Source organism: Cajanus cajan, chromosome 6 (genome assembly GCF_000230855.2).
Source record: "Cajanus cajan strain Asha chromosome 6, NIPB_CcT2T_4, whole genome shotgun sequence".
NCBI classification, from domain to species: domain Eukaryota; kingdom Viridiplantae; phylum Streptophyta; class Magnoliopsida; order Fabales; family Fabaceae; genus Cajanus; species Cajanus cajan.
Window position 1 is genome coordinate 46,041,420 of NC_138522.1, and position 72,089 is coordinate 46,113,508.

General features: G+C 29.7%; 5 protein-coding genes and 1 non-coding gene across 11 annotated transcripts; 5 read left to right on the forward strand and 1 right to left on the reverse strand.

Annotated features, from left to right (window-relative positions):
* The first annotated feature begins 955 nt into the window (after window positions 1-955).
* Window positions 956-6,070, forward strand: LOC109795668 (Adenine nucleotide alpha hydrolases-like superfamily protein). 2 transcript variants are annotated; one of them, XR_002239565.3, is made up of 8 exons: window positions 956-1,298; window positions 1,461-1,809; window positions 1,923-2,009; window positions 2,579-2,700; window positions 3,105-3,183; window positions 4,648-5,042; window positions 5,561-5,760; window positions 5,844-6,070. XR_002239565.3 is itself a non-coding variant. In XM_020355157.3 (7 exons), exons 1-7 carry the CDS (start codon window positions 1,003-1,005, stop codon window positions 5,607-5,609), a joined length of 1,377 nt encoding a protein of 458 aa, XP_020210746.1. In that variant the 5' UTR covers window positions 956-1,002; the 3' UTR covers window positions 5,610-6,070. The 2 variants fall into 2 exon arrangements, 1 of the variants encoding a protein (XP_020210746.1); XM_020355157.3 differs by having other exon boundaries at window positions 5,561-6,070.
* Window positions 6,071-8,545: 2,475 nt separating this feature from the next.
* LOC109796345 (protein FAR1-RELATED SEQUENCE 3-like) lies at window positions 8,546-9,283 on the forward strand. Its single transcript, XM_020356023.1, has one exon. The coding sequence runs from the start codon at window positions 8,546-8,548 to the stop codon at window positions 9,281-9,283; it is 738 nt and encodes a 245-aa protein (XP_020211612.1).
* Window positions 9,284-9,360: 77 nt separating this feature from the next.
* Window positions 9,361-10,548, forward strand: LOC109796344 (protein FAR1-RELATED SEQUENCE 6-like). The gene has a single exon (XM_020356022.1). The coding sequence runs from the start codon at window positions 9,361-9,363 to the stop codon at window positions 10,546-10,548; it is 1,188 nt and encodes a 395-aa protein (XP_020211611.1).
* Window positions 10,549-13,338: 2,790 nt separating this feature from the next.
* LOC109797083 (DTW domain-containing protein) lies at window positions 13,339-20,924 on the forward strand. Of its 5 annotated transcripts, none has more exons than XR_003803976.2 (3): window positions 13,339-14,156; window positions 14,913-15,189; window positions 15,927-16,619. XR_003803976.2 is itself a non-coding variant. In XM_020356993.3 (3 exons), the coding sequence occupies exons 1-2, from the start codon at window positions 13,388-13,390 to the stop codon at window positions 15,138-15,140; spliced, it is 774 nt and encodes a 257-aa protein (XP_020212582.1). In that variant the 5' UTR covers window positions 13,339-13,387; the 3' UTR covers window positions 15,141-15,189; window positions 15,927-16,619. The 5 variants fall into 5 exon arrangements, 3 of the variants coding, with proteins under 3 accessions (XP_020212582.1, XP_082933350.1, XP_020212580.1); XR_003803977.2 differs by having other exon boundaries at window positions 15,131-15,189; XM_020356993.3 differs by having other exon boundaries at window positions 15,136-15,189.
* Window positions 20,925-28,207: 7,283 nt separating this feature from the next.
* On the forward strand, window positions 28,208-40,781 carry VLN2 (villin 2). Its single transcript, XM_020355809.3, has 25 exons — window positions 28,208-28,537; window positions 28,651-28,687; window positions 30,666-30,788; window positions 30,948-31,047; window positions 31,503-31,571; window positions 31,708-31,944; window positions 32,040-32,217; window positions 32,315-32,447; window positions 33,231-33,390; window positions 33,465-33,615; window positions 33,700-33,800; window positions 33,885-34,043; window positions 35,059-35,127; window positions 35,200-35,268; window positions 35,355-35,492; window positions 35,611-35,739; window positions 36,312-36,459; window positions 36,590-36,600; window positions 36,728-36,868; window positions 36,957-37,082; window positions 37,754-37,816; window positions 38,104-38,208; window positions 39,235-39,496; window positions 39,576-39,814; window positions 40,232-40,781. Exons 3-25 carry the CDS (start codon window positions 30,733-30,735, stop codon window positions 40,343-40,345), a joined length of 2,958 nt encoding a protein of 985 aa, XP_020211398.1. The 5' UTR covers window positions 28,208-28,537; window positions 28,651-28,687; window positions 30,666-30,732; the 3' UTR covers window positions 40,346-40,781.
* A 17,293-nt stretch (window positions 40,782-58,074) lies between these two features.
* On the reverse strand, window positions 58,075-59,723 carry LOC109797168 (uncharacterized). The gene has a single exon (XR_014434724.1). It is a non-coding gene; the product is annotated as an uncharacterized LOC109797168 (transcript).
* Between the last annotated feature and the right edge of the window lie 12,366 nt (window positions 59,724-72,089).

Consider the following 72,089-nt stretch of genomic DNA (forward strand, 5'->3'; position numbering starts at 1 on the left):
TTTTATTAACTTTGAAACCTATTGGTAATGAATCTATATATAAAGGTTATTTTGTTTTGTTTGATATGAATTTATATATTCTGTGACAACAATCATGAATTTTTGAACATGTTTCAAAACACTCTTAATTCCTTTCCTTTAACTTGTCTAAGTTGATTACTTAGGACCTATAATCAAAACAATCATTATTAAAATGATGATGTTCTCCATCCTGATTAATAGAGTGCAATTTTAGGTACATTATAATTTTATGATCAAAATGGTGATTCACTCACTTAAAATTATTTATTACAAAATTTAATTATATAAAAATAAATGTTTATACTTTAAGTTTAAATATATTTTTTAGTCTTCAAATAAATATATTTTTTATTTTTTAAATTTAAAATTATTTTTTAGTTCTATAACTTAAAAAAAATATATATTTTAATGTCACTATTCAACAATCAATCTATTAAAAAAGTCATATATTATTCAACTTATTATACAGAATTTATCTACCAATACATTTATTTGTTAATAATAGAGAAATTTGTACCTTTATTGAAGAAAAAAATAGTTGACATTTTGAAGGTACGAACAATTAGTTGAAAAATGTGAGAAGTTTTAAGAATAAAGTTAATAATAAAATTTTAAAAAGTGTTACTTAAATAATGATTTAGTTGTCAAAAGAAAAAATAATAATTTATAAAAGTAAAATAATGTAAATGTGTTCACTAAAAAATCTTTTTTTATATCTTTTACCAATAGTACAAATTAAACTCTAACGATGCTTCAACTCAATTTGTTCGGTGGATTAAAAACTAATACAATATTTTTTTTAATTACAAAACCTAAAAAAAAACTTCATATTTCAGAAATTAAAAATATATTTTAACCTATACTTTATACCGGGATAAATGACCATAATAATATAAAAAAGTTATCATGATTTTTTATTAATAAAAAACAGCGGAATTAAAAACCCCTAAAACCCTAATCAGGTGAGTGCAATCACCGTCGATGGCGTGCAATGGCTCTGGGTGCCAATCCGGTGGTTGCTACAAAGACGAAGATGCCACATGTAACCAACCAATAAAGTCTGAAGAAATCGATTCAAAGACCCCTAACAATGTCTGCATCAAGTGCAAGCTCAACGACGCCGTTTCCGGCTACGGCGGAATCGACGACGGTCGTTTCTGCGCCGACTGTTTCAAAACCAACTTGTTCGGAAAGTTTCGTTTCGCCGTCACATCAAACGCCATGATCACTCCCACCGATAAGGTCCTCGTTGCCTTCTCAGGTGGCCCTTCTTCCAGGTCTACACAAACCCAATCCCTTGTAACTGTTTTTTCTTTCATGATTTGAATTTTTAGGTTAATTTCAATTTTGATTAGACCTCAAGAAACTAAAAACATATTCAAGTTTATTGTTATTATTATGCTATATAGAGGATAAAAAGTGTGCTTTGTTATGTTTAGGGTAGCTTTGCAATTTGTGCATGACATGCAAGAGAGGGCTCAGAGGAACTTTGATGCGAGTAGAGATAGGTCACTACCGGTGTTTGGTGTTGGAGTTGTGTTTATTGATGAGAGTGCCGTGGTGCCAATTCCTTCTAATGAAATGAAGGAAGCGGTTGAAGTTATTGGTGAGGTTGTGTCGAGTTTGGCCCCGCCAAGGAAGGAGTTGCATATTGTTCCTGTTGAGACCATTTACTCCACGGATTCTGGTGATGGAAAGGAGAGGCTAATCAAGGTAGTGAACACGGTGAATGATCCGACGGGAAGGGAGGATATGTTGTTTTCTTTGCGAATGTTGGCACTGCAAAAGGTTTGTTTCTGGATGTCGTTGTTGTCATATTATTATGAATCATCTGTTTTAAGCTTGTAGACATACATGTTTATTTGAAAACAAGTTGTTTGAAATTCTTTATGATTGTACAGGTTGCCTCTGAATTTGGGTATAACAGGATCGTTTTAGGGTCATGCATTTCAAGGATTGCTTCCCATGTCATTTCAGCCACCGTGAAGGTTTGTTATTGGATTTGACTGAATCAAGTCATTAGTAGGAGTGAATTAAGAATTTTCTGTCGTTAATGCTCTCTACTCTAAAAAATTGCTTAATTTTGGATTTTCTTATGTGCTTTGTCTAGTTTATCTTAAAGCATTATATTGAACAGTTAGCTGTTGAAGTTATGTGCATACTTTTATGTGCATATCATTCATTGAATTAACTTCCCATGTAAACATTTTGTGAAATGGAATGGATTACAGACTTTTAGACAACTAGATATTCCTTTCAGCATACACCATGTACACGAGAGTATTGCAAACTTGGCAACTATTGTTCAAGGTGACACGTGAAATCAGCAAATCTTATAGCTTCTTCTTTTATTTTTTACTTTTTCAAGTTAAACATTTTCTAACTAATTGGATTTTGGGATTTATGTCTACATTGCTCTTGATAAAATTTATATAATCAACTTGTGTTGCTTATACTGTTATTAATCTTTATGACCTTATCTATGTTTCTCCCCTCTCTTCAATTCTACTCAAGGAATGACCTTGTGTAATTGATTCTTGTGTCCTTGTTTTAACAGGGTCAAGGATATTCATTACCTGCAGATATACAGTATGTTGATGCTAGATGGGAAATTCCTGTTGTGCTTCCTCTGCGCGATTGTTTTGCCCAAGAGATCAACATGCTTTGCCACCTTGACGGGTTTGTAGTCCTCTGTATATGTCACAAACAAAATAAAAATAAAATGGTGTTCTATTTTATTTGTTCTTGTTGGAAAATCACCTCAATTGTGGTCACTTGTCACCCCTAGCTAGCCTGTGTTAGTTGTGGCCTCTTTGGGAGTTGCCTCAATTGCAGCCTCAAGGACGATGTTCAGTCTTACATCAATTAGAGATATGACTTATTAGAGCCTCTAAAACTGGGGCAGATGGCAATTCTCACTATACAAGTTGGTTTTGTGAGGTTGAACTTGACCCTATGCCCAAATTCTAGGAGTTCTATTTGTAAAATTTCACATTATTTTGCGTGTATTGTCTTCTATGTCTGTCAGGCTGAATTATATACATCTTACTGAACTCATGTGTCTCATCTCTTTGGCAGGGCAGTCTAAAGACTTTAAAGTTGTCTACAGGTTCATGCTCTAGCATTAATGGCTTGGTCTCATCTTTTGTGGCTTTACTGCAGGTATGATTTGTTGTGCATCAACTCTTTGATATATGGTGGACACAGTTAATGATGGGGTTTAAACTTTTAAGGAAAGTCAGTTGTGACCTGTGGATGTTTTAATCTGGGCCATTGATTTTTTATGACTCCTCTCTGTCTCTACCTTTTGCATCAAGTTCTCTCACTTGATATCTATGTTGCATGGATATGGGTATAGTACCAGGCAATGGGTATGGGTACAGATACGGGTACAAGATACGCGAATTTTAAAAAATGTAGGATATGGGTACATTAATGTAATTTGAAAAATTATATTTTTAATTATATAAATCTAAGTAAATTGTATAGATGATAAAAAAAAATTACAAATAAACAAGACACTTGTCTCTTTAACTATAATATCAACAATAACACGTAAAACATGATTATAATGTCACTCCTAAACTATGATATCACACTTTAATTGTGATATATTACACTTTAATAGTTTCAATCTCTTTGTTTATCTGTGAAAAGAACTGCTTTTAACATTGGTTCATCAAGAGAAAGAGTAACAACTTCAAGAATGCTAGCCCCTTCAAATGGATCCCATTGATTTCCACCATTATCCCACATTTTGCTCTCACTATCTATATAACTCTTGCTTTTTCTTGAGAGAAGACGGAGACTTGTGTTTATAAAAACTAAATCTTTAGCTCTCTTAGGATTAAGCTTATTTCTTTTCATAGAATGGATAAAAGAATATGTGCGCTAATTTCTCTCGCAACAAGAAGATGATGATTGTTGTGAGAGAAGTTTCAATGCAACAATTTGAAGTTTGGGAATTGCTAAACCATACATGACCCACCAATCCTTTGGTTTCAAGTTCCATCTATCTTGCAAAGAATCAAATTGGTCAAGCTCAAGCTCATCCCCAACACTTGAGAATTCGAGAGAAAATAGGAAAAATAGAAAATCTAATTTTTTATTGACATATGTAGGTTTTGTTTTTTAGACTTGGGTACAGGTCCGATACTCTACCCAATTAAGTACCCATTTTTTTTTTGAAAAATGTTTTGGATACGTACCCATGAGTACCCAACGAGTCTCAAGTATGGGCAAGTACCTGGTATGTGTACAACATGAATTTTGGAGTACCCATGCTTCAAAGCTTGATAGATGCAGCTATCATGTGTATGTGTCTTTGTATGTACAACCAGAGGGAAAATCTTGTGTAGTTGTTGTGGCGCTGAATTTGCAATTTACTTGTAGAGCACATAATTCTTCCACAAGGTCAAGAAGTTGATTGATAGGCTATGTTTTTGCACGTTATGTGACTCAGTGCCTTTTTTTCATTTATGGAATGTGATTTGCCTGAGTGCATACTCATCACCATTACTGGTCAAGAATAAGATAGAAGATGCTTATGTTTTAACATTTACTTTTCCTTTTAACAGAAACCTAAATTTATTGGGAAATCACTAATTGAATACCTGTTTTTTGCAGAAAGAAAACCCATCTCGAGAAAGCACAATTGTAAGAACAGCCGGTAAACTTACTCCCTTCCAATTCAACAGGATTCCAGAGATCATTGATGGTAACGTTCCCTTGGCAACTAGAAGACGCCAGAAGAGATATAATCTCAAATCCAATGAATCTGTTTCCTCAGAATCTTTCTGTCCTCTCTGCAACAGCCCACTTGACAAGAGTGAGATTGTGGATTGGAGTAATGTTGATAGCCACAGAAGTAGTAACATTTTTTACATTACCTGCTGTTCAAGTTGTCAGTTTCAGATACTTCCAAGTGACTCTGCATCAATGGAACAATTTTATATGGATTTACCACAATCAGTGGTTGGCCGAGCAAAGCAAGCCAACAATGGTAATTTGAGTCTGCTAAGGTGAGTATTTGTTTTGCTATCAACATTAGTTGATTGTATTTCAAATTTAGTAATAACTTACCAAGCCACTCGGACCTTGGCCACTGGCCTTGTTGAAAAAGAAATTATATGAATATCAGATTTTTGGATAATGTTTCTCTGGAAAATCAAATGGATCCTTTTGGTAGCCTCGAGTCCATGACTGATAATAAACTTTGAAGAAGTGAGATTCCTGAATCAATTTGTTAAAAATTAAATTCTTTGACTATAATTATGGAAATGCCGTGCTTCAATTATGAAAGAACCCCTTTCACTTGCTCATGGTTTTGTTTACACTGCAAGACATTGCTTAATGTATTGTTGCTGTTCTTCAGTGGAAGCACAATTAATTGCTTGTGTTATGTTCAATTTTTTAGTCACTATAGCTTTCTTTAAGGTATGCTTGAAATATACTATTTACTATTTATTTTATGGTAGGAAATTTGTGTCGACCTTTATTCATCACATCAAAGGTTATGTGACAATATTCTTGTTTTCAGGGAACAAATACAAGATTGCCTGCTTTCAGATGGTGAAGATGAAACATAGGATTACGTTTGTACAGTTCTCTGTTGAAGGGATAAATACTGGTTGTGGTAATTTAATTTACAGGTTGAGTAACTGGGAGAGGTTTCTTTTGGCCTGTGGCTTTACAAAGAGTTACGGAGCACCGAGATTCACTGGCCTCCTTCAGATCAAGGTTGTTGATTCTCTTGGATAATAATATTTAAGAGCATATTTAAGTAGGGTTAGATTAGATAACTGATTTTTTTTGTATCCTAGGCAATTCGAAGAGTGTTAAAGTTTACTGAGGATACTCCTTGGGGGCATCATGGTGTACTTCCTCTTAAGAATCTGTTTTCATGGTTATTTAAATATTCCGTAAGCATTTATTTGCAACTTGTGACTAGTATGAAAACGTTTTTCCCCAGGATGATGTTTCATTTCTGCAGATGTAGAATATCTTCTATAATTAATTTATCTCCTAGTTTTATGTTTGGTTTTGCTTATTTTTGGAAAAATGATCGCATGTTTATATTAGCTTGGTGAGTTTTTGAAAAATAATAAATCGTTTCTCAATAATTAAGAAACATGTTAGTCTTTTGAATGGTTTTAAAAAGAAGTTAAGAAGCCATTGTCAATTGGTCACTAGTCGGATTGTGTAAAAGGGATAGTCTTAATTTAGAAGCTCGAATTAATATCTAGCTCTAACTTGGAGTGCACACTCCCAATTATAGGTCTGTTAACATTTTTTTTTCCTTTCTTTTCCTGCATTGTATTTACTTGCATAATTGGTTAAAAAATATTTTGTACAATAATTTTAAATTGTCAGTTTAATTACTATACTTAATTTTTTTAACTATATATTTGTGTCAATATAGAAATTATTTTATATCATGATTTTAATTTACAATGTAATTTATATATTTAAGAATTTATTTATTACAAATTTTATTTATAATCTAATTTATGAAATTAAATATCTATACTTTTACAAATTATATAAAAGCAACTATTTATATGTACAATATATAAGCTTGTATGCTCATAAATATAAATATTGTGACTCTAATGTTCATATTTAATGGGATTTATATATTTAGACTTTGTCTTATAACTTCCGTTTTATGTTAGTACTAAAATTAATTATAAAAATAATAAAATAAAATATTGATTAAAATGTGTAATGCCTAACACATTTACAATTTTTTTTAAAAATATTTCAGATTTTTCCTATAGAAAGTTAAAAAGACAATAAATATAGTGTGTGAACTAGGATTTTAATAAGTAATTACTTATATTAAAACTTGTACCAATTTTCAATTTTTAATAGGGAAAATTCTAACGGTAGGTGTCCGATTGTCCATTGTCATCGGTTATTACGAGTATGGACCGTATGGTGAATCAGTCAGAATCTGCTTGATTTATGGTGGAAACGATGAAAAATGAAAATTGATTTTGACTGGACAAAATTGATTGTGCCTCAAATTTTTGAATTAACTAGAAATCTATAAGTGATAGAAAAAAATAAGGTAAATTATATTTTTAATCTCACTAAGATTATTGAAATTCATTTTTAATCTATTTAAATTTATTTATCTTATTTTAGTCTCTTAATTTTAAAAGTGTATAATTTTTAGTCTTTCAATATATTAAATAACAGTTAAAAATAGTTATGCATTAGTTTTATATTGTCTTCTAATCATAAACTACTATATAGTAAGTTTATTAACTTTTATAATATATTAGATATCACTTATTTTTTGGTAAAAATATTAGATAACACTTAAAAATAATTATAAGATATTATGTAAACTACTTCAAGGATCAAAAGTAATGTATTTTAAAATTAGAGAGGTTAAAATAGGAAAAAAAATTAAAAAGATTAAAATCAAACTTTTAAAAAATTTTAGAAGGATGAAAATCATATTTTTTTATTTTAAAAAATGATAATTTTGACAAAGTCATGATTGATGAATTAAAAATAGAAAGCTAAATATTCTTTTTTATCCAACTTTTAATGCAATAAATCAAGATGGATGGATACCATCTTACCATGTTTAACCTAGACTTTTAGCCAAAGCAAACCGCAAATTTCTTCATATCTAATTTGTCGCATGCTTTATTAAATTATTAACTATTAATAATAAATTAAGATTAATCTATATTTATTAGATGTAATTGTCGGTAATTAAATATTATTTTAATATAGATAAAATCGAATTTAAAAACATCAATGCAATATCTTATATTCTAAGACAGAAAAGCATTGAAACAAGAGATTTGATTATATTATGTCTCAATTTAATTAATAATTTTTAAATTCAAACATTAATTAATATATAACTCCCTTAAACAGAATTAGCTCCCGGCAAGATACTGTGCTCTCTATAAAACAAGAAGAAATCAATGAAAATCCAAAACGACCATACCTTAATGAAACGTTGCGTTTATGTCTTCTCCTCCTTCCCAAACAAAAAGCACTGTTTTCAGAGCACAGACTGTGATCGCTCCCCGCACTTGAGAGGAAGTCAAGAGTAACACTAGTTAGGGCACAAAACAAGCACCATTTTGAGGGTATTTACCAACTTCTCTCGTGAAATCCATTTTTCACTCATTTTTATAAATTTCGCATGTCTTGGTAGGACATATTCTGCAAATATTGTAATTTTTTGTAACTAATTTGATCATGTATTTGGCTCTTGCTTTTCTAGAATTGTTAGTATATATTTTGATTCTAGCTTCAGCAGCACAAGATTAATATACTATAATTCTCACCCTTCTTTGTGTGTTCTCACAAGCTAAGAACTAAGAAGTTATCTTCAAGGTGCGAGTATAATTCAAGTAAACAAGATTGTCTTCGCAGTTTTGTCACAATGTTTGATATTGTGAGAAATTGCAGAATATGCAGCTGATGTAGCATGTAGCTACAATTGCAAACAAATACTCCTGGAGTTTTGACACGGTTGTTTCTCTTACAGGAAATGAGTGATCAATGTGAATCACATGTTCCATTAGATATTAATTCTAGTGGGTGTGAGGAAAACTTGATCTCTCATTCACCACAAGAATGTAAGCTTGAAATCGATAGTTCTGATGAAAATGATGTTTTTCCTGTGCCACAACCACAGCCAGGAATGGTATTTAGTTCAGAGGCTGAGGCGAGATTGTATTACACAAAATATGCCAACCAAGTAGGCTTCCGCGTCATGACAAGAACATCAAAAAAGGGACGTGATGGCAAAGTTAAATATTTAATACTTGTATGTTCTGAAATAACAAGACATGCTTTTGCTGTGAAACAGTATTGTGCAGCTAGGATCAATTTGACTTTACGTAAAGATGGAACCTACCGAATTAACGCTGTTACACTCGGTCATAGTCATGAATTGGGTTCACATCATCTAATCCCAAGTGATATTGACACAAGGGGTAAAAGGACATTGGATGAAAAAGTTATTGACATGGGTGTTGAGAGGATATCAGACCAAAATGGTTGCAAAAACTACGTACAGAGAGAAAGACGTTTGAAAGGGGAGAATGGAGATGCTGAAGCCCTTCAGAAGTATTTGGTGAGGATGCAAGAACAAGATAGAAATTTCTTCTACGCGATTGAATTGGATGATTTCTTCAGTGTGAGGAATGTTTGGGCTGATGGAAGGAGTAGAGCTGCATATGAATCGCTTGGTGATGTGGTGACAGTTGATACTTTCGTTTGGTGATGTGGTGACAGTTGATACTACATGTATTTCTAATCACTACAAAGTGCCACTTGTTACTTTTGTTGGAGTTAACCATCATGGGCAATCAGTACTGTTTGGCTGTGGGTTGTTATCATGCAAAGACTCAGTCATTTGTTTGGCTGTTTCAATCATTGTTGCATTGCATGTTAGGTGTACCCCCACAAGGAATCATAACAGATCATTGCAAGGCCGTGCAGAAAGCAGTTGAAACTGTATACCCCTCCACACGACACCGATGGTGTTTATCAAATATAATGAATAAACTTCCCCAACTATTACATGGATATCCTAATTTTAAGTCCTTAAGATATCATCTGCAGAATGTTGTATATGACGCACCTACAACAGATGAATTTGAAGGGAAGTGGAAGAAGATTGTGGAGGATTTTAGCCTCACAGACAACAAATTGTTGGAGGAGTTGTTCCTTGAGCGACATCGCTGGGTTCCTTCCTTTGTAAGAGGTGGGTTTTGGGCTGGAATGTCTGTTAATCCACGTAGTGAAAGCATGCATGTATTTTTTTATGGATATTTAAAGCAAACAACTTTGAAGCAATTTGTTGATGAGTATGATAATGCCTTGCAATATAAGACTGAGAAGGAGTACATAGCTGACATACATTCATCTTCTAACAGTCAGGCTCGTGTAACCAAATCTCCACTTGAGAGGCAGTTTCAATCTGCATATACTCATGCCAAGTTTCTGGAGGTTCAACATGAGTTTCTTGGAAAGGCAGATTGTAACGTTTCTGTAACCTGTGACCATGGTTCTATTTGTCACTATAGTGTCATTGAAGATGTGATAATAGGGGAAAAGCCTAACGAATTCGTGGTTGAGGTCATATATAACAGGGTAGATTGGAATGTAAAGTGCAATTGCTGCTTGTTTGAGTTCACAGGCATACTTTGTAGGCACTCTCTTGCTGTACTGTCACAAGAGAGAGTGAAGGAGGTCCCTTGTAAATATATTTTGGATAGATGGAGGAAAAATATGCGGAGGAAGTATGCTTATATCAAAACCAGTTATGGTGTTCAGCATTTTAAACCTCATGTGGAGAGGCTTGAAATGTTATGCAATCAATTCAATAGTATTGCTGAGACCGCTTCTGAATTCGAGGATACAAGTTCGTTTGTAAAGGATACCCTATGTGACTTAAAGGAGAAACTTGAAACATGGACAACCCTATTGAGAAACTCATCTCTGGCGGATCTAGAGAAATGCAACTATATGATAGATTGGAAATGAAATTTTCTAGGATAAAATATTATTTTAATTCATGTAAATATGATTACATTTAATTTTAATCTGTAAAATTTTTTTGTTGGTTTTGATTCTCATAAACAAGAATTTTTGAAATGTTCCTATTATCTGTTAATAACGAGGTACATTATTTCAGAAACATTATGTTATTTTGAAATGCTCATTAACATAACTTGATTAGATGTGACATAACTTGATTAAATGGATGTCACTTTATTACTAACTATTTTTTTAATAAAAGGCATAATTCTTTCTTGTTGTATCAATCTGTATAAAAATAAAATAATATTTTTAATCGCAATTCTATGCTATTAAGTGATGAAAGATATTATTTTAAAAAATTAAAATTTAAGAAAATTATTATTGTATTTGGAATAATCACTATGATATTATTTCAAATTAATCTGTATATATCAATAAATAGATAATTAAAACAAAAATTATTTTTTAAAAAGGATGAGAATCAAGTTCTTGAAAGTAATTATTAATAGAATTTTTTCATTCAATAACTCATAATATAAATTGGATTTTAACAATGATAATTAGCTTTTATAAATATATATTAACTTGAATTTTTGTAATAAAGCATTAAATAAATTTTAAATTTTGTATAAATTCATTCAATAAATTATAATATAGATTGAATTTTAAGGAAGATAATAAGTTTTTATGAACATATGTTAATTTAAATTTATATATAAAAAAAAATAAGCTTGATTTATTGATCGATGTAAAGTGTCTATCTGTATATTCAAGTGAGTGCTTTTATTAAAAATGGTTTACTTATAAAATGAAAATATGCACATATAATAACAGTCCTCCCAAGATTCGTAAGTACAATAACTTACCACTAATTCATGAAATTTATTTATTTAAAACATGTCACAAATAATTTATAGGCTACTTTTAAATTTTATATCATGTTAACCAACTTAAGCAATTTAATTAATAATATACTTATTTGACTACTAACTCACCAACTTCCTACCTTAATCGGGTCAATAATCAATTTGATTTAATAATTTTGATAACAAAAATTAAAATAACTTAATCTTATAATTTTTATCTTTATTTTTTTAATATATAATAATAATGACAATGACTAAATCCACATGCATTTACTCAAATCATTTATCATCATATTAACTCTAACCTTTCATTGTATTTTTGTTTATGATGTACTATGTGTAATATTATTTTGTTTGTTATTTAATTGCTTGCAAACAAACATTCTTCCTTTCTATATTAATTTACTTTATCAAATGTTATTTTGAGTTTGCTTTAGTTATTCATATATCTCTTATAGGGATACAATATTTTATTTTTAATTTTAGTCTCTATATCATTATTTTAAAATATTATTAAAAAGTAGTATAATAGGTTTAAAATGAATTCAATATTGAAATTAGATAAGATGACAACATTTTAAAAGTATTTATCCTTTTATTTTATATAAAATAATCTTAAAATACATAATAAATCTATTAATTTTTATAATAAATATCTTAAAAGTTATATATGGATGATTTTGTTTAAAATACATACCTATTACACTCTTAAAAATATATAAATAATTTATATTGTATGACTTTTATTTACTATTGACTACCTTATAAGTGGTCCATAATATCATTTCTATACATTGTTGGGTTAATTTCATTGCAAAATTATTTAGTTTCTCACCCACATCAAAATTTTCTTGTTTCTCCTCATCTTGTCCTCGAACATGTTGAATGAGATTCTACATGCTAATTTTGATTGTGACACCATTCTTGAACATTTCCTACAACAAATTTTTTGGTGACATCTTGACAAAATTTGTGGAGAAAATTTTGAAGAACATCACTATTGATCTCTCATTTGAAAATTTCACCAACTAAGTTCCTAACTCTGTCATGATTTTAAATTAAAATTCAAAGTCATTTTTTATAACATACTATGTGTCAACAATCAACTAAAACAATATTTCTTCACAAGAAATATAGGAAGGCAAATTTTAAGACTTATGAAATAAAATCAACTTTTATATTATTTATTATCAATATTTAACTTAATTTTTTTTTTATATTATTACTAACACATAAAATGTTAATTATGTCTATTCTTAACATGAAGTTGTGAGAAGTACTATTTTATAATTTTTATCCCATAAAAGTCAACCAATGAGTTATATTTCTTTATCAAATAAAGAAAAGGTTAAATATTTTTGTTGATTCTTATAGTTTAATTTATTTTTCCTTTTAATTCATATAATTTAGAATATATTTTTTTACTTGCTATATTTACATTTTTTTAATTCCTTTTTGTTCTTATTGTTAATTTTTTATAATGTTATTTATGTGTGAATGATATGATTTTATTGACTTTTATGTGATAGTAATGTGTTTGATTTTTTGGACAACAATGTAAAGGTGAAGAAAAAAATTAATAAGTGACAAGCCCTAATAATGATACAAGATTGTTTTGTTAATAGTCAATATTCATTATTATAAAATATGATTTGGATGAACTTGTTAATAATTACATAATAAAACTACTGTTGTCCATAAAATCAAATATATGACTATCATATGAATTTAAAAAAAGTTCACGTTCATCATTCACATAGAAATAATATTACGAAGAACTAATGGCAAGATTACAAAATTTATTTTAAATTATAGACAAGATAAAGTTAGTAAAATTATAGGATTTAAAAATATTTAATTGTTTTTTGTTATGAGATTTAATTATTTAATAAATTTGATTTTTTTTAACGTGATAGGTTTTTTAGTTAAAAAATAATGAATCAAATTAATCGATAGTAATAACTTTGTTGCACTGCATGGAGCGGGAAGCAGAAGCAGAAGAAGACACCCCTTCACCGGCGCCGGAAACGGAGGAAGAAGAAGAAGCCCCTTCACCCCAGCGTCGCTCCATCTGCTCCAAGTGCCACCGTCCGACACGCGTGTGTCTCTGCCACGTGCTCCCCCTCGACCCCATCCCAACCACCACGCGCGTCCTCATCCTCCAGCACCCCCACGAGGCCCGCCACAAGCTCTCCACCACCCCCCTCCTCACCCGCTCCCTCCTCCACGCCTCCGCCCTCACCGCCCGCCGCCTCCGCCCCGGCCTCTCCCCCCTCCTCGACGCCGCTCCCCCCGCCCTCTACCTCTTCCCCGCCGCCCCCGCCACCCACATCTCCGCCCTCCGCCCCTCCGAGCTCCCCCCCGGCCTCCTCCTCATCGCCTTCGACGCCACGTGGAGCCACGCGCGCGAGATGGTGAAGGCCAGCGAGGGCTTTCTCTCCACGTTCGCCACTAGGGTTTCTCTCGCCGTCGATGAGAGTGTTAGCGGCGGAACCATTTACGATTCGGATTTGATTCTGAGGAAGGAGCCTTATGCTGGCTGCGTCAGCACCATGGAGGCTGTGGCTAGGGCCTTGCGCGTCCTCGAGCCCAATGGCCTCCACGTTGAAGAGAGGTTGATTGGGATTTTGAGGGAGATGGTCAGGTTGCAGGCTGGGTTTTTGAAGCCCGTCAAGCCCAGGCCCAAGTTGTTGAAGCACAAGAAGAAGGTTGAGGGCAAGGAAAAGACTGAGGGTTCTAACCAAGGTTAGTTAGTGGTCTTTATTTCTTACTGTATATTTTGTGGAATTCGGCTGTTTCTTCTAATGGAAATGCACATTTTACACAACACAAAATGGTTTTCAACTTCCACATTTTTATTTTCTTGTTTGTTGTTAATGTGTTGATAGTAATTTCTTGACGAGGAACATTTTTATAACGCAAGAATGATTGTTAAAAGCTACGTTATCTGTTGAAAATATAGTCGGCAGAAGCTTACAAGGGTTATGGAAAGCTATAATCTAATTACAACAGAATACCTGTTTATACAAAATAGGCGTAAATAAATTATATTGAAGTGATATCGTGTGCAAAAAACATCAAATAATGGAGGTCCATGTTTTGCTAATTAAGCCTCACCTGCTTGTTTTCTCACTTAATGTCAAAATAGAGGAATTTTCATCCTCTTCCGGCCACAGGAAATAATATTAGTGATCATAATTCATAAACTTCCATTAGCAGCAGGTGCTATGGATTGTACTTAGAAAATTGTTGGCATCTATGGCAAAAGAAGCCAAACATCTTACTACTCATCATAACAAATAAACAAAATAAATTCCCATTTGCAGCAAAGAGCTAATAAAAATTGCAGAGGAATTTGGATTCACTGGATATGCATACTAATGTTGTAGTTCATCTCATTTTGAAGTGATACATATGTTTATACCATGAAATAAGATGTGTTCGAGAAAGGATATGATACAAGGTTGGTAGTGAAACTCGAGAATCTTCATTGTTTTTCAGTTTCTTCGTGAAGCTGGGATTTCACATGGAAGAATTGAGATGGTGAAAATATGGGCTTGTAGGACTAAGTTGATTTGACTACTATAGTGTTCCAACTATTTCTCTCTTACGAGCTTTCCTTCAACACTTCGTGAATGCATAACTTCATTACAGTTCAATTCAAGAATAGGAAAGGAAAAGAACAAATTTTGCTGACCAAAATTAATATGAATGTGAAGAATAGGTTAAGATATCAGACGAGACTGCAGACCATTTTTGACATTTAAGGCTTCCAGAGGTATTGTCTTAACTTTCTAATCATTCTAATTGTACATTCTTCTGTATATATATCAATATTTCCAAAATCTGTCGGGGTGCTGGGCAACCTTCTTAACTTATGCCTTGTTTTACTCTTCATATCAATTTAGGTATGCAAAACTTGTTATTTTGCTTTCCTGTTTTCAAACAAGGGATGAAGTCATTGCGTTTATAGTGTTTATAGAGTGTCAAACAGGTTTTGAAGGAAAGCATATTGGAGAGAACAAATGATCACAACATTATCTATCTATTTATTTATTTATATGAATATATAGAGAGATTTATATATAGCTTGTTATAATATAAGTTAATTACTCTTGTACGGTAATATTTTTCCAAGAGAGTTAAACGTGATTATTTTTCTAAAAAGAAAAAAAGACAAAAGGAAACAAATATGCATTGTATTAGTCAAAATCAACTTAGTCCTAAAAGCCAGATTCTCATTATCAATATATCACATAAGATACAGATTCATGATTTGTCAAAAAGAAAAAAGAATATAAACTTCATGAAGGAGCAGGGGAACCGGTTTCTTAGGTGCCGTGGGTATATACAATATATGTACCATTCATAACAAATTGGGGCATATAAAGATTACCGAGTGATAGAAAACTATAAAATGATACCATAGTTGTTGAAAGATAGGTCACTGGTGGTGTCTGCTATCTGCACCATCATAGAAGCGATGTTACTAATGCTGCTTGTTACAATCACCAGCGGATGATTACTATTTAAAGCTCGGTTTCCATGAAGGCTCCAGAATAGCACAACAAACTACAGAATAACTAAACCATACGCATTGGGGTCACCAGAGGATGACTACAGCTTTAGTTCCAGTGACATGACTATGCTTAACATTAGCTACCGAACTATGGTAATGGTAAACAAATTGCCAGAGCCACCCATTCCTAAACAGTTGATTACCTCCCTTGTACTGAACAGTTTTATCATCACTAATATAATCATGGGTTGAGTTGGGTTCATTTGGATCTGTTACCAAGGTGTGTGTTTGTGTGTGGAATGAAGGCTTTATTGGGTTTTTATAAATGGTTCTAGAGCAACCAGCATCCTGTTGCGTAATCCTAACCAGGAAGGGAGGTATAATCTAAATCAACCTTTGAAGGAAAGGAATCAAATCAAGGATACTTGTTCAAAAGGAGGTGCTTGTTTCCACTTTCTAAGCTTTGTAAGGATTCATATTCAGCAAAGTCTGAAATGTGATAATCTTGTCCCATGCTATACTTCTCTTAAAGAGATCTAATTCGAGAATATAATCGGGTGTACGTGTGACATGCATTGTCACAATTTTTTTTTTCCCCTTTGTAATTAGTATCTGTGTTTGTCTTGCACAATATAAATTACAAATTTTTAATTATTATATACGTCTATCAATTTATCTGTAATATGAAAGCCCTTATTAAAAGTTGTCACTTATGCTTTTAAAAAAAAATTATCGTTGCAAAATTCTTTTAATTTTCTTTTATTAACTTCTTGTATTTTTAGCCTTTCAATTTTTTTTTGTTGTATTAATTTACTATTAGTTTAGGGTTTTTAATTTTGACTTTTCATTTATCTTATTTAAATTATATTTCATATAATGAAAAAATCGAAAAAGGAATTTGAGTACTATATGTGGGAGACTGATAACAGAATATAATAAATAAATAAATAATATTAATTAATAAATACTAAATGAATATACATTTTTTAAATTTTTATATTTGAATTTAGATTAATATTTATAGTAAAATAATGTCTTATAACTTATTTAAAATCTATATCTATACTAATAATAAAAGGAATATTTCTTTTTTTGTGTATACATATTTTTTACTATTTTATTCTTATAACTACTTGTAAATTATTGTTTATGTTCTAAAAAAATTTAGTTTTTTCCCCCTTTCTTCTCCACTTTACTCTAAACATCGGGCATTCTTCTAAGTAATCATTCACTCTATTATCTCTTTATTTAATAAAAAAAATAGAGAAGGATGAATTGTCTCTTTTTTTATGGTTACAGTAATTTTGATTACTATTTATTTTAATAAGTTTAGAAAAAATAATTACAAAGGTTTTAAAAATTAAAATTTGAAAGGTAGGAAACATGAAAAATTAACATATATATAAGTTAAATAGAAGAAAAAAAACATAAATGGAGTGATTAAATACAAAGAATATTTTAAAGTTTAACAAATATCACGCGAGAACTTTAGTAGGAAAACTTTAATATCATATACAGATCTATATATGATAGATAAACATGTTTGAAAAACAATTTTGGTGAACTCAAGTATCTACAATAGAAAGTCAAGGATTAACCATTAAAATATTACTAAGATCCATTCAAGGAACATACATTTCTTTTCAAATAATTTTTTATACACCAAGACATGAGATCCTTGACCACATGCTTAATAACATATACATATTTTTTCCATGCATTTATATGCTTTGTATCTATTTCTTAACTGCTGATGGGAATTCTAAAGGAAAAAGTAAATCATTTTGACTCAAATATGTTTACTAGGTCCTAAGTTGTACCTTTACATCAAATAATCTTTTTTTCATTCTCTGAAAGTTGTTAATAAGAAATAAAAACATGATTATCAATTATGTATAAAGCATCATTGATATCAAATTAAATAATTTATCAAAAAAAAAATACAATCAAAAAATTAGGCACAAAACTCTAATTTATAGAGAAATTATAAAGTATTCAACATTTTGCTTTTAACTGTGTTTTGCCTTAATATGGCAGTCAAAGTCATGCGCTCACATCAATAACCCACAACCCACACAAGGTGTTCTATATTAAATGAGAACGAGGGCTTCTTTTTTTTTTTTTTTTTTTTTTTAACTTCTGGGACACTTATGTGTTTCTTACTTATATGTGTGTACTTATTTATTTATATATATATATATATATATATATATATATATATATATAGTTTGTTAGTGTATAAATGTGAATAAAAAATTTCATATTATATAAAGATGAATATATTAAGTAACATATAATTGACAAGAACCCATAAAATTTATATCTTTAAGATTTTGAGTTAAGACATAGTAAACTTATATAATTGTCTCATGATCTATATTGATGATTTTTTTTTCAATATTTAACTTCCTTATATTTCTAATAATTATTAATAGAGTCGATATAAAACCCTATGTTGCAGTTCGACAAGGTGTGTCTATGTAGTATAAAGTTTGCTTTTGTAGTTATCTCATGTGCTATTGATTTTATCCCCTTGCATTCTCAACAATTTCTTTTTCAAACTAATTCTTACATGTTCATTGTATAACTCTTTAGGTATTTCAATTTCATGTTATGCATACATAGTGTTATTTTCTAATTCTAACATTAATATTTTATAATTTATAAAAAATTATAAAATCAAGAATACAATTCATTAAAAAAGAAGAGAGAAAAAACGAGATACACATAATTTTATGATTTCTAATAAATTTAACTAACAATAGAAAATAGTATTAGTATTTTTCTACACATATCTTTAAGAATACAACTTATATACAATGCTATAATTATTTTTAATGTTATTGTTATTTTCTAACTAAAATTAACATTTCAATTTAACAATTCTGTCAATTTGAATTGACAATAAAAATAATTATCAAAATATTGGAGAATATTACTAACATCATTCTTAATTCTATCTTATATATGCCTGTGCTTGTTCCGCTTTCACACCGAAGAGAAATTATCAACAACTTGATGTGAATCAAACCAAACCAATTGAAGCTGCTGGTTATCTCTACCATGCATGTGGGCTATGTGATGCCAAAGAAAATTCTTGATAGCCATCATCACAAACACAAAAACATCTGCAGTGACGGCATAGATTCCTTCTCCCTCCAATCCCAAGTGTAATGTTAACGTCAAAATAGCATCAAGCAGAGAGTAGTGATGGCCAGGCTTCAACAAAATGATTATGCAAAGTGAATCAATTGTGAGAAAAGCACACGTTACCAATGCAGCTATGTCAGAAGACCCATCTTGATGATTCTCTTCAATTCCAGAAATCAGAAGGGACATGGCCCGCATAACTATAAATTCTCCTATAGACTTCAAGAAGATATGGTTCTTGAACCTCTCGTATGCTGATGTGAAGAAGCTGAAGAACAGAAGGAAAATCACAAAAAGAAAGTGCACCACAGCCACAAAGAATACCAGAAAAGGACCATAATGATGGCCACCACTACCAACATGTGTTTTGTAAAGCTCAGTTTCCATGAAGGAGCAACATGCTAACATGAAGCTTATTAGACTCAGAATGAAACTAATCATACGCATTGGGGTCACCAGAGGATAGACGTTTTGTGCTAGCCATATTTGGGGAGGGGTTGGAGATGCAATGTTATGATCAATACCCCTCCAATAGTACTGTAATACATGCTTAAAACTGATGAGTGTTTGGTTTAAATTATGATTTTGTGGAATGGGAATGGTGTGAATATTTGAGGAGATAGGTTCTGTTAAAGGGTTTTGGAAACTGTTACCAGGGTCAGGAGGAATGTTTAGCGTAGAGTTAAGCTGTGGTTGAGGGTTTGTTGAAGATGAACTTGACATGTATGAGAGAAAAAAGGCACAAGATTGGTTGTGTGTATAATATTTAGAGGTTAAAGGTTTAGGAGGTAATATTATAACAGTATTAATAAGGTATCGTCTGGGCTCGTGCTAAGGGTCTTATAATTGAAAAGTTTCATCCTGTCCCAAGAAAGGCATAAAAGAGGATCAAATGAATAAAGTAATCCCCCGATTACCTAATTTATTGATAAAGAAATGAATAAGGATAAAAGCAGCTGAAGAAAGTAATCCATCTTTCTTGAGATATGCTCAATGTTGTGTTCACATCGGAACAGTATCACTAGATGTATTACATACTTAGACAGTAGTAATACCGAAGGCGCTTAGTCATGCTTTTTTTGGGACTATATTCTAAAATCATTTAAAAACTAATTATAATAAGTGAGAGAAAATTATGAATGAGTTAAATTGAGTTATGTTCCTGTAATTCTTTTGGCTACTGCTTTATTATTGATTCCATTAAATGCTTACGTTATAGCTGTATATGTTTACATGATTTGTAATGACCAGTACGTTCTTGTTATTGTGGAGTACTTACATGCATGTTGGTTGGTTTGCTATGGATTCACAAGTCAAATGCAATGTTTATGTTTAAAAGGTTGTTCTTTCTTCTTTCTAGTGTATGATCGGATCCATGTTATGTTGAAAAGCTTTGTAGTTGACTATGAATCTATGTATCTGCTGGATGTATACATACATATATATATATTGTCATTTATGCTGTAGTGTCACTGCAATGAATTAATCTGTTGTTTAGGTGCAACTGTGGATTTAGTTTGGTTTGAGAAAGGTGTAGCATTTTGGTAGAAGATGGATTATTTTCCTCTATACTGAACTATATAATCTTTTACAATAATAGTGAACTCTGCTACTTTTTAATTTGTGTTCTTGTGAAATATTTGCAGATATCGAAAACTAAATAAAAAAAATTATATATTTGCAATATTCTGCACGAGGCTAGAGAGTTGTGGTGAGTAGGCCATTGTTGCTACTAAGAAGAAAGCAAAAATGCCACAATGCACATGATCTGCTTTGTTAGTGCTCATAAAGTTGCCTTAGTTGTCACCACCAGAAAATACTCTTTCATTGTTGATTTTTAAAGGGAAAAGTATATATTTTTTTAAATAACAAATCAGTTAGTAGTATTTTGTTGATGTTAGCGTTGAAGACTCTGCATTGATGATATGACATATATATTATTGAATATAATGATGTTTTTCAAAATTAAAATTAATACAATCACACCTGTGTTTAAATAAATAATAATTGGATAATTTTTTTTATCAATTTAATAAGCTTTAATTTCTAAAGTATATTACATTTAATAGCTTACATTTTTTTTTGGTACAGAAAGTGAGAAAAATCATCTTAAAATAAATATACATATATATTACATTGTTGGAAGTTTCTAATATAATTTTTATCTAGGCCTCAAATGTGCTTGAGCTAACTCGAACTGAACAAATTTTTGAAGAGCCCACAACAAAGTACTGAAATAAGTGGTCACAATGAATGAAAGGTATAATTGCTATATTTGCGGTGATTTATATTGGCGAGGAAACAAAACGCTCTGCATAACATACATTGTAAAATGTAATTTTGGTATTAATATTTAAGGGTAAATTATATTCACACATTCTAAATGCTAGCGATATAATTTTATATTCATCATTTTATATATTTTTAGTTAAATACTAATATAATAATGCATTTTTTTATTAACTCACTTTGTATAATTTGCATTGGTTGTTATATAATTTTTTAATTTATATACAAGATTAAAAATATCACATGTAATATCATTAATACTAGAATTTATAATTCTCTATACACTACCCTATATCTGTTTGGTTCAAAAGAGAGATGGAGAGAAATTAGAAGTTTTATTTGTTTGACAGAAAAAATGATAGTTCTTTTCTTATTTAATTCATAATAGAAGAAAAATTAAGAAAATAATTATTTTTATATTTTTATAATTTTAAATTTATAAATACAAGTAAAGATATTTTAGATGATATACTAAAAATATTATAAATTCTTTCACCCTTCTAAATCTTTCAAGAAAAAGTACTAAAATTAGATGAGAAATGATTTTGTTCATCTTTAATTTTTTTTCTTCTTAAAAATTGAATTAAACGAAAAATTAATAAAATTCCTTTAATCTGGAAAGATGAAAGAGAAAAATTTAAAAATGAGAATGGAGAAACTTATGGATTCCGAAAGCAAGGCAATAAGAATGTCTGATAGAAAGGTATGAGAGAAGTAGGAAATTTGAAGGCATTAGATAGCAGACTGTACAAATCATCCAACACTCTGTCTCAGCTGCCTTTGTCAACACCCTTTCTCCATTTTATTAATTCACCAATTTACACCATCTTTAATTTAAATATTATTTTTAAATATTGTTTTTCACTTATATATTTTATTTTGATATTATCTTTAATCGTGTGAGATATATGTTTTTATTTTTAATAATTATATATGTTCTAGGGCATTTAACTTTTCATCCAAAATTTATTAAAACTTAAAAATTATTTTCAAAATGAACGTTGTAAAACAAAATTATAAAATTAAACAACTTTAAAACATTTTCTCATTTTGTGGTCCTAAAGATGATGCTACATATGGTGAGACATGAACTTGCTATAAGAATATGTTTTCTTTATTTTATTTTTGAAAAATATTCACAATTTTGAATACACCCTTACATAACTATATTATTTTTCAGGCTTATAATATCAAGAAATGCATGACTATTAAGGGTTTTTGTAGTCCTTGTGTCCCCACCATTGCTCTGGTGTCCCTTCTCTCACTTGGAGTAGTATGATTTGTGGCATACATGTGTGTATGCTGACCCACTAAACTCCATAAATGTTAACAAATCAAATGTATCATTAGATCAAACCTTTCACACTATATATTATAATTAATTTCTTATAATAAATAGTATTAATGATTGTCATCTAAGCACGATGAGAGAGATATGCCGCACGCACATTCAATTTAAATAAATATGACCACGACAGAATATATTCTAATAAGGACCGACCTAACGCTTATATATCAAATTTATAATTTAATTATATTAATTGGTGTCAATATATTAGTATAATTTATTATCACCGGGAAGAATAAGAAGTTGCAAATGGAACTCTAATAAAAAGATTCAATTTTTTTAATCTATCTTATGACAAATTAAAAAAAAATTACATATCTTATGTTAGATAAACATTTTCTGGAGTAGTTTTTATTGCATTGTTCAATGCAATCAAATGCCTTTACAATAATCTGAAGGTTCAAAATAGATAAATATAATAAAGCGAAGATAAATAACTCATTTTTGTTGGGAAAAAAAGTGTTCTATGAAAGAGTAGTAACCCAGTCTCAGTTCCTTTTTCACTTACTCTTTTCTAATTCTAATTACTTAATTTTCTGCAATTTTCATGTGACTCTTTCATAGTAATTCATATATGACCACTCTTCAGAGTTGGTGGTTATGGCTTATAATAGATACTTGTAATTATATTATATAGTTTAAAAGTATTCGTGCCACAAAACGAAACCAATTAGAACTCTTACCTTTTTCATCCAAAAAATAACACCATTAAATGTTTAACGGCTAAGTTAAGAAAAAAAAAAGTGATAGGAAAACCCTAGGCCACCAGTAATTTTATCTGGTTCCTCCTCCCTTTTTTCTACTTAAATTCTGAGTTCTACCAAAAGGGAATTCTTCTCTTTAAGCCTAAGTGACTTAGTATAGTAACTTTGGTGGTTCAATAATTTGTAGTTATTTTTTAAAATCATTTTTGATTTGATTTGATAAACCATGTAAGAGAAGGATATTGCAGAGTATATATTTAAGCAGCATCCAACAAATCCTAATTATTTTGATGCGTTTTGGACATTTAAAAAGATGGGTGACCTTAAATAGGAATACATATGAACAGCAAAAAGCATCTTGCCAGCCAATGTGTTGGTGACACTTGACAGTATAACATTATCTACTTTTTCTTACTTTCATTGCCCTTTATTCAATTTGATTTAGATAAATAATATATCTATCGGTTGGTTAATATGTACGTAATTTTAAGTTCCTACTTTATTATTAATAATAATAAATATATACAGAAATTTTTACATTCTCAATTAATTAATTATAAATTATTTTTAATATCATTTTAAAATAATTATTATGAAGTTAACAGATTTATTCACTACAAAAAAATTTATTATTAATGACAATTATTTAATGGCAATAATTTAATTACCGTCATATGTAAAAATATTAATGGTTAATATATAATAGCCACTAAAAATGTATTTATATTACACTAAAGTTTATTATTAGCGACAATTATTTATTAGAAAAAACTTAAGTCTCACATCGATTAGAGATAAGATAATTAAATAGTATATAAGTGAGTAATAACTATCATCTTACAAGTTCATTTTATAGGGTTGACTTGACTCCTAATTCACTATTCTAAATTGGTATCAAATCACTCATTGTTACCAAGTTCAATAGTGCTATAAAACAATTAGAGAGCAACTTTCACCTTATAAATCTCACATCTCTTAAAAAAAAAAAATATATATATATATATTTAAAAGACAACTCTCATCTTACAAATCTCACATCGAGTAAAAATAAAAAAGTATATAAGTTATGAATTTAGAAAATGAAATTATAGGAATAAATTATTTAAAGTAAAGGAGACAATTGAAAAAAAAAACTTTTAATAACCTTTAAAATGGCTACTATAATTGCCACTAAAAAAAATAAGTTTTTTCGATAATTTAGTAGATATTTACCGATATTTTATATAAATGTCGGTAATAGTATTAGCGACACTGATACACCAGCCATTAGTTAAATGCTGGTAAAAAAATAATAATCATTTATATAGCCGTTAAATAATAAATTAATTGCCAAAAAAAACTAATTTTGATTTAGTGATTATATGTAATCATTTATAATTAAATGATAATATAAAGAATACACTTTTGATGATGTATTATTTATTCAACTAATTTTACTACTGTTTGAATTTGTGACGGATGAACTGATTTTTAGATCCATATGGTTTGTCCAATATGGAGAAAAATTGTGGATTTAAATGATAATTGATTGTATAATGAAGCAGTGTTTAGTCAATAGACGTCAAATTACTTTATGACTTTATCTGATGTATTCCTTTTAACTTAAAGAGCTACATTCTTTGCATCTTTGACCCCATTTGATTTTTGTGGTCTGGAGAACTTCGTGGTAGACCCTTCATCTTTTCTTGTACTTCATCATCTTTTTCCCACTTTTTTTTATAGATTATCTCTCCTCTCTATCCTACATGCCAATATGTTCACTTCTTTCATTTTTGGTGAAAAAATATGCAAATATTTTAAATATCAACTTAAAATCACATTCAAAGAAAAACACACATTTTAATCCAAAAAAATAAATATTTGTAAATATAATTTTTTTTCAACCCCAACCCCAATTAAATTCAACTCAACTAATTTTCAAACACATCACATAATCATGGAACACAATCTTAATATTTTGGAATAGTGGTTTTTCATGCAAACTGTTGATGTGCAAAGTGAAAACAGTAAAATGGAGACTAATTCTCCAGCTATATATATACTTTTTTGGTGAAATTAGAAGCATGTTGGTTAGCCAAGTATATTCTCCTGCTATATATGTATATATGACACATTGGTCATGAGCCAAATCGTACAGTAATTTAAACAATTCATCGGTATATATGGACCACTCTTATCGGGTAATAACTAATAACTAACATGTCCTTTGATTGGTAGCTTATTAACTTTCATTCATAAACAATTCATCTAATCGCATTCAATACATTGAGAATGTAAAAGTGGATATATATAATTGCTGTTGAATCATTCACAAGCCAAACTTCAATTTCTCTTTTGTTTGACTAATTTCCATTCCTAAGAATTAATCTGATACAAGTAATATACAGAGAGTTTAATTACCTACACTCATCCGATAGGAATTTATTTTATTGTTGCATCATACTAATAAATAGAATGATGCATTAAAATTTATTAGATATCTCTGTAAAAATGGAGATATATAATTGGTTGTTCTGCCTCATAAAGCATAATCAGTGCACTTCAGAAACTCCACAGAAGACTTTCACTTGCCAAATCAGTAAAAGAAAACTAAACGGATGAGAATTAAATTCAGTAGGTTTAAAATAACCCACCACACTTATTGAACCCTACTTTTATTTACCACTAATGTGTTTATTGTCATTGTTCAATGAGCAATTTCATCTAATTTGATGATGACATGAATTTTAAAGGTTGAGGGGCGACAATGGGATTCTATTGGGTGAGTGATGGACCATGCTGCTGTTTTGAGCAGTCCAACGTCTTTATATGCAAATTAGATAGGCAATTCTGTGTCACAACAAAGTAAACCTTCCATCTTCTATAACTTTGATGTAACTTGACAATGCAAAATTATTTTTAGACTCTTCCTGGCCCTTTAAATTGGTCATGAATTGCACCCTCCACATGCCATTTTCCTTTATGTTTCAACACATTCTGTTTAATTTCATTTATCTTCTCAAAGACATTTATACTCATTTAATAGGGTCACAATACTGATCGATAGATCAATTGATGTGTAACTACTTTTATTTAATCAGTCATTTTAAGTTAAAGTTTTGAATATATAACTACATTTAATACTCAGAATGTAACTTATAGTAATTTTACTAATCTCGAACATGATTATTTTCGATAGATAGGAGATGACTGCGGTATAGAAAGAAAAAAGATAAAATAAAATCTCGGGTCTACATTAATGCTCTAAGATTCAAATTAGTAATAAAGTTTTGCCTATGAACGATTCCCCAAATTCATTTGGAAATTTAGTGATCTAATGGGTTTATTGGTCTCACAAAACCTGCCAGCTAGAGAATTGGTGGAGAATTGATTAAACCACTCTAACACCGATAAAACTAGTGGTGAATTAGTTAGAATTCATTTTTATTTTTCAATTCAATTAATAATGTATTTCGACTTAAATAAAGGTTTAATATCAAGTTATAAGGGCCTACACATGAGAGTCTCGTGTAAGACATAGGATGATTTGTACGGCTTTAACTTTTATATATGTTGTGAACATGAATCCTCTGGTCTATTCAATATCTTAACTGTTAAGTTTTTACTCATTTTACAATATATGGAATTTTGACATACTGAGAAATATTTCTTTTCAAATGTAGCAACTTATAAATTTCAACGCTGCACTTATTGTTGTATTTCGGTAAGTTCTTAATTGATATTTAATAGTTGATTATTATTTACCTTTCTATTATTTTTTATTTCAAATGAAAAATAATATGATTTAATTTATTACATAACATTTGATATATATTAATTTTAACCATTTTACTTAGAATGGAATCATTAAATTGTAAATGAATGTTCTTTCCTATTTAATTTCAAAACAATTGGATATGAGATAGTTTATAAGAAATAGAAGAAGAAAAAATGTTCTAATTATAAAGAAGGGTGAAATTGTCGTTTACTCTCTCTAGCTAGATCAAGTAGTGTGCGCAATACCTAATACGTATCACTGTTAGTAAGTGATGAGTCGTTATCTTGAATGTAGTAACATATTTTCTTATTACTAATTAAAATTTATTAAAGTAAATAACGTTACTGTAACTTCCTTAATAAATTTCATTCGTTATTTTGTAAATTTTATTAATAAGAATGTGTTAAAATTAATATTCAGTAGACATGAGTTTTTTTTTTTTGTGATAATCATAATATTAGTATAAACTATTATGTTTGTGACTAATCAACTAACTAAAGTTTAGGAAGTTAAAAACATGAATTGCTAGTATATAATTTTTTTTATATCGTTAAATAATTACAAATAATCAATAATTAATATAATTTTTAATTAATATTACAAAATTCGACAAATTTATCCTATAACAGTTTGTGTAAACAAGCTAGAACATTTTAACCACCAACTCAAGGATTATTTATTCTTAAAAAATTTATTATGTAGCTTAGAGAAAACTTTCTTAACATCTTACATGAGATAACATGAAATTAGATTATATATATGACTTTCTCATAAAGAAAAAAATATATATTGACTTGAGCAGTGAGAATAGATATGGAGAGAGAGAACAGTAACATAGTAAAGAAAATATAAAGGGGGAAAGGAAAATCCAAAAAAGAATCCATGTAAGCAACCAGAAGGCCAAAACTAGCGGTTGCGCGAATCTTTACCTTAAAATAACGACTTTGCTTCATGGGTCTTATGTAATAAATAACAAACAACTGTATAAAACTTCTTTTCTTTTAACTTTTTTTTTTTATACACCAGAATTTCCTCGTTTGGTTTTCTTTTCATTTGTTTCACCAACTTGGCCTTTCATGTCATAATAGTGTCATTTTGATCGTCGTCATAATTCATCCATACCCTTCTCTCTGCAACTCTGAATTGTTTGAATCTCAAAAGGCTATAAAGAAAAAAAGTTAGAGAGAGAGAAGGGCACTCACTCACCACAGGCACAGCAATAATTCACTTTTCTTTCCAACAAGTATCTTCTTCTCTCTCTTTATTGCCAGCTCTGCAACCTTGTCCTCCCCATACCTTGTTTCTTCTTATCTCTCTCTCACACACAACACAAACCATCATCACGCATTGAGATCTCAGGTACCTCCATTTAATTTCCCTCATCACTGCCCCTTTTTCTTCTTATACTCATCTCACATTCAGTGCTCTTGCTCATCCTTGATCTCATGCTCTCATCGTTTTTTCTGATTCAGTGCCTTCGTTGCTGATCTGGGTCGGCACCATATTGTGGTAACTTTGATGGCTTCTTCTTGTTTAGTGATCACTGTGATTTTTGATCTGTTGGGCACCCTCTTGTTTTGATGTTGTTTTGTACTTTTGAGCTCTTTGATCATCTATCGGATTCTTATTTTGGTGATCTCACGACTGTATCCATTTGTTATGATTTGCATTGTTAATCAAGCTTTGATCAATTGTGTTGTTTTTGTTAGCTTTTAATTTGACAAAGAAATGGCTCAATGAGCATTATAAAAGAGAGGCTGGTAGATCTTAGTATTCAACTTTGTATCAACAAATCAAGTCGATCCCCAACATTATTATCCAAAATTCTTCGTTGTTTCAGCTTAGTTGCAGTGTTTACTATTTGATTGTCAGCTCAGAATCAGATCAAGCATGTGGTCAAAATTCCTTGATCTTTGGTAAAAACTATTAGGTGAACAGCTCTTATCCAGTGCATAGCCATCGCGATCGTAAACTATTTTCTGCTGTTAGATATCTTCACAGATTTCAGAACTGAAATTTTGAAATGCTGAATCCATTTAGCTACCAAAGACTTGGATTTGAGACATGTAATATGATGGAGTAAGCAGTGAACAAGCAATTATTAGCTGAACTCTTTGCAGCAATTCACATGTAGAGTACTTCAACCTGATAATTTTGCAGCCAGTTTGTATTATCTACCTGATCGGAGAAGTGACCAGTTTGGAATGTGACATGGATGATGGGTTGTTGTGCTAAGCAGAAGTGATCTACAGTTGGGATTATAATTGATATCAAAGGGACACTGGCCTTCTTCTATCTATTTGTTCGACAGTTAAACTTTAGTGCTTCCTATTATTTTAAATCCGTTAAGTGGTGAGAAATGTGTACATTGTAGTTGTACACATGAAAAGATGGATTTAATTATATACACTGCTTTTGTAGAGGGCTATATTTCACTGAGCAGGGCTGTACTTAAAGAGAGGTTATAGAGAATGTAAAAGATACCAAAATTTTGTGTCTGGTGTGACACAGTTCGCTTGTAATTGCCAATAGAAGATTACTTAAAAAGGATTTTCTTTTGTTATCAACAAGAACATTGTTTTAGAAAATTGAAACACGACATCTCATGCATTGAGATCATTAGTATTGAGGTTCATTGTATAGGCTAGAGTCTAACCAAATCATGTAATTATAGTAATTAGGGAATTGTATTATGGTATTTATTATGTCAATTTGTGCATCTCATGTATCTCTTTTTCTCTCTTTTTGTTTTCAACACTGTATCAACTTCAAGAGAGGCAACCTTCAATCCATGTTTCAATTGTGGTTTACTGGTCTCCCTTTGCCATGTCATTTTCCCAGCAAATTCCTTCTCCTTCTCTTCTCTGCAATTGTCAGTCCTCTTCTCCAATGACCTTTCTGGTCCATGTTTCAAATCTTAAGGACTTTTGCATGAGGGGTTGTTAGATATAAACCCATCATGAACCTTTAGCTAACATCTTAAGCTTTTAGGCTAGTTGGTTCTTGGCATCATGATACCAAATACAATGGCAGGCAAAGGCCTTAATTGATGGTAGTGCTTAAGTAGGCTAGCATGCAAATTCAAAAGACTCGGTTGTCATATTATAGATTCAGTGCAAGTATAGGATTGTAACCTTAGTTTGATAGGACTAAAGTGTATGTTCTAGTTAATTAATATATTCCCACAGATAGGTAAGTGTTTAAATTTTAGAGATTATTTTGGTTCTAACTAATTATGAAGTTAGTTTTGCTTTCTTGTGATTTAGAGCATAATGACAAAGAAGGAAGAAATCAATGCCCACTGCTCAGTTTGTCCTGTTTTATTTTATTTGTTAAAGGCACCAAACATAGAATACAACAACTTCTTTCCCGTTCTAATATCTACCAAATGCTATTGAACTTGTTGATGCTGCTGTTTCCCGTGCTTTGCAGTGATACATGATTTTCTCTTGTTAAAACATTATTAACTCTGTTTCCTCTCATGCAGTGGATTACTTTGGAATTTGTGGGTGGTGTTAGCTGAAAAGACGGTATTTTAGAAGGAATTTTCAGCCATGTCTAGCGCTGCAAAAGTGTTGGATCCAGCATTCCAGGGAGTGGGTCAAAAAGTGTATCCTTAGTAATGTCAGAGGAATCGTGAAGGATATAATTTTTTTCATTTAAAATTTTCTATAGTCAAGCACTATGTAAATGGTATTATTGTTCTAGTTATATAGTTAAGTATTGGATAATTATCTACTTGAGGGGTTTTAGACTTAACTTTTTGTAGAGGGACTGAAATATGGAGGATTGAGAATTTTCAGCCAGTTCCATTACCCAGATCAGAATATGGGAAATTCTACATGGGAGATTCTTACATCATCTTACAGGTGTGAGCTGTATCCCATATATCTCTTATGTGTATATAAACATCGCTAAACTTTGTGACTGTAGTATGGTGACGCTAGAAGCTGAATGTTGTGGAAAAAGTTCATTTTTCTGTTGGGCTGTGCACAACACCTAAAATTGCTTTCTAGTTCTCGTGAGACTCTAACAAACAATACGATGCCAATTGTGGTATTGCAACTTTAGATCAATGCACATGCACAATAGAGAAAGTGACTTTTATCCACATAGGACTAACAAGGGTGACTATTTCAATTTATAATTCTCTAGGGAAACAGCACAGCTTGTAGAAGCTGTACATAAGAGAAGCCTTAAGTCTTAAGCAAAATTCCTACTTTTACAGATGAAAGTCTTCAATAAAATTCTGTTCTTGAGTGGAAAGATAGATTTCTACTTTGTGTAAAAACAAATTGGGTGTTGATTTCAAGTTTATTTGCAGACAACTCAAAACAAAGGAGGCGCTTATTTGTATGATATTCACTTCTGGATTGGAAAGGATACAAGTCAGGTATGTTTGGACTTGACCTTGTGTTCGAGTTTCTTCCAGTTCACCGTATATGATGATTAACAGTTTAGATATTCATGAACCATCATATTTTGACAAAAGGAAAATCTCTATTCATATGGTGTGATTTTCCTTGTAGGATGAGGCTGGAACAGCAGCCATTAAAACTGTTGAACTCGATGCAACTCTTGGAGGACGTGCAGTGCAACACAGGGAAATTCAAGGGCATGAATCTGACAAGTTTCTGTCATACTTTAAGCCATGTATAATACCATTAGAAGGAGGTGTGGCATCTGGATTTAAAAAACCTGAAGAAGAGGAGTTTGAAACACGTTTGTATGTATGCAGAGGAAAACGAGTTGTCAGAATAAAACAGGCATAGTGTTCTCTGTTCTTGTACTTCATAAATTCAATGCAAATTCAATGCAAATTCATTGACTAAAAATGTGATACAAAGTGTTCCTTATGCAGGTCCCTTTTGCACGGTCTTCGCTGAATCATGATGATGTGTTCATCCTAGATACTCAGAATAAGATTTATCAATTCAATGGTGCAAACTCCAATATTCAGGAAAGAGCCAAGGCTCTTGAAGTTATCCAGTTGTTGAAGGAAAAGTATCATGAAGGCAAATGCGAAGTTGCAATTGTTGGTAAGGGCACAAGGCACATGTTATGTGATTGGAATATGTGTTCTTCAAGTGTATATTTTGATTTGTTTGTGACTATAAAATGTATCCCACATTGCAGATGATGGCAAGCTTGATACTGAGTCAGACTCGGGTGAATTTTGGGTTCTCTTTGGTGGTTTTGCTCCCATTGGAAAGAAGATAATTAGTGAGGATGATATCGTTCCAGAGACGATTCCTGCTCAACTCTATAGGTATTACTCTATAAAACCTTCTTAATTACAAGTCAATAAAATGAGTAGAAAACTGAATATAATCAAATATATTTATCTTACACTTCAAAAGGGGATATAGGTAGTTTTTGTTGGGTCAACACTACCTGCAGGAATGTTTCTCTTTTCTATGTGAATTTCATATCTTATCCTCCCTTTTCTTTATATCACCTAGGACCTAGGTATATAAAATTTGATTTTTTATTGCATTATAGGCAGCAGATGCTGGTGCTCAGAGAAGCGTACTGTGTACTTTGTGCTGGTTTTGAATGTGTTTTTTTATAAGACAAAAGAAGATATATTGATCAAAACCAGGGGGTTTGAATTCTCATTATGTCTGAAGTTGAAGATGTCATGTCACCGCTGTTTGCTGGCTTATACTAGGAACCATGATTATTTTCTTTTCTGCTGGTGCTATATATATTATAACCTTAAATCTTTATTTTTTAACTTTCTCTCTCCTTAATACTTTTAGCAGTATAGATTATTTTTTAGATCTTGTTAATCAATGTCCTTATGGCATTGGTTAAGTAATTAATATATAGAAATTTTTCATTGAAAACTATAATAAAATTATATGAAAGAATGTGCAGATACACTTTTCAATAAAAACTATCTACTTTTGATTCGTTAACTAGTTTCCTAAGAGCACTAGTTAACATTTTCCTTATCTTTTTGACTTCTGTTTTATTTCTCTATATTTTATGATGTGTGCACTATGGATATAAGTTTCTTGATCTCGAGGATATGACCTTGTGCTTGCAGTATTGCTGATGGTGACGTCAAGCCTGTGGATAGTGATCTTTCAAAGTCACTGCTGGAGAACAACAAATGCTATATATTAGACTGTGGTGCTGAGGTATTTGTCTGGATTGGCCGTGTAACACAAGTTGAAGAACGAAAAGCAGCTTGTCAAGCAGCTGAGGTAATGCCATTGCAAAGTCCGTTTCTTCATATGTTGGTTTGAAGTGGAGTCATTAATTTTATCAATATGTTTAGGAGTTTCTCACAAGTCAAAAAAGGCCAAAATCTACAAGGATCACCAGAATTATTCAAGGTTATGAAACACATTCATTTAAGTCCAACTTTGATTCTTGGCCATCAGGATCTTCTACTACCAGTGCTGATGAAGGAAGAGGAAAAGTTGCAGGTGGATATTATTTCTTTACACTTGTAATTGCCTTGGCTTTTTGTCCAGTCATTCATAAGTATGGTTTTTTTATTGTACTGTCAGCTTTGCTGAAGCAGCAAGGTATGGGTGTCAAAGGGGTGGCAAAAAGTACCCCAGTTATTGAGGAAATTCCACCTTTGCTTGAAGGAGGCGGAAAGTTGGAGGTGATTTTATTTTTTGTTTAATATGTTTCTTGGCTCAATTAAATTAATGCCAGTCAACATGAAAATATTATTTGATATTTCCAGGTATGGCAAATCAATGGAAGTGCTAAGACTCCATTACCTAAGGAGGATATTGGTAAATTTTATAGTGGAGATTGTTACATAGTACTGTACACTTATCACTCTAGCGAGAGGAAGGAAGACTACTACCTGTGCTGTTGGTTTGGAAAAAAAAGCATCGAGGTAATTTCAGTCACTCTGATTTGAGCTTAAAATGTATTGTGATAATTGTAATAATTTGTTTACATTCACTTCACCGTGCTTACTCTAAGACTGGCCTAGAATTTCCATGCTTGGCCAAAAATGTTAATAAACATTGTTATATGATTGTGTCAAAGTGGTTGATATTCCATATCAAGCTAGCAATGAGTGAGAGTGTGTGTGTTCAACTGCTGCTTTTGGTTGCAACCTCATCTGTCCTTCTGTACTTTAATCTTTTGGGACAAAAATCTATATCTTTTTACTAAATCATAAAAGATGGAACTTGATTCTTTGGTAAATAAAATTACTTTGGCTGAAAAATAGACTGTCGAATATCAGGGATTTATAGCAAAATAAATAAAGAAAACTAGTTTGTTACCAAGCCTGGATCAGAAAGGACATAATTGGCAAGTTATGAAAGAACAAAACACAGTGCAGACAAACCTAATAATACTACAGAGTTCTCTAATCATGGAGATTCTTAGGAAGAACATGTGCTGAGAAAAATAGAGAGGCTGTAAAGAAAATCCCCATTTTGAACAGCTGTATGGATTTCACTTTTACTATCCAAACGTTCTGTTCCTTTAAAGTTAATGTTTTCTTTTTTATCCTCTTTTCTTATCTGTGTAGCATAACATTTACTACATCAAAGTGTTTTTTTTTTTTTGGTGGGGGGAAGGGAGGAAGTATCTTTGATTAGGAAAAAAAGTTACCATGATCCCCACAATGGATTCTTTTAGGATGCAACTCTCATAATAGTACATATTTCTGCTTATGTAAATTGAGCTTCTTTATATAGTTCAATATTTTAATATGTTAATCTTGATTGTGTTCTCTAACAATTGTATATCTTCCATGACCCATGCCTTGATACACTATGAATTTCTCACTTCAAAATACTTAGATTGCAACTCTAATAATAACAATCCAAATCATTGTTGTCCATCTGCAAAGCACATGATATAACAACTTGACTTGTTTATGTGTTATTTTTCAGGAAGACCAAAGGATGGCTATTCGATTGGCTAACACAATGTTCAACTCATTAAAGGGTAGACCTGTTCAGGTATCAGTAGTGTGAATATCATGTTGGGGATGTTGATTGGAAACTGTGTATAATTGTAGTAGTTTCTTTCAGGGTTGCATATTTGATGGCAAAGAGCCACCACAGTTTATTGCTCTTTTCCAACCAATGGTGGTCCTCAAGGTCTCATTTCCAAAATCTAGTGCTACTTTTATTAATATATAGATTGTATTGAGTTAATTAGTTCATCTAACGTATGTCTGTTTCAGGGAGGCTTGAGCTCAGGTTACAAAAAGTTTATATCAGATAAAGGTTTGCCAGATGAGACATACACAGCAGAGAGTGTTGCACTTATTCGAATTTCTGCAACATCCATTCATAACAATAAAGTGATGCAAGTAGATGCAGTATGTTCCCATTTAAAATTAAACTATTCATTTTTGTCCACTATGGTTATGTTAGTTGCTTGTACTTGTAGGGCTTTTTTCTCTGCAAGCTGACCATAATTATGCTGTTCTTGTTCAGGTGGCAGCTTCATTGAATTCTACTGAGTGTTTTGTCCTGCAATCTGGCTCAGCTGTTTTTACTTGGCATGGGAATCAATGTTCCCTTGAGCAGCAGCAGCTTGCAGCAAAAGTTGCTGAATTTTTAAGGGTAGCCTTACTATATGTTCTTTCCTGCTCTCTTTTGTATTCTGTTCCTTTCTGCTTTGGAGTTTTTATGCTCTCCCTAGTTGTATTTCGCCTCTTTTCTAAATATATTAAAAAGTTGCTGAACTTCAAACCGTATCAGTTCAATGTTTTGGGTGTTCCACTTCATTATTCACGAACTATCGTATAAAATTAAACCATAACCAAGTTTCAGTCTCATAAAACTCAAACATGGAGTTTCCAATTTCCGGCAACTGGGATAGATTTTTCTTTAAGGGAAGAAGTTAACTCTTCTATATATTAAAACATAGCAAGCAGAAATGCTTTTAAATTTCTGTTGTTTAACATTATTCTTTCAATGATATAGATATTCTAGTAATTATTCAAATGGGCTTGGGATGACTATTTCTTGTGATTGTTCCCTAAGCGCATCCCTTGTAATGGGCTAAATTAGAGGCTATACCTCTGGCTTTTTCTTTTGGACCAATAAACTAATGATTGTTTTCAACATTTAAATTAATTAACAGTAGTTTACTTTACATGTTATTTGTTAACATATTAAAAATCCATGTCCAGCCAGGAGTTCCTTTAAAGCATGCTAAAGAAGGAACAGAAACCTCAGCTTTCTGGTTTGCAGTTGGAGGGAAACAAAGTTACACCAACAAAAAAGTCACTAATGACATTGTCCGAGACCCACATTTGTTCACTTTCTCTTTTAATAGAGGTAGAATTTCTTGTAACAGGACTTCTGTAAAAAAAAAAAATTCTATAAAATGGCAAATGTATTTACTGATGTTTGAATGTTCTGACCAATTATTAATTTTTCATATTTGTTTGCTACATGGATGTACCAGGAAAGTTAAAGGTGAGTTTGTGACTGCAACTTCATTATGTGAACTTTCACACTATTGCTAGGAAACTTGTCACATGTGAGTCAGTAACATTGGGGTTCTTTATGTCTTCTAATTTTTTTTTTATATTGCACTTTACAGTTAGATGAGGTTTACAACTTTTCCCAAGATGATTTGTTAACAGAGGATATCCTCATACTTGACACGCATGCCGAAGTGTTTCTTTGGATTGGCCAGTCTGTGGACCCAAAAGAAAAGCAAAATGCTTTTGAAATTGCCCAGGTAAACATGCTCAACAAATTAGAGCTTTCACTTCCCATATTTCCTTTTACTTGAAGTACTTGATTTATACTATAAATTTTGCCCTCAGAAATACATAGATAAGGCTGCATCTCTGGAGGGACTATCTCCTCAAGTACCACTGTATAAAGTAACAGAAGGGAATGAACCTTGCTTTTTTACAACATACTTTTCTTGGGATCATGCAAAAGCTATGGTATGTGCTAAAATGTCTAGGAACTCCCGTTTTTGTTTTCCTGTGTTCTTAAAAAATCTTCATTCTCACGCCTTTTAATCATTATGGCTTGTAAAGTTATAGTTTTCTGTATGTGTATGTTGATTGAAAACAGTATAATTCTTGGCTAACTGGGTGGTTTAGTAAAATATGTTATTGCCATCAAATATAGGGATGCCAACAACTTTGAAGTTTCATAACACAGGTTTTGGTTTTCAACTGAATCCTATTCCGTCATGTGATTCATGTAAACCAGTGGGACAAGACTGCTGTTGTTGTATAACATAGATTCCATCTTTAAAAATAACTATTGAGGCTCGGATTATATGTATAAAACAACTTCTCCCATGTATGAATCAGTGCTACTTGGTGCTATTAGTATATTTACTTACAAAATGTATCAAATGTATGTGTGAGTTATGTTTGCTATATTTTGATCATGATCCATGAGGCTTTTGAAGATAACTTAAGTCTAAAATGTTTTTCACCATTTCTATACAAATCTTTGAATACATGAAACAAAGTGAGCAAAAAAATGATATTTTTGGTAATTGTTAGTGAAAATTAAAAAGGGAAACAGATAACACTACATTTAACCAAACAGGCTCTTGATTTGTTGAATACCAATTAATTATCTTCCTGATGAAATGCAGGTTCCAGGGAACTCGTTCCAGAAAAAGGTGTCATTACTATTTGGGATTGGCCATCATGTAGAGGTATAAACTTAAGTTCTAATTTTCACGAGAAAATTGCTCCAGTTGAATCATGCAAAGACTAGTTGTATAAACTCCTACTTTTTAAGTTCAAGCAAATATATTCCTAAATTCCTACTTTTCAATATCACTTTTCTGTCTCAACGTTACTAGTTGTATAAACTTGTGCAGACTCATTGCTGTTGGTGTTAGGTTTAATATCTGAATTAATTATTGCAGTTATTAGTTTCTTGTTGTTTATGCATGTATATGCTAAACTAGGCTATACTAATTACTAAATCTCTTGACAGGAAAAGTCTAATGGGTCAAGTCAAGGGGGACCAAGACAGAGAGCAGAAGCTTTGGCTGCCTTAAATAATGCATTCAATTCATCTCCTGAGACAACATCCAGTCTGGTACAGCAACTTGTTTATAGATGATTTTCTATCATTTTTCTTCATTTTACAGTCAATGAACTTCAAACCAAAAGAAGATTCTCCTGATAAGAAAAGAGAGCATAGGGTAATGACAAGGTTTTATAGCACGTTGTGTACCTGATTTCTTTTTGTTCATAGTTGTGACCTGTAATGGAATTATTGAGTTTGGATAAGTACAGGTATGTTGAATTTAAAATCTCCAAATTCACCTGGTGAGCATAATGAAATGGACTTCTTGGGTTTCATTTTGTAAAATTAAGTCATGTCATGGGACTCAAGAGCTGTAAATTTGAATTATGAGTTTAAAGTATGCTCTATGATTGATTATGGGGTTGTAGTTTAGTGTCAATGGAGCCAACTCAAACAAAATGACTTTTTTCTCTTAAAAGTTATATGCTGATTAACATCAAGCTTTCAACAAGGAATTAATACCTCTACAAAGAAATACAGACTTTGTAGTTGTACAAGTTTAATTGCCTCATTTGCATCTAGGAATCCATTCAGTTTTACCTTATAAAATCGTCCAACTTAACAACACCTAAATACAAAGATAGCAAGGTCTAATATAGTTGTCATTGTTCTTATTAAAAACTCTAATTTACCCATTCAACCGTACAATCCACTTGGTGCAACATTAAAGTGGATCCGACATCAGAACAATAGAAGTCTTTTTCTTGTATAATCCCTGCATATTGTATATGGAAGTTAAAATAATATATAGCCGTTTCTTTTTCTTGATATTTTTTCGTGAATGAAATAAAGATAATAGATTCAGCCTAAAGCAGGTCGCATTAAAGAGAATTAGCATTGCCGGTGCCCTTCTACATTCTGTGGACATTCATCCAAACTTCTAGGCATCCAATTACTAAAGCCTAAATGGGGCAAAAGAAGCACTAATTTTTAAACAACATTTTAATGTTCAATTGGGACATTGCTGATAATTTTAATAAAGCAAAGAAACAATTTGGTGCTTCTTTCTAATTTTTTCTACTCTGATTGACACAGGGTAAGTCGAATGGGTTAAATCAAGGAGGGGCAAGACAAAGGGCTGAAGCCTTAGCAGCCTTAAACTCTGCATTTAATTCATCATCTGGAACCAAAGTTTATGCTCCTAGAGCAACTGGAAGAAGTTCAGGATCACAAAGAGCAGCAGCAGTAGCTGCACTTTCTTCAGTTCTTACTGCTGAAAAGAAGAAACCTTCACCTGAAACTGAATCTTCTCCTGTGGGAAGCAGTAGTAGTCCTGTCGTGGAAAGTAGCAACTTCGGTGAGAAATATATTTCTTGTTGGCTATAGGTCCAATGTGTTTGGTTGTGGTTATTTGACAAGTTTGAATTCTTGTTCAGTTCCAGATACAAAAAGTGAAAGTGCCCCTTCTGAAACGGAAGCTGTTGAAGAAGTTGCAGAAGCCAAGGAGACAGAAGAAGTTGCCCCTGAAACTGGTACCAATGGGGATTCAGAACCAAAACAAGAAAATGTGCAAGATGGAAATGACAGTGAAAATAGTCAAAATTTCTTCAGTTATGAGCAATTAAAGACTAAATCTGGTAGTGTTGTGTCTGGAATTGATCTTAAACGGAGAGAGGTAAGTATTTTGCATGTTATTAATTTGATTAATATACTAATATGTGTGAAAAATATGTATACATCCCTAAATTTCGAAATGAGACAATCACTATGGTTTCCAATGAATTGTATTACTAAATGATAAAGTACCCCAATGCTATTAGTTTTAGGATTTAATAGTCATGCACTATGAATGTAAAAAGCTTCACATTATCAACAAATCAAAAATCAGTGTTGGTATGACTTTTAAAGTAGTTAGTGTAAAAGACAACAAACTTATCATACTGTGTAGCCTATTTTCTCTTAATTTTATCAGTTAGCGAATGATCTTTGTAATATTTGAAATCCTCGAGGGAGATATATGATTATACCTTTACTTTTAATGCTTTGGGTTGATGTTAACATTTTTTTTCCTTCTCCACTTGATGTTGCTTAGGCCTATCTGTCAGACAAAGAGTTCGAATCTGTATTTGGAATGAGCAAAGAAGCATTCTCTAAGTTGCCAAGATGGAAGCAAGACATGCTGAAAAGGAAAGTGGATTTGTTCTAGACTCAGACACAATGAGCAGCATATATGCTGTTTTTGCATCCTAATATATCTTGAAATGCACTTATCTGTTGGGTAGTGTGGTTTTTTTTGGTATATATATATACCCTACTACTTGGATTCCTATGCATAATGGACGTAGCTATATATGGTTAGTGTCCAAGTTTGAATGTGGCGCTGCCTTGGAGAGTGAGTTTTAGTTTCTCCTTTTAAATTGAGCATGCCTCTTCCTCTTGTAATGTTCACATATTATCGTAGCAATAAACACAGTGGACAGGATCAATTCTTTCATTTTGTCAAGTTTGTATTTTAAAAATGTGGCTTTTTGTTTTGTTTTTTTTTTCCCTTGTTGCTATTGGTTAGGGAGGCGGGTGTATATGTATTGCATGTTATACTGAATCTCAATATAAAGAATGAAAATTTGTTTGTTTGTTATTTATCTATGGCTATGAATTATGTACAAGTGTTGCTTCGTTGCTTGTCTTATTATTGTTAATTTCTAATACATGTCAAAAAGGTGTTTGAATAAAAATATGATAGTAAATTATAGTTGTGATAAAGTAAAGAGGTGTCAAACGTGTGAAAATCTAGGCTCCAGTGATCCAAACACATCTTAAGCCTCATTAATGTAGTGTTGGAAGGGTTACTTCCAAGTTCCAACATTGTTGTATTGTATGTGGCTGTCTTCCCATAATTTTTTTTGAAAACCTTTATGAAGAATGTGTGATACGTGGGTGTATTTATATAATTAAACTTATCAATTGTGATTAACCTATCCTGACTCATTATCTACGGGTTTTCATTTATAAGTTCTATGTGATTATTTTCAGGTTAAGCAGGTATATTTAGGGCAATTTAGATGTCATTTTTAAATTATTTTACATTATTCTCTAGTTGAAATATGAATTTCATCTTGATAATTCATTTAATTTTTAATGCGATCTTTTGGAGTATTATGTAAATTTACTAAAATGAAACTTTAATTTTGATTAGAATAATGTGCATCCATCTCACAATGACTGATTGTGACTCTCATTTTAGTATTTAAAAAATATTTCAAAATAAATAATTTTTCACTTTTTAATATAATATTAATTATTTTCTTTTTTAAAAAAAATTATTCAACTATTATAATTTAAAGTAATATGTTTTTACAGTAAAATTGTATCCAAAAGTTATTGATTTATTATTTTTTTAATTTATGAATAAAAAAATTTAAATGCAGTCATTGTAGAACTGAAGAACTATATACATCTAAGAAAGCTTTATCCATACAAGTATGCCACCATTTTTGTTGTATCACTGATGCGTGATATATTAAAGAAGTATGATTTATCATTCACAATTATCCATTAAATTAAGTGTTATTTTTGCTTTATTAAAATAAATGCTAAATGATAAATATATATATATATATATATATATATATATATATATATATATATAATTATCAAAATAATCCATGGATTTGTAATTGTTGACATATGAGCACTTAAAACTATCAAGTTGCCTTGGTGAATTACTCATATGGGAAACAACATCTAAGGATCTTGAATCTTGTTGAAAATAATAATATGGAAAACTATGAAAGTCCATTGCAGCTTTTGAATTTTGTGCATCTTTTTAACGGTTACTCCATCACCTATTTTCAATTTATCAACCTACAGCTATCACTTTGCCTCCTCAAAATAATAATTATTATCATTTGGAGATAGTATCTCGTTTTTCAAAATTCTAGATCACAAGGAGTTTGGGCTCCATAAGATTCTGTAACCTGCTTTGCAAGAATCTTTAAAATTCAACACTTTTTCATTATTTGTGAGGTACGTTCCTTTTCAAAACCCCTAAACTTTAAACATTTGAATAAAGGTAAATTAAATTTTACTTTTCTGAGAATAAATGATGCCTTCTTCTTTTTAACTTTAATAATTACACTTTTTTAAAGATTTTATTATTCTTTAGTCACAATAGTGAGCAAGTATAAATTAAAGAGTAATAATAAGCCTTTATATATAGTTTTATTCTCATTACAGTTTTGATTTTAAACATCTTTTATTGATTTTAAAATTTTAGAAGATGCATGAAATTAAATTTTTAAATACTTTTGTTATTGATTTTAAAAAATTTATTTGAAACTTTTATTTTATCTTATAAGATTCCAAGTTTTAAGATTAATAGTAGGATGTTCATCCAATTAGGTCAATCCGATGAATTCAACAATTCAAATCAAACTAATTAAATTTAATGTTGATTAATTTGGGTAACATATTTACACATTTAGAATTTAAATCAAACTAATTAATTTATATTTTATTTTATTTTTATTTAGTTAACAATTAATATACATGTATCATTTTGATTATTTTGAAAATATTTTTATATTATAATATGTACATTTTTAAATTTCTTTTCTCAGATACTTAAAAACTCCAAGAAAAATAATATTGTAATATATTAAATGTCATTTTCAATTACTATAATATATTCAATTCCTTAAATAGATTAAGAAAACAAAACCAAAGAAATTATATTACAAATTTATTAATTTAATAAATTTTTGACGATATATGAATTTAATTAATATTAAAAAATTTATTTACTTTTTAAAAAATTTATTTTATTATAATTTTTTGGATATTTGATGATCCATATTAAATCAATTTAATCAACATTGAGTTAGTTTGATTTGAATTAAAAAATATTATAAAATTTGAGTCAATCCAAATTAATTAAAATTATTTAAATTAAATTTTTATTTAAATTTAAACCAACTCGATGTATATAAACACTCTTAATTTAATAATACGGAACTAAAATTAGTGGATAATAATACTAAAAAGTTATAAAGTAAAAATAATTTTTTAAAAATATTTTTGTGAGTTAAATATATTTTTAGATTATGTAAAAAAATTAAGTAAATTTTAATTTAGATTTTTATAAAAAAAATGTTTTCATATTTTAAAATTTGGAATCAATGTATTTTCACATAAAATAAGTAAAAATAGAGAAAAAGTGATGTGTCAAATCAAGCACTATGGCTTCTATGGTGCCTAATATGGGACACGTAATTATAACTCATTACCGTACGTATCGATAAGCATGTAGTAAAAGTTTTATTATTTTGTCATATAGTTTAGTGGCTGTCCCATCTTCTAGAGGTTGAGAGGCTATCATGCCGACATAATTATATAAATATGATAAATATTACAGTATTAAAGACAATTATAAAATAAAAACTATATATATATACATATAAATATAAATATAAAATATAAAAAAACGTAGTAGTATTTATATACAATATGTTTACAATACTTTATATGTACTTAATTTTTTAAATATGTATATCAAACATATTTAATAAAAAGGAGATAAAATAAATAAATCGTAACTTTTAGAATATAAATAAAAATAATTAAAGATAAGTTTAAAGTTTAATTATAAGTACTTATTATTATTACCTCTTTTTTAACTATCAACATTTACCTTAAAAAATTTATTAGTATCATGTCTCTCCTGCAATATTCTCTCTCTAGCTTTTCTCCAGCAACATTAATAACTATTAGATATATTTAATGGTTCAAATTAAATCTTATAAAAATTATTTAAGAAGTTACATTAATTATAAGATTAAATTTGAGTCATTAGTTATATTCAATGATTATTAATGTTGTTGGAGAGAGACTAGAGAGAGAATATTGCATAAGAGGGTCCAAATTCTAGCATCACCACTATCTTCTATTATAATCATTATTATTATTATTATTATTATTAACATTATCATTGTTATTGTCACTGTCACATTCATCATTGTTAGTGTCAATTATGATAATAGCAACAACAATGACAATGAAGTTATAATGGTGGTAACAATGTTATCACAATGACATAATTATTATCAGTGTCACTATCATCATTATCACCAAATGACGACTACAACGGTATATGGTAGCGATAGTGCCATTGCCACCAATGGTGGCAACAATATTCGTAGCAGTGACAATGGTGGTATCAATAGCAATGTCATCATTGTTGTTGTCACCACGTGGTGGTGACGAAAATGGTGACGACATTGATAGCATTGTCTCTAACACAACCATTATCGTTGTTATAATTTTTTTCACTATTACTGTTAGTAATGATGGTGACAACAACAACAACAATAATAATGACAATAATAATTGTGATAATGGTGGTGGTAATATTAATAATTATGAAAGAAATAATAGTAATAGTGGAATGTTTGTATTATATATATATATAAGGAACATGTTTTATTATGAGAAATAAGAAAAATAAATCATATCTTTATATTATAGTAAAAAAAACAATCAATGATTAAGATTAAATTTTAATTATAGACATTTTCTTATAAGATTACTATTATTATTATCGCATTTTACAATTATCGACATCACTATCATTTATGATCATTATCATTATTGTCGTTATCATCATCGTCGTCACCACCAATGACATAATGGTGATAGTAACGACAATGACAATTATCATTGTAGCAATGATGATGGTAATCATGGCAACAATATTACCACTACCATCACAATCGTCGCTACCACTACATAGTGACGACAATAATGGTGGTGATAGCAACAATTTCGATAATGATGATGACATCCACAACTGTGATAATGATGATGATGTTGATGACAATGACAACATTATACCAATATTGTTAACATCATTGTTGTCACATGGCAATGACAAAATTGGTGACACGAATAATAGCACTCTTAGCATCATCATCATTGTTATCCCATCGTTATCGTTCTTGATGCAATGACGATAATGTTTGTGATGACAATGACTCTAATAGTGATGACGATAATGATGATGATGACAATTGTGATGGATTATATTAATGTCGATAGTTATAAAATAAATAATATTAACAATTCTTGTAAATGAGTATCTATAATTAAATTTCAATCTTAATTAGTAATTATTTTTTATCTATAATTTAAAAATTATATTTTATTTATTCCATCTCTTACATTACAACATGTTCTTATTAAATATAATTAGTATATAATTTGATTTGCTTGATAAAATACATGGATTAAAGTTCAAATTTTGAGCGCGAATTAGTAATGGAGAATATGACCCATCATTGTTCAATCTTCGTTACAATAGAAATTAACATTATGAGAAAGACTAACTTTTATCTCATAGTTATGGTGTTACTAACTAGGTAAAGTCCTCTATTAAGATTAAAGATCTCTTATTGCACATTACATTAGTGAGCCAAACATCACGGGTCATTTAAAAAAACACAGAAGTTCAATTACCATTTCATCGACGGTTGATTACATAATTTACATTATATATTTTAGCAATTTTAAAAAATTATTCCAAATAATCGATGAATGGGGATTCACACTAAATAGTCCAACATTTCTATCACGTTATATTTCTTATCAATTTTTTTTCTCTCCCCTTTAAAATTATGTATATGTTGTAAAATATAGTATTTAACAAAGTAATCCTATAATATATTATGTAAATGGTTTTTTTTTTCAAATTAATACGTCAAATATTGTGTTTATTTTGTTTTGGGTCGCTTTTGGGCTTATCCCATGTCATGTGCTCCATGATATATATTTTAATCATTCTTATACTAGACATTTTATTTTATACCTACTTTAAGTCTGTTTGTTTAAATTAAAAAAGTATATTTTTTTAAACAAGTGTTTTCCAAAAAAAAATCAATTTTTTAAAAAGTAAATAAGTCTTGCTTCTTAAAAAAATGCTTATTTTAAAAAAAATAGACGAACATGTTAAAAATAAATAAATAAAAATGATTATTTTATTAAAAAGAAGTCCTTTAAAAAAATTGAAAGGAATTTGTTGTAACGACCCAGCTGGTCACTACACACTGCACAGCACACTTGAAACACCACACAGAAAGGAACAAGTGTATACATATAGGGTCTAGAATATATACATATACATGATCCAAGTTTGGATAGAGTTAAAGTGTACAAAATACAATAAAGGCTACCACACCAAGTAGCCAAAACAACTAAATATCAAAAGAAATCAGCCCTATCTGCCATCTGCAGTCCTGCCACTAGCCACCAACCTATCCCTGCTCTGCTCACATACATTGTATGATCATTACAGTCCAAACACCATGGAAACAACAAGGGGTAAGCTAGTGAAAAGAAATCAGCATACATATATAACAATTAGATTAGTAAACAGCTACAGCTATCAGCACACCAGCACAGCTTATACTACACCACAGCATTAAACAATATTAGCACCCCAAAGCGGCAATATCAGCACTGTGTAGCAGCAATAACAGCACCACTCAAGTGGCTATAATAGCACCGCATAACGGCAATAACAACACCGACTTAGCGGCTATAACAGCACCACAATAGTGGCTAATAACAACACCGACATAACGGCTAGAACAACACCACAATAGTGGCTAATGATCAACATACAGCTCAGCTAACACAGCTCACAACACAGCACAGCAAATCAGCATACAGCACAGCAATATACATCTATTACAGCTTAACGTCTTTTCTCAGCACTATCATCTAGTCAGCACAACATATTCATCAATTTCAGCTTAGTTCAGCATAAAATAACATCTATCAACAATTTCAGCAGAATTTAACAGCTATCAGCATATAAATTCAACATCATCATGCGCGCCCCGGCGCACCCATGGTTGCGCCCAGCGCGGCTCAACCAGAGAGCACCAGGGGCCAGTGCGCCCGACGCAAGAGTGCTCGCGCCCGGCGTGAACCAGCCTGAGAACCCAAGGCTCTCAAGCGCTTGGCGCAATTTAAATTGCGCCCAGCGCATGCCCAGGCAGAGACTCCAGGGAGTCTCACGCGCCCAGCGTGGCCTAACCCGCGCCCAGCGTGGGCAAGGCAGAGACCTACTAAGGTCTCGCGCCCAGCGCAGTTCTAATTGCGCCCAGCGCCCTCCTGGCAGAGACTCCCAAGGAGCCTCCACGCCCAGCGAGACTAAACACGCGCCTAGCGCAGCGCTAGAAACCTTAAAACATGTCCCAACCGATATCGCCCCCGGCGCGGTTCAAGTCACGCCCAGCGTGGGCCATCCAGAGGCTCACATTTTCAAGCTCGCCCAGCGCACACACTTTTGCGCCCGGCGGGCTTGCCTAAATGAAGCCCCTGAAGGTCACGCGCCCGGTGCGAAGAACAGCGCCCAGCGCGAAGCTCAACAGCAACTCCCCCAAGTTCGAAAATTTTGACCCAACCCAGCACAAACAACCAGAAAACTAGCATGCAATCTAGCCAAAAGTTCCCATTTTCATCAAACTTCAATAAAAACGTCTCATTTTCAGCATGCAATCACAAACCATCAAAATCCCCAAAATTCCTTCAAAACCCCAAAACTCCATTTCTCAGCAACCTCGGCTCAAATTTATCAAACAATCAAACCATCAAGGAGCTTTTAGCCGAAACATAGCAAAACTAACTTCCCTTACCTCGGTACGAAAAATCCGAGCTTCCGGGAAAGAGACGAGCTAGAAAGGGGAAGAATGGAGAAGAGCTTGAACAAACGGCGAAAGCTTGAGTTGTTACGGAGGAGAAGAAGAAGTCTGAATCACCTACTCAGCAGCAACACCTAAGGTTCCAAATGCAAGAGTGAGGAGAGTGAAGAAAGAAATGAGAGAGAGTTGGAGGATAAAGTGATTCAGCCAAGTGAATGAGAGTAAAAGTGAGTGAGGGTAAAATGGGAAAAGAAGGCAGGGGTCAAACATTTGTTTAATACGAGTTTGAACCAAATATCTATGGATAATTGAAAACTTAATAACTAATAAATTAACATGTTCAGTTATTATATGAGTGACTTAAATAAATTTTATAGTATATCTTTACTCAAATTAAGTATTTAATTATTTATTAATTATCATAAATTAACCAACGATTTATTGATTCACGTAGCAATGACAATGTAGCGAGTGTGATTTCAATATCCTAAGTTTGTATTATATATTCATTTTGTCTCTAATACTCAATGAGCACATAGATTGTGTCCCATCTACATCTCTGTTGAGTATTAGATATATTTGTCTCCATATCGTACTTGTCCATAATTTAATTAAATATTTTTTTTGTAAGAAAAAATACAAAATCTAACATAGAGTAACAATTACAAAATTATGTTAATTAAGTTTCATCTAACATAAATTCAAAATGGAGTATAAATTATATATATAAATCTCAAGTAATTATATACCTAAAAATCTAAGGACGAAAATGGGGACAAGAATGTGGACAAAGACAAATACATGGCACGTAAGTACATATTCATCCTCATTCTCGTTCCCAATTTAATAAATTAAGTATTACTTGTACTTGTATCCATGTCCAATCAAATTGGGTATTTACTGTCAAAATCAAGATGAATTCATGCATTACTTGCGAGTATGCCTTTATTTGTTATTCCTAAGTTCACATGATATTTTTACCCAATCAATTACAATTCCAAATTCTAAAATACCACCTAGTAATACATTGATATAGTTTATATATAAATTTATGCTAAATTATACTTTAGGCCATTTGTCTTATTTTTTAAGATTCATTTTCATTTTTATCTTTTAAAATGTTTATTTTGGTCCTTTATCTTCTAAATTTAGGTCATTTGATTCTTTCAAAATCATAGTTATTTTCAATTTTAAGACATGATTTTGAATCATTGTTTTAACTGATTCAACACTTAAAACTTGTATCATTAAATTATTATATAAAAACTATTAAATGCAACTAAATTTTAAATATAAAATGTGTTATAAATAAGGTGAAAATCACATAAAACTAAGTTCAAAAAATAATAAACAAATTATTTTCATATTATTTATAATTGTTTACGAAATTTCTTTTCACGCGATTTTTACTATATTTATATCTCTTTTGGATTTAAATGACAATTGAATTTATTTACTTTCATAAAATTGAATCTAATTTTACAAGTTTTATATCTTAAATCAGATAAAAATTAATTCAAAATCATGTCACAAAATTAAAAAAAGTATTATTATTTTAAAAAGATTGAATCAATCTAAATATAAAAAATAAAAATAAAAATTTAATAAATAAAAAATTAAAATGAATCTAATAAAATAAAATATCTAATCAAAAGTAAAAATAAAAAAAAAACCTAAATATATGTATTCTCAAAGTGCTATATAGGTCGAATATATGCGATCTTTAAATCAGTTACTCATCTTTCACAACAAAAATGATTTTTCTAGTCATGGACTGCCATATTATATTACTTCTTCCGTTTTTTATTCATAGTCGTTTAAAGGTTTGCAAGAGACTTAAGAAAATGATTGATATTTTAATTTTTAAAAATATATATTATTTACTTTCCTATTCTACCCTTTATTTTTTTTTATAGTATTTCGTTGGAAACATATTTTCCTTTTAAATGTAACATTAACTTTACATAAGTAATTGGAAAAAAAATAGGTAGACATTAGAAATAAATAGGCACATTGTTCAGTAAACATATATTAATTATCAAAAGTAAAAATGAGGAAAAAAAATAATAAATCATTAATTTAGTAAAATGACAATAAAAAAAATGACAAATTCTGATAAAAACAACTATGAATAAAAAACGGAAGGAGTATTTTTTAGCCTTATCATATAATCAGGATTTTGAATAATATGAAAGCGTAGCGTTTGTGACAACAAAAAGGACTTAGAGAGTCCCATAGTCAAAGCTTGAAGATTGGTTCATAGACATTGCTCCTTGTATTTGTTTGTTTGTTTCATAATTTTCATTGGGAGGTAGAACTTGTAGTTTCTAGTGGCTGACCAATGACCCAATAACTAGAACACAATTTACTCAAGTGCCTTTCACCTAACAATGAAATTGAAGGATTTGATTATTTGGCGTTGGACGACAAAAGACAATTATTTCATTTAAAATGATTCGTATTCAAAGAGCTTTGGGAGAATATTTGATTTGGAACTTTCCCAAAGTGTATAAAGTAACAAGAGGAGCCCACTTCTATTTTGTGGTCATTATTACAGAAAAAAAAATGAAATAATAAGCAGCTTATAATCTAGAACCGACCAATTCCGTATAACCCGATTGTTATCAACTTGCTTTTTTTAGTCTCCCTTTTAGTAATTGTCTTACGGTGTGTTTAGTTTAAAGAATAAAGAAAGATGAGACTTTGATAGAAAGAAGGGAAAGAAAACAAAATCATTTGATTTGGTTCAAGAATAGAAAAGGGAGGAGAAATCTCCAACTTGTTTAATTCGTAAGGGCAGCAAAGGAAAAATAGTAATATCTTGTTTTATTTTTATAATTTGTAAGATAAAGGATGAAAGTTAAAATAAGATTATAAGATAGTTTATTCTCTAATAATTCAAAAATTATAAATTATTTTCTTTCCTTATTACCAATTTCTTCTAACAATGGAGGAGAGACAAAAATAGGATTGTTTTTTTTTTATTCTTTCTTCTAATATTTTCAACTAAATAAAAATAAATTAAAAAAAATCCCTATCTTTGCTTCTTCTTTCTTTTATCCAATGCAAAATAATAATTATGAAGTGTAGTATTGTTAGGATATATTGATTTTACCACTTAGCACCCAAACAAATATCAGTCTCTAGCTTATAATGATATAAAAATGGCGACGGAACAAATATCGGTTGCTAATAGCTTACAGTGATGCAAAAATGGTGACCAAACAAACATTAGTTACTAATATCTTACAATGATACAAAAATGACAACCGGAAAAATTTAGTCTCTAAATGAAGTAAATTGTATGAATACTAATTTTACAACGAATATGTGGATGTAATTGAAAAAAATAAAATAATTACTAAATCATATTTTCAATTCCTCTGTAATGTTAAATCTATAATTTTGATTTTTTATATTTAATTATGCAATTTTAGATTATATGTTAATTAGTTAATAATGATGTGATATGTTGAAGATTAGAAATTACGACTTTCACTTTCTATTTTACTATTTAAATTACCAAGTCATTTACTTTGTTTTTGCTTGAGTTATAGTATCAACACTATATAAGTTAATTACAGAAGTTAAGTAATTGTAAAATAGTAGAAATTTGAAAAATTATAACGAAGGTCGAAAAATAAACTAGTTAATTTATATAATTATATTGAAATACTCGATAAAGTTAATAGTTAAATTAGTTAAAGAATGTAAAATGGCATAAAATATTATATTTGTATTTTTTTAATAGAAATTTTATTATTTTAGAGAAATATATTTTTACGTAATTGTGATTTTATTTTTCATAATAAATTTGTCTATTTAAAATTGATCTTTTATCTCCATAATATTATTAGTTGAGACCATTACTTTAAAAAATTACATAAGTTAATTTTTTTTTATTCATAAGAATTGAACAGGTATTAAGAGAGTTTACAACACTCATGCGCACTCAACTCAACTAAGTGAGTTAGACTCCTTTAATTATGTATACTAGTTTAACCGATCCAATAGTGATTGGTATGCCAATCTCAAAATTTTGAAACATTTTAGATTGGTCAGAATAAAATAAAAAATCGGTCAAACCAATTAAAAATAAGTGGAAATAGTATTGTTCGTTTTTTAAAATTTTATAAAATACATATTTAAATATTTTATATAAGTGCAAGTTATTTTATCAATTATTATTAATTTTTATTACAAAAAAATAGTCATTTATATTAATTTATAATTTTTAATCCTAGCTATTCTCACAATTTTATATTACTTTATTGCTTAAAATATTATAATATAAAAAAATAAACTTGATTACCATTGATTCGACCAAAATTAAATCATCAAATTTTAAAATTAATGTCTACAAACTAAAGAAATTCAACTCAATTCATTGAGTAGTGTGAGGAGTTGTAACTAATTCTTAGTATTGTGTTCCTTTGTAATAATAAAAAAGTAGTATGTTAATTGATTTTATTATTAGTCTAAAGAAGATATTGGATATACAAAAATTTAAACAAATAAATAAATAAAATTAAAAAATACAAATAATAATTCGTAACCATCAATCTCATCTATTAAAATAATCTTGATTCAAAATAGATTTGATCAAATTGACTCGTGCCATTATCACCCTATAATATATTACTCAAATTTAATCAAACTGTGTTTTAAAACTATAATTAGTTATCAATTTAGATTGGTGTGAGTAACAAGTGATTCACATCACTTAACCAAGTAGCAAAGAATCGAATCATGACTCTTACAAATACAAAAAATTCAAGTTGAAAAAAGATATTTATGTATTCAACATCTATATATCAAACTCTTAAGAAAGATTAATTGTTGTGTATGATAAGAAGATACTCGTTGGTAATAATAATAATAAAATAAAAAAGCAGAGTTAGTAGCAAAAGCATATATAGCAACCATGGTTTGAAAGATGAATTAAATGAGAAGAGTGAGGTGGTGAACACTTAACAGCTACAGCTAGCTGCAAGGGTTCACGAAATACGTATTAATTGTTTGAAGCTGAAAGGCTGAAACAATCATCACATGTTGCAAAAGGCTAACTTGCCATGTTGCCATGCCAAGAAAAGAGTTGATCACTAAGCTTCAGGAGCAACCCGTGGGATGACGAATATGCGCATGAACTTATCCTAATTGCCCTACAAATTATAATTATTGATTCGCACATCTAACCATATCATTCAATACTACTATAATGACCCATAACCCATTCATCAACTCTCGTCACATTGTCACATCTATATACACACCACAAAAATAACACTTTTGGTAAAAACAATGTTAGTTTAACATATATATAATTCACTAATTTAAAGTTTAAATATATTTTAAGTTTTTACAATTTACTTTAATTCTTGTTTAATCCTTGTATTTTTTTATAAAATAATTTTCATAATTTTATAAATTTAGGTTTTGATCCCAATTTTTACTTCGTCTCATGTCGGCTCACAATTAAAACAACATGTCCACATAGGTTTGTATTTTAAATTAACAAGTCAAAAATAATTTATGTTTGCATCTAAACTTTATAACCCACGACCTAACGGCCTGTCTGCGGCATGGGAGACTAAAAATCATAAAATAAAATAAATTGTTGTCCAAATTTACATGTCACTCAATGATTCATCTTAGACTTTTTGTAATGAAATAATTAAATTGTTAAATAATAACGTTGCTTCACCAAAATTAAGTGACCTCAAAATATTACTTACACTTAATCAAGTTCTTCTAATGAAGATGTGGTTTGCTTGTCCTTCGAGGGAGAAGGAAAGCTAGATCTCAACCTTTGATTTTATTTTGCAACTTTTATTAAAATAAAATATAAGAAGAAAAAAATTACCACCCTTATATCTTGACCATGTGGATAATAATGTGAATAATGAAAGCACACAATTAAGATACTTCCATTACTATCAACGAGACAATGTTATATTACTACATGCATTCATAAATCAATATATACACACAAGTTCATTCATTGTCATACATATTTATATAAATAATAACAAAAATATTTGTTGACTCTTATATATATATATAAAGAAGTAACTTTTATTAAGTATTATAACATTCAATATATTTAAATTATATGTTAACTTAAATTTTGAAATCTTTTTTACAGATATAACATTCAAAAATTAAAGAGTTTTAAGGATTTTGGAAGAAGACAAATACTTAATTATGTCAAATATTCATTAAAATATATATATATATATATATATATATATTAATAATATCAAGTATATTTATTTTTCATTTAATATTTACTTGATAGAATTTTAAGAAAAACAAAAGGAAATTTACTCGATAGAATTTTAAGAAAAATAAAAAGAAAATATAATATTACTCCACATAAGTTCATAAATTTAATATTAAAGAGAGATTATATTACGTACAAAATACAAAATTCTCTGTAATTCGATAAAATTAACTTAAGCTTGTACGCACTTCGTTGTTGTCTTTTACTTGGACCTATGTATATATATATATATATATATATATATATATATATATATATATTTCCGTGCTTGCAACGGCGAAGGATTAAGAGGACACATATTAATATTGTAACTAAAAATAGTAACATCTTAATTAATTAAACAAAACAAGCTTACTTAATCTAGTAGCCCACCGAACTGAAAAATTGAGTATACTATTTATCTATAAAAAAAACAAAAGCTTTATACGTTGGCAATTTTAATGTTTTTTTTTTTTTACAAAAGTACTATTTTTTTAAATTTCTGAAATGAGTAATTTTAAGAAAAATTCAAAAATGGGTAAATCATGTTTATGAAACTCGATTTGCCAAAATATTATTGCTTCTATTTCATAATATATGTTGTACAAGAAAAAAAAAAAGTGTCATTTTAATTTTTTAATATAATATTAATTAACCTTTTTTATTTATGATCTAATAATATTGTTTAAAAAAATTATTGTGTTGCCTCGTTTCATGTAATAGAGATTAATAATAATTTTAATTTAAAAAATTATTGTTATTATTTTTATCTATTTACTAATCTTTAAATTCAATTTTTTTTTCTTCAAAATTACTTTTGGGTGAAATTTTGTAAGAATTGTCTATCAAAAATTAATTACTTTGTAATAAAAAAAATTCAGTGTGAATGTTGAGATTGAATTGAAGGTTGAGACTTGAGAGGATTAATTGTCGCGCTTATGACCGGGTAATTTACTAATTACTATTGTCAAGGTATAGAAGTAGCTAAATTCAAGTTTTTAAAACCATCCAACACTTTTTTATTATTATTGTAAATTAACAATAAAAATCAACAATTATTGATGGATTGTGTAATTACTAATTACCGATCGATGGCTTTTACATATTAATATTACAATTTTTTATTGATTAAAATCAGTCACAAACGTATATTAGCATAAAGTATTTAATAATTTTATCGATAATTAATTTTTGTCAAAAAAATTTGATTAATCACTTTTAATAAAATCTCTTCTCCCAATTTTTTTTTCCACACAAAAATAGAAAAATATTAAGTATAACATTTTAATATTTCATTTGATAACCTACTGCTACTGTATGCATATTGTCATATATTAAGTTCTTGTTCCCTAAATTGAAGAAATACAAAAATAAGTCTTTGATCTATTTTCTGCTTGCTGGTCACAATAATCCCTACCAAATGATTAATAGGGATCCATGATACTTGATAAGGCATGTAGATGTCCAAGACAAAAATTATAGGTCGAGGACATATTTGTGACTCTTAATTGTGACCATTAATATATAAGTTTTTAACTTAATTGATTGAATAATGTATATGTAAATGGTTATAAATTTCAATAGTATTGGGTTTATTTCATACAAATGCTAAAAAAAAATGCAAGACGTGTGAAGAAAAAAAGTTTGCAAATATTTTATTGCTAATAGAATATAGAACATGAAAAATATTTTTAGTGATGTAAAGATTTTATTTAGGATACAGTGAAAATGTGTCCCACCCATATGCACGGTTCTTCTTGCAACAACATTATCATCCTTGTAGTGCGTTTATGGCTTTGTCCGTAGGAAAAAGACACCCAAACAAATGTGTGATGCACAAAGTAAACCATTTAAGAAAAAAAAAACACTTTACAGTGGGGTCATTATTTATTATTCAATTACCTCAAATATTTTACATGGATCAACTTAGACAAGCTTAATCAATCATCTGAAATTCGTGTATTGACTATTCAGTATACAATTATATTTAAATAATAAAGAAAAATGTCATCCATAATTATTCTATCAATTTGAACAAATTTGAATCTATTATAAGATACACGTGCATAGTAAAACTAACAAAAATAAAAGAAAATTAGAGTAAAAAACAAGTATAGCCAAATGCGAAATATTCTAGCTAGGTTGAAATTAAAAACATAATGCGAAACATGTGTAAATATTTTTATTGCTCATTATGTTTGTTTGACATTAGATATGGATCTTTTGCACATTAAGATTTAAAAATTTTCTCTGTCCTATGTCCGAAGCCGAATTATCCTCTCCTTGAAACGGATCTACTATCTTACTCTAAACACTGAAATAAAAAAATATTGAAGAAATAAAAGAGGGAGAGAAAGAAAAAAAAATTCTAGTGGAGAGAATCCGGGTCGAAGAAAAACAACTACAACCCTATTGAGTGGACAAAGCTCAACACTCAAACCTGCAATTGACATATACAAAACTTTTGCACGTGAATTTCTAGTTTGGATGCAAATAATGTTAATAAAAGAATTTTCTTATTTTGTTGTATCAAGTGCAATGCAATGCACGCATTAATTAGTTGGTGTCGGTGACTAATTTGGCTTTGGCCGTGAAAGGAACAGACGGTGATCGAGCATTTCGTAAACGCATCTAAAGTAAAAACGATAAATAAAATTAAACCAATTCTTCTTCCCCTCTCATAATCTATTTCTTTCTCTTCACATTAAGCCATAAACTAACCTAGTAATAGAATGGACAAATGAAGGTTGTTCTATGTGGTCCTATTTTTAAAAAATAATGTAACAACGACCACAAAACAATACGTGGCTTAATTGTCAGCATCTCTTACATAAATGCCTATCCGGTTGATTGAGTTTTTTTTTTCAATGGCTAATTAAGTGTGAGTTTGGTATATTGATATTATTATTGATTGTATATAGTTTTGAAGAAAAGTTCCAAGAATCATGTTCTGTTGAAACAGTATTAATTTTAAAGTTTGAAGAGAACAGAGAAGGCAGTTTGTTGAATCGTGCTTCCATACTCACCTCACATAGTCACATAGCATATCTATCTAACATGGAGTACATCTCTCACATTCATCATGCATATACACTCTAGCACACTAACCCTAATTAAAAAGGAAATGCCACTAGACTCTAGCCTTATTTACAAGTTACCATAAATGGTGTAAAGTCAACAACTAAGAGCCTATCCATTTTGCATCCTTAACCAAAAATGAAAGGAACCTATTTTGGGAGTAACAAACTCTTACGCATCCAAATGCACCCTTCAATCGAATCAGGATTGCAGAAATGAATCACGTTTTGGATTAAACTAAACCCAAAATAGCTTCTTTTACGCCGCACCAAGTAGGAGGCCTCGTTTGGGTGGTAAAGCAAAAGACATAACAGCGTAACAAGCACGTTTTTCTGCCCTTTCTGCTTTTAGAAGCTGGAATTTTGAAAATATTGCTTATGCCTTATAGTATATTAGTAATTGCCAACGCGTTCATTGCTGGAGTCAAAAAGACCTCAAGCACATGCACTCATCAATGCCTTTCACAGCAACCCTGTACATCGATCTCGCCTCTCAAAAAAAAAAATTTTTTAGTTTCATTATTCATTTCATCCTTATTCAACTGTTTTGTTCTTTATCTTTAACCCCGCAATAAATTAAACCTTACTATTTTTATATACAAGATTAATTCAGTAAAATATAGAAAGTAAATGAATTAAACCTTCTTCTCTCTTCGTTTCTCTAAGCAACTAATAAAAAAATATTGCAAAATTCAATAATAACTAAAGAAATACAAGTATGAAGGCGAAACTTTATGGGAATAGACAGAAAATTTTATTTAACATGCCCTGATTCCATTAGACCGTGACGAAATTTTATTAATCATGGGAGCATCGTGTTGCATGGTCAAATGTTGTGTCAGTTGAATTGATTTGCTTCCAGATGAACAAAACAGAACACAGTGCTGGTGCATAACTCTTGGATGGAAGAATACAAAAATGTAATTCCAAGATGAATAAGTATATACAGAAATGGTCAGAGTAAAGCAAAATTAATTTCCGTAATAATAATAAATAAAAAATAATAACATGAATTTCCTTATTATTGTTTCCCTCGTGTTATTTTTTATTTGTTTTTTTCTTATTATTATTATCCTAATTCCTAAGTAATTAACAATCTGTATAGACAGAAGAATCGAGGAGAGAGGAACATATTTGGGTCATGATGACATGATTAAGGTCGTGATTACTGACACCTCGTTGAAGCATGGCGGAATCTGAAAACGACGTGGAAGAAGCAGCTGCCTCGGGTATTGACTCCGTGGAAACAATCAAATTAACGTTTCTATTCTTTAAGAGAAACTGGCTCCCGGCGACGAGTTGACTCAGCACCGCCGACTCGGAGACGGCGTTTTTCCTCTTCCTGTGCTGCGTGGCGGCGCGAACAATCTCGACCAGAAGAGCGGCGGAGAGGCGGCGCACACCCCGAGCGCCGCCGATGACGAGGGTGGAGAGAAGGTGGGCCCTCTTGGCGTGTTTGTCGGGTTTGTTGAAGAGAAGGACGGAGTCAGGGGTGCGGTTTCTGAGTGGGGCGAGTGGGTCTTTGAGGATTAAGATGTTTTTGACGTCGACGAGCATGAGGTGTTTGAAGTTGCGTCTGACTCGGCCGAGGAGCATGGGGTAGCAGGCCCAGCGGCGGAGAGAGAGTGGGACGCGGTCGAGGAAGCCGGCGAGGGAGTTTTCGGGGTCGAGTTCGGTGGCGTCGAAACTGAGTACCGATCCGTAGGTGAAGGAGTTGGTTGAGTTGAGTTGGGTTCTGGTTTTGGTTTTGGTGCCCCAGAGGGGTTGTTGTTGTTGTTGTTGGGGGGTTTTGGAGTGAAAGCGGTTGGGGTGGAAGGTGGATTTGGGGTGTTGGAGCCAGCGCGTGGAGTTGAGGTGCGCGTGGAGGTGGAGGAGGGAGGAGAATGCCTGATTCTCCTGGCGGATAATGGGGGAGAATTTGGGGGTGTGGGAGGGGGAGGGGAAGAGGAAAACGACGTCGGAGGATGCGGTGAGGGAGGAGCGGTGGAGGAGGCGGAGGAAGAGGCGGAAGTGGTGGAGGGGGGTTTCTTCGGGGACGTGGCAGATGATGAGGTCGGGCATGGATTTGGTGCCTCTGCGGTGGAGGGTGCCCATGCGTTGGAGGGCGTGGGGTGGGGGGGTGGGGGTGTGAGAAGGTGTGCGTGGGGGTGTGAGTAGGAGTGGGAAGGGTGGAGAGAGTAAAGAGGAGGAGGGTGGTGAATAGAAGGAGTGCGCAGATGGAGATGGTGGATTGGGCTTTGGAGAGGAGGGATTTGGAGGGGGTGGGGAAGGTGAACTTGCTTTTGTGGCTGTCTTGGGGGAACAGAACTAGAAGCATACCCATGCCACTTCCACTACCTCCACCACCACCAACATCAACATCAATGCCCTTCTCTTTTCTCATTCTCTTCTCCTATGCTATGCCTATGCTTGCATTGCTTTCCTGTTGTGCTTCAGTTGCCTCATTTGCTTCACACTTCACACTTCATTATACCACTACACCTCTTTCTCCATCTTTTTGCTTCTCTCCTACAAAATAATCACTCATTTTTCATACCTACTACTACTGCATAATATAATACTCTAATTATTTTTTATAGTCGTTTGTTGTTTTTTTTCATCACGTTACTAAAATCAATGAGTTATTAATTTTTTTCTTCTATTTTTATCCTTGATAATTAATACATATTTCCTGAAAAATGTGTATATTTATTTTTAATATCTACCTAATTTTTGTCTAACTACTCATATAAAGTTAATGTGCATTTATAAGAGCAATATGTTCCCAACAAAATACTATAAAAAAACAAAAAAAGAGACAACTATTTAATGGAGTAGTTCAACAGTCTAAAAAATATAAAAAAAAAAGAAAGATAAAATAAGAAAGTAAGTAATAAATATTTTTTAAAACTAAAATATCAATAATTTCTTTAATTTCCGTGCAAAATCTTAAACGACTATGAAAAAAAAAAAACGAAAGAAGTATTACTTATCACATAAATTTAATCATCCTTACTTCTTCCCTACAAAATAATCTCCTCATTTTTCAATAAACGACAATTTTTGCGTCTACCATCTTCCAAGACTCAATAAAAATACACCATACAACACATATACGGAGGAATCACATAATTTCATACGTAATTACACAACTATCAGGATAATATATATATATATAAATTTAAATATAAAACTGATTTTTTTAGATTAAAATTTTGTTACATTGATTTTAATCATTTATACTTTAAAATGTTCATTATAATTTTTTTATCTCTTAAATTTAAATTAATTTAATAATTATTTTTTATTTTAAAATATGATTTTGGATATATTTTTGGCCAATTCAAAACTTTAAATTTGTCACATTTAAATTCATTTATATAAAAATTTCTGAACATAATTTAAGTTTAAACAAAAAAGTACTATACATATGTTAAAAATTGTATAAAAATAAGTTTAAAAAATAATTAAACTTTTAATTTAAAAAATATACCATACAAATAATTAAACATAATTTATCTTTTATTTTTTTTTAAAATGATATTTGAACTATACTTATTTAATTTAAAAATTTTAATCAAAAATATGTTTTATTGTATATATCAAAGTCTTTATAATATGTTTAACACAAATACGCAATAGGTTAAATAAAAATCTTATATATAGATATATAGAATAGGATAGGATAAGATAGATAACAAGATAAAGATAAGGTAATTATGTTTTATTAATGCACCAAACAACTTATTGTAAAGTGTTAAGATAACTATTTTATTTTATTCAATTAAGATTTTTTTATTATAAATGTGCTTTTAGTTCAATTATTAATATATCTTTGTTGTACCTTCTTTATACACAAAATTATAATAAGGATCTTCGATAAAAAAAAATGTTTTGAGAATTTATCTTTCTTCAATAATAATATTTTTAAATATTTTTTTTTCTTAATCTCTTTCAACTTAATGTTTTCTATCTTTATTTCTAAATTGAAATCCAGTATTTTTTATAAAAAAAAAATGAATGGTTTACAGTGTATTGATTTATGTTTTTGTTTTCAAACAATAGTTTAAGTATATATCATCCTATAATTTTTTATTAGTTTCTATTTTCATCCATTAATAACTTAATTGATGATAGGTTTATCTCTTGTATCAGTATGGATAAAACATAATAAAATGCAATTAAGATAGTCCTAAATATAAAAGGAAGATTAGTAGTTTTTTTAATTTTGTTTCTCACTAAATTAGTTATTTTAAAAATTACCATAACTTTAATTTTTATAAATTTTATCATCATATAAATCTCTTAATTTATTTTTTTGGGCAAAAGCAACAAAAGCTCCCAAACTCAACAACCTCTAAAAAAATTGTACTAAAAGAAGAAGCCAAAAGAATAAAAGATAAAAACATAGTAGAAGCATAAAAAATATGATCCTGTATTATACTAGTCAATCCATATATACTTAGGTAGAGTTTGACACTTAATTAGGCTCTTGGTACATATGTAAGAACTATACCCTAAATCTAGTCAACATTTTCATCTCCTGAATCTAGGGCTGCTCAAGTTTTCAATCTCCTCAACTAAACTAAAATAAGAATGATTACACTCAAAACCATCAAGATTCATAATTTGGTCTACGAATAAAATGTTATGGAAGTTGGAAGCCCCTACTACCCATCAAAGACAACTCCTTTTTAATGTCTCATAATTTGGCCTGAATTACAGAGCAACAATCAATGTTCGTTGGGAACTACTATGATGAAAACCATGAAATAATATTACTAGTACTTCTTTAATTAGTTCTCCTCAAGAACTAATAGAAACAAATACTAGTAGATGTTTTCCTTAAAAAAAATATATTTTATCATCAAATTAGATTCTTAGTTTTATTTCCACCACATTATTTGTCCTTAAGAACTGATATGGTCACATCTATTTTTTTTAATGAACTAATTTGATATAAAATCAATTTTAAACTTTTATAGGAGTAATCTATTTTTCAAATAACTAGCATGTAGTTTCCTCAACTCACGACAAATATTAGTTCACCAAAAGCTTTTTTCTGTTTTGTAATTAAAATTTATGAATTGAAACAAAAAGCCACATTGATAATAAATTTTTTACTATATTATCAATGTAAGTATCTATTAGTTTTGCTTATATTTTAATAATTTTTTTAGCTATATGTTTTTTATCAAATCGAAATTTTGGATAAAAAATATGAATTCAATTATAGTCATATCAATACTTATTAATAATAATATTTGATCAAGAAAAATTACATATCACAAATGTAAATTAATCTTTTGATTATTGATTTTAAGAATCGTAAAAATGAGAAGTAAAAAAAATATTGTTGATAGTTGTATTGTTCATAAATGAATCTGTGGTTGAAAACTAAAAGTACAGGTCATGTCATGGGTATGATGAATCTGAGAAACATAACATTGAATGCTATGAAATTGCTCGGGACACACAGAACAAAGCCAAACTCAAAGCAATAACTTTTAACAACCAAGAACAAAAGTCACAATTGAAAAGGCATAGTCGAATTGAATTATTGATAGTCCCGCCACAATGCTAGGTAAACAAAATTAACGAATAATTTAATAAAGTTAAAAGTCACTACTAGCTAAAAAGATTAAAAAAAAGTTAAAAGTTGGTAAGTTAATTAAATAAATTAATAAATATTAATTATTGTATTAGTATAAATTAACGTAAAATGATCTAATTAATTGTCGTACAATGTAAGTATTGTACACATAGTAGTGATACAATTTATAATTATAATACAATTGTATGAGTAAAATTTTATTTATTTAATAAATTTTTGTTATAGAAAAAAAAATAATGCACATGCTAAAATCTAAACTACTAATAATAGAATAAAAATAAAATTAAAAATTCAAACCTTACAAGCACGAAACACTAAACATACAATTTGAAAAAAGTCGCCCGAAGAAAAATCCTTTGACTCTGTTTTACTTCTCGATCCTAGGAGGTGCTTTATTAAGCCAAAAAAATTAAGTGTAAAATTAATAATATCTTCTTAAGAGTATAATTATGTGTTTAAAATTTAAGTGTAAACCCTGTAAAAAAAATTAATTGTATTACTGTTCTCGTGTAAAAAAAAGAAATATCAAAAACACAATCAAAGAGATACTAATATTTTTAATATATTTATTTTTTTTGTAGTCTTACAGATAGTGCTGTTTGTAAATTTTAATAATACATTTATATGAAAAAAAGTAAATATTTAAATTTTAGTAATAAATAAATAATGTAATGTGTACGGTGAGTGTGTCCCTACAGTAAAGAAGATACACATTACACACATTATTGTATAATTGGAAGCAAAATTAAAGTACAGCTTATTTTTCCTGCCGACAAAATAGGACAACTTCGAATATGCAAAAACGTTACTGTTTGGTTCCGTTTTTTAACTTGCAATTTTGATTCTTCTTATATTTTCTTTCTTTTACATCTTTCTAATATTATTAATTATTCATAAGTTTTTTTAACAAGAAAAATTCTCCTAAATTTTTTTCTTTTTACCTTAAAAATGCTATATTATTTATTTCTTTATTTTTATTCATTAGAAAATATTTCTTCTTTCTATTAATTAATAACAAACTTGAGATTGCACAATCTACGTTAATTTTTTATTATTATAAATAATGGTATAATTTGATGGGTTTACTTAGTGATTAAATATTTTACACTCACACTTTATGTAGATGATATATCATAAACAAATTTATATTTAATCATGTTGTGTGTGAAAATTGCAACATTATGAACTTTTATGATTGCTTAGTTATTTTATTAATTAAATGATTATGTGATTAGTTGTTATAAAATTTAAAGGATTAAGAAATTCTTATGAGTTTAGTTGTTCATAAATTATTTTGAGTTGAGGTCAAAGTTAACCAAATTTAAGATAAGACATATAAGTTTTTTTTTTAGAAAATTTTAAATTTCATAAGTTCATTTAAAAAAAACTTAGAGATTTTCTTAAAAGAGAAGTTAGAAATTAAGAGAAGCTTTAGAGTCAAAGAGAATCATTTCTTCTTTTGACTGTGCAATAGTAATCAAACTCTTCACCATAACTAAGTTCTGTTGAAAGATTAAAGGATTCAAAGCTTGGAGAACTAAGAATCAGAGTATAGGAGTTGATATGCAGAGTACCTCGGATGACCATATTCTCTCTCTTCTACATTTTTTATAATAGATTTCAGGTAAGAAAAGCTTGTATAAGTGTTTGATTATTATTGTGTTATATAAATTGAGTGTAGCTCAAATTCATTTTTTATGGTTGTGTTGTGATTTGATAAGGAAAATATCTTGTTTTTTTAGTTTTCAGAAATTTGGGAGAAGAATTGATAATTATGAATTTTTATGAGTTGCATGTGGGGATTGTTGCTTCATTTGAGTTACTTGTGGTGTATACTTGTGACTTTTTGTGTCGCATATTGGTTTGAGGTTGATTTTCAACTATTTAGAACCAATTCACAATTTTGTCAAGTGCAAAATTCATCATCGTGCCAAGCGCACATCTTCATGGCACCAAACATGGTGTAGGTTAGGAGTTTTTTGCCTTACTAACATTGAGTGCAAGAATGGTAATGTTGAGCATGAGTTAGTTAAAATTTATTTGACTTAGTCACGTCGGATGTGTAATGAGAAACGTTGAACTTGATTGCTCGAGGAGCCCTCTAACTTGGTGATGTCGGACATGATTAAGTCAGTGGCTCATTACCTGAATGACATAGCACGTGTTTTGTCGCGTTGGTTGTGGGTCAGACAAAGGATCTCTTTTTGAATAACACTAGGCATAGAAGTAACTAGTATTGGGTAATTATCATTTTTCAAGGGACTTGTGTAATACACAACAATATATACAAATTATAACTAATTTAGATAAAAGAATATTTTCATTAATTAATGTTGGTTTGTAGTAGAAATAAAAACTATGCCAGAGAAAGGTGAGGTTCTTTTTGGTATTTTATCAAATAGTTAGAAGACGATGTTGAGATTAAAAAATGATATGGTATATTAATGTTGGGATTACACTTCACCGAATCTCACTTTCATGCATTTTATCACTCAAGTCCTCTTTCACATTTAATATTAATGTCAACTCACTAGTTTATTCAAACCCTAATTCCTTATAAAAAGAGCCAAAATTTCTTTATTGAGCATCAATCCCTCAAATACTGAATAAACAAACTTGCATTAATAAAAAAAAAGGTTTAAAACAACTAATGAATCAAGTTCTATTCTTAGATACAAGTTCCATTAGGTATTGTTCCAATTCTAGATTATAAAAGATATTTTCCAATACTTGATGAATCAAATATCAAGATATGGTTGATCACTCCATAACAAACATTAAGAGTAGAAACAAAATACTAACATTGAAACAAAAAGACACACACACACACATATATATATAGTACAAATTACATGAGAGTTCAGTTGATTACTTATAACCCCAACAAGATTGGACTTAACTCCTCGTTGTCACGAAGGGCACAAAAAAAGAAAATAAGATTGATGGTGGAAGATTTAGAGCCAAGGAGATGATTGAAGGTCTTGCAAAAATTCCTAGATGCATCCAAAAGAGTCCCAAACCCATCCCAAATCAAAAAAATGTCAAAGAATGCTTCCATTCCCTAAAGAGGGGGAAAATGAGCCAAAAGTGTCATGTCATAAAAATGGCGCTTGACACAAGCTGACCCACATCGGACACGGACACATAAAATGCAAAAGAGGACTCTCTACCAAGATGGCGCTAGGTGCGAGTTGAGTAGTGCTCGACGTTGTGTCAAGAAGAGTCTTTGTCAAGCTGGCATCGGGTGTGGGTAGAGTGACGCTCGACATTGGAAAGCTTGATGCTCTCTGCCATAATGTTGTTGGGTATGATAGGGTGGTACTCAACACGAGTGATCTTAAAGGAAAATCTTTAAAGCTTATCTCTTGACTTTCATGTATCCTTTCTTGTTTAGCTTGCTCCAAATTTACTTTTTGATTAAATGTTAGACAAAAAATAGAGATTAGTGGTATAATTAGATGATGGTAACCAATATTCAATTAATCAGGAAAAATCATCAAAAGGGGGACTAAGCTAAAAAAAGTTGATTTTGTTAATGTAAAATGACCAATAATTATAAGTAAAATTAACACTATCATTGACTTATGACTAAAGTAGAGATGTTGTTTTAAGAGATGAATATCACATTGTGAGGATATGGGTTGTATTACTCTAAGAGTCCATTTGTTGAAAATTCCTTCTTGAGTATAATTGTCTCTAAAAGTGAGGTGTTAAATCTCCTCTAAGTCCTTAGTTGATGTCGTATAGGGGCAATGTCAAGTCATACTGGTTTAGAAGTAACCAATCAAGTAACGTACAAGGTCAAAGGCCAAAATCTCTAGCTAAGTACTAGAAATACGTGTAGTATTTAGAGGATAGTTGGTGAACTAATTTCATATAAACTTAGTTATGCATGTTAAGGTCGTGATAGATTCATGCCTGAATTGATCTATTCCTGATAAAGATACTTGACTTTCCTAGTTTAGGTGGCAAAATCTGAGAAACCATGTTGTGTTGTAAATTGATATCTAAAATTGTTGTTGATCTACCAAGCTCAAAAAGATCGTGTTGTTAAGTTGGTTTGATAGGGTTAAGCTACTTAAACTGCTTACTTTGTTGTAAGAAACCTCTTAGTTGAAATGTGTGATGACGTGTTATATAGTTGTTTTGCTAAGTTGTGTTAAGTTGTATGATATTGTGTTGTTTCAATATTGTTCTGATGTTTAATAGTTGCTAAGTTGACATGATAATAATTAAGTTGTTTAGTATTGATGTAAGTTGAGTTGATGATGTGTTGGTTATACTATTATATTGGACCTTGAGTTGATATTTTGTAGAGTTGATTGAGTTGTTTTTATAGTTAGTTTATTACTTTTATATTATGTTGTTTTCTTGATCTTAATTCTTAAGCTTATCTTTATCTTTTTCTTGTTGTGGGACTACGATGATCATATTATTATAGGAGTAGGACAAAATTAAGTTGAAGGACAAACTAGATTTTTAAGGGCCATGCTTGATATGGCAATGGCTATTTTAAGACAATTGTGCATAGTAATTATTTGTCCGACAACTTAAAATTTATATTATAGTTAGATAGATGTATGTATGCTTACACACATATGCGCGTGCACACACACACACACACACACATATATATATAGGGACGGAGCCAGGATTTCAATACTGGGGGGCCGAGAATAAATAATATATAATTTATAATAAATGAAAATTAAAGTATCGAAAGCATATAAAAAAAATATAAAAAAAAATTAAAATTGTTGGGGGGGCCGTGGCACCCGTAGGTCCCCCCTTGGCTCCGTCCTTGTATATATATATATATATATATATGTGTGTGTGTATACAGGATTTGATTGGGATTCCATCGAGAGATTTATATTTATGTTTTCAATTATTATTTCTTTACATAAGTATATTGTTATATAGATATCCAAAAATTATTTATATGATAATCTTAAATAATTAAACTTATATTTTTTGTTACTTAATATTAAATTATAAAATATAATGACTTATGATATTATTATATAAAAATAATAATTAAGTCAACAAAGTAATTTCATTGAGTGAGATGAATCCCTATTTCAATATGCTAATAGTAAAAATAAAAGTAGTAGTCATGTATTTTGAAAAAAAGAAAGTCAACGGAAGTTAAGTTATCAATTAATGCTCATTTATTGCCTATTGTAATTTTACAGTTGTTATCACAATTAGCTATGATGAAATTATTTTATTAAAAAAATAGTGTTTTCATTAATTACAATCATTTTATTTTGGCAGAAAAATTAATTATAATCACATAACAATAAATATTTGTAATTTTTTTTTATTCTTTTAATTTTTCTTCTATGATTAGTAAAAAATATTTTTTTAAAAGAAAATAATGTAGATATGTAAAAAAATAAGAGAAAATAATGTAGATATCATACTTTTAATTTTAAATATGTTGCTAAACATGATTATTTATAATAAATTCCATAAATGAATTCAATAAGATATTATTAAAACTATTTGTTCTTTATGTATTATGGGCCATTGATTTGTTTAGAATTAAAAAACGTGATTTTTAAACGAGTGATTAATTTTTTTTAAAGAAAATTTTTATTTAAGTAAAAGCTGATTTGTGTTCGGTTAGAATTATAAAAACATTTTTTAATTTCTCTTTTCTCTAGTAGCATTTTTTTATATTTGAAAAGTTTACTGCTAAAAAAATTAATTTTTGATTTTTCCCTTTTAATTATTAAAAAAAGGTTTACCCAAACATCTTAAAAATTTTAATTAGTATTTTTTTTCTTAAAAATGTGTTTTTTTAGAATTTGTTTTTGAACAAATTGGTTCTATATATCTTAATGGTGTGTTTGGACGAAGAATTTTACAAATTCAAGGAATTTTAAATTCTTGGTATTTGAATTACTTTGATTTCAATTTCTATCATTTTTAAAATATTTTGTTTGGACAAGTCAATTCAAATTTATCAAATTTTAAATTATTAGGTTGGATATGATAATTTGATACTACCATGGTAAAATTGAATTTAAAAATATGTTTATATGTTGAGAATTTTTAAATTAAATTTTATAAAAATAAATATTAACAAATTTTTAAATATTTAATCATTTTAAAAAATTAATATTATATAATATTTAATAATCTTAAAGATATTTTTGAATATTTAATGATTAAAAACATGAAGAGATAAGAGATAAGATAAAATATATAAGTGAAATAAGAAAAAAAAAATATGAGGAATTTCAAATTCTTACTTTTTTAGGAGAATTTAAAATTCTACTATTTCAAGGAATTTCACAAATACTTGAATTTCAAATTCCTTATAAATTCTCCACCCAAATAAGGTATTTCACCTCAAAGAATTTAAAATTCTTCAAATAAATGAATTACTCCATTTAAATTCCCCATCCAAACACACTATAAAGGTAATGGCTATGTGATATTTTAAAATATTATTATTATAATAATTTTGATATAATCAAAACTCATGTTTTTATAAATGTACGATAGATGTTGAGTCCATTAATTAGAGGTATGAATGGAAGAATAATATAATATTTACATAAAACACGAGGACAGATATATCAAACAGTAAATTAAATTGTTGTATAATATCCAGCAAGGCAGATATATCATATATGGGCATGTGAATATATGTATAATAACTATAACGAATAAAAAACAGGTGAAAGTTAGAGAAGAAATACTAAATAAATAAAATGCACATCTGATGATGATGGAACATGAAAATAAAACTTTATATGAAGATCGCCCTCAGACAAAAAATATCCATGAACAAAGCTATGCTTTTGTCGGTGCCAAAATCCAAAAATAACTGTTTTTTTTTAATCTTAGGAATCAAATGACATATTCAAAACCGTGATAATAATAATAATAATAATAATAATAATAATAATAATAATAATAATAATAATAATAATAATAATAATAATAATAAATTAATGGTAAAATATAGAAAGTAATTAGAGCTTAATAGATTTTTAATCATCATAAATATCACTAATTTTGGTTTATTTTTTTTAAAACTGTTTTTTTTTTTACTTTTATAATTTTTAAAAGTAAAAATATGTTTATCTACCATATACTAATGATGTGATAGGCTTATAAACATATTACAGTGATATTGTTTTATTAAAAACTAAATTTATAAAAGCTAACAAGTTTTTATTTCTGAAAATTTATAAGACGTGATTTGAAAGTAATTTTTCATCGGTAAAAATTACAATTGAAAATAATAAGCTTTAAACTTATAATTTTTTGCATGCTATTCCAATGCGACAATTTCCATTTGCAATTGAAGACAATAAAGTTTATAGTATTTTTGGATGAAAAATTTTATAAATTCAAGAAATTTTAAATTTTTAGTGTTTGAATTATTTTAATTTTAAGTTTTTATTATTTTTAAAATATTTTGTTTAGTAAGTCAATTCAAATTTCTTAAATTTTAAATTATTAGGTTGAATATGATAATTTGATTCCACCACAGTAAAATTGATTTTAAAAATATATTTATATATTGAGACTTTTAAATTAAATTTTGTAAAAATAAATATTAATCCATTTTTAAGTATTTAATAATTTTAAAAATTAATATTAAATAATATTTAATAATTTTAAAAATATTTTTGAATATTTAATAATTAAAAGAATGAAGATATAAGTTACAATATATAGGTGAAATAAGAAAAATAAATATGAGGAATTTTAAATTCTTATTTTTTTGAGAAAATATGAAATTTTACTATTTTAAAGAATTTCACAAATACTTAGATTTTAAATTCTTTGTAAATTTTTCATCTAAACAAAACATTTCACCTCAAAGAATTTGAAATTCTTCAAATAAATAAATTATCCTATATAAATTCTCATTCAAACACACCATTCAACTTATAATTTTCTGCATGCTATTGCAATCCGACAATCTCCATCACTATGAAAAGAGTCTTATAAAAATGACAAACAAATCTATATATAAAAAAATAAAAAATGGTGCCTTCTAGATACGGATCAAAGAGTAATTTTATTAATTTTAACTAATTTTTTTCTATATTTTCTATCATTTAAACTTTATAGTATTAAGAATAAAAAAGGTAATTAAAAATAAAATATTAATTAAATAATAAATACTTTAAAAATAGTATAATTAAATAAGGTAAGATGAATCAAGATTTGTTTATATTTTAGTTCATCATTCATCAATTTTTTCTGTACTTATATTTAAGTTTAGCACAACACCAAAGAGTCAAGAAGGACGGAGAAATGTGTGGATCATAACGCGAAAGAAGTGAAGAATTGCATAAAAAATGTGAGTCCCACTCAAAAAAATTTCATAATGATTTGCAAATATCCAGTGTTACAAATGCAACATAATCGATTTTTGTTGTAAGACACATGTCTTATTTAAATATAAGATATAAATGTTTTTCAGAGTCTTTCTATTATAAATAAAAAAATATTTTTTAGTAGAAGAACTGTCAAAAATATTTTCAAATTTGTATTCAAATAAACTCATAATCAATATTTTTTTTATATAAAATAATATTTAAAACAAAAAATTAATACAATAAGAATTAAAATAAAATATTAATATTATTAATAATAAAAATGATTTTTTATTTATTATTTTTATATTAAATAATCTTTTTAATCTTTCTTTCACTTCTCTTTTACAAACAATCTCAATTTCTACTCTTTTTTTTTTTTTTACTTTCTTTCTTTTTTCTTTTCTTTATTTTTTTTTCTATTTCTTTCCTTTCTACCAAACAAAACATTAGAGTAAGTAATTTATTTGTAATATTTTAACTAATGAATGTGTTGTATAATTTAGTAATTGAGGAATATAAACAACACTTTTTCTAACACTTTTTATTATTAATTAAAATTTATTAAAAATTGTTTTTATGGGTATGACACAAGACTATTGAATTTTGCAATTTTCAAAAAAACTTCAATTAAATTATAAAAAATAATATTAAAAGGAGAGCGAGAGAATGTTTTCATCACTGCGAGAAATGATGTAAACAAATTCTCTTATACACTATTTTAAACACAATTCATTGGTTGAAATTTATTAAAATTTACAAAATTTTGTAGTTTCATATAGGGGTGAGCATTAAATCGACACCCGAACCGAACCCGAAAAACCCGAAAAAAAATATTGCTTTTGGGTGGGTTCGGGCGGGTTTTATGGGTAAATCGGGTTAAAATTTTGATTTTATACGGGTTATATTGGGCGGGTTCGGTTTTGAATTTTTAAACCCGCTAAAAACTGAACCCAACCGAAAATGAGATAA

Coding starts and splice junctions, on each gene's coding strand:
- LOC109795668 (XM_020355157.3), top strand. CDS start 1,003: ATGGCGTGCAATGGCTCTGGGTGCCAATCCGGTGGTTGCTACAAAGAC. Junction 2,701..3,104: donor ATGCTTTGCCACCTTGACGG/GTTTGTAGTCCT, acceptor TTGGCAGGGCAG/TCTAAAGACTTTAAAGTTGT. Junction 5,043..5,560: donor GGTAATTTGAGTCTGCTAAG/GTGAGTATTTGT, acceptor TCTTGTTTTCAG/GGAACAAATACAAGATTGCC.
- LOC109796345 (XM_020356023.1), top strand. CDS start 8,546: ATGAGTGATCAATGTGAATCACATGTTCCATTAGATATTAATTCTAGT.
- LOC109796344 (XM_020356022.1), top strand. CDS start 9,361: ATGGGCAATCAGTACTGTTTGGCTGTGGGTTGTTATCATGCAAAGACT.
- LOC109797083 (XM_020356991.3), top strand. CDS start 13,388: ATGGAGCGGGAAGCAGAAGCAGAAGAAGACACCCCTTCACCGGCGCCG. Junction 14,157..15,926: donor GACTGAGGGTTCTAACCAAG/GTTAGTTAGTGG, acceptor TACAATCACCAG/CGGATGATTACTATTTAAAG.
- VLN2 (XM_020355809.3), top strand. CDS start 30,733: ATGTCTAGCGCTGCAAAAGTGTTGGATCCAGCATTCCAGGGAGTGGGT. Junction 35,269..35,354: donor AACCAATGGTGGTCCTCAAG/GTCTCATTTCCA, acceptor TGTCTGTTTCAG/GGAGGCTTGAGCTCAGGTTA. Junction 35,493..35,610: donor AAGTGATGCAAGTAGATGCA/GTATGTTCCCAT, acceptor GTTCTTGTTCAG/GTGGCAGCTTCATTGAATTC.